Here is a 72,089-nt window from a genome sequence, read left to right on the forward strand (position 1 = left end):
GTTCTCCATAAACTATTGAATTTCGCGTCACAACAAAGTTTCCTCGATGGGATTCTCTTGCGTCGTGGGAAATTAGCGTGAAATGATCTTTTTGACGTGGAAAAACTCAATTTTGTTGCGGCGAATGTTAGTCATCGTCGCGACGGAAATCAGTTTAATCGTGGTGAAGCATACACAATGGTTCATGCATAATGACCTAGATTGCTCTGAATTTATTCTAACAAGCCAAATACCTCACTCAGAGAGGGAGACATTCCATACTTGATTTTTAAGTTTTCCATTTTTAGATTTTTGGACCAGTTCGGAAGAAGAAGAAGAAGAAGAATAAGATTCAAGAGATCAATCTTTCCACATCATTTCATAGTTTTCCTCTCTTCTTTTTCCTTTTTATTTTACTTTGTTGAACTTGTTCCTTATTTGAATTTCTTGAATCATCTTGTTTACACATCTTTTGAACTGTCATGGGGAATTATTTGATCTTTTTTCCTTTGATTATCGTGTAATGACTATTTGTATGAGCTAAACTTGATTTTGGGTCTACGATGTGGCTAAGGTTGAATTATGGCCGGTGGGTTTTAATTTAATCCATTGATATTTGTTATCTCTTGTTTGGTTGATTAGTTTAAGCTGTATTCAATGCCTTTTTTTGTTTGATAACCATTAGAATGATTTTGGATTGTTTTGAGATCGGAAAGTGATATAAAAAAAAATCGTGCTCTTGCTTGAGCCGACATGTATCAATCTAGAGTTAGGGATAACATTTTGTGTAGTCTTTTACACTCTTGTGTGCACTGCTTGTAGTTGTTCAAATAGGAACTGAGACCGAGAGAGATTAGCGACTGCAATTACATGAGTGTGACTAGTAAAGTTATAAGTAAACTTAGTGATTTGTGTTAGAAACCCCCAACCGTTAGTGTTTAATTATTAGAACAAAACCTATTTTATAAACTTACCTTTGTGTTTGTTTCTTGAATTAGCCAATTGTCTGTTGAAATAGTCATTTATTATACCACTCTCACAAACACTTTGGATTCAATTCAAAATTCTAGCTGAAGGAATTCGCTAGTAACCACCTAGTCCTCGTGAGTTCAACAACCTTGCTAAAAATCTATAAAACTCGAGCGACACATACGCTTGCATACAATAAGATCAGAGGGTGGACCACCTCGGGCTGGTAGAGTGGTCAGCAAATTATCGAACAAGTTAAGACTGGTGAAATATGATAGGTGCGTGTCGTGCGTAGAAAACTCCTATCATCCCAACTAATCCGAGCATGATCTTGAGTAGTTTTGAGGTTTTTCGTGTGTTTTGAAGGTTTTCAGCTCAAAAGTGGGATTTCTATGATACTCTGGGCAAATCTGTACCAATCGAGGCATTCGGGATAAAAAACGAGTAAAAAACGAATGAGTCAAGAAGACATCCAAACCTCGCGCCGCGACCCTCATAGTGCGCGCCGCGAGGTCTGGAAATCATCCCGGACAATCTCCAAGCAGTTTGCGCATTCCGAGAGGATATGGAAGTGCTGACCTCGCGCAGCGACCTCCAGACCGCGCACCGCGAAGTCGGAGAACTTTAGCGCCGGAAATCCCCGAGCGTCAAGCGCGGAACGCGACCTCCCGAGAAGATCTACCTCGCGCTGCGACCTAGCTACCGCGCACCGCGAGGTGCGCGAAACCAAAAGAGGAAACGCGTTTTTTGGGTCAATCTGAGCCGTCGGATCAAGTCTTATTACCTAGTCTACTCTGAAAATTAAAGGAAACACAAGAATTTTGACCTAAGCCTATTTACACTTCTCAACCTCTTGTTTAAGGATCTTAGCACTTTTTTTTTTATTGTTTTCACTTAGTGTTTGGGAGAGATAGAGAAAAAGAGCAGAGTCGTTCTTCATCAATTCACGCCAATTACAGTTTTATTCTTCTCTTTTACTCTTGAACTCCCGTATTTTAATTTACAATTGAGTATTTAATTATGGTTTCTTCTTCTTCCTATTCTTTTATTTTATTTTTGTTTTCTCGCTACGCAATGAACTAATTCCATTAAGGACTATGGCGTAGCGGGTTTAAGATTCGGTTATGGATAGATTTAATATATTGAAGTTCAATTTTCATTCTCTACTACTTTGCTTAATTCAAATCCATTTTTAATGCTTGATCGAGATTAGCTACCTTGTTCATGATTTTATACTTCAACTTGATGCTTGAGAAAGATTAGGTTGTTAGCGTTTTGGTTTGAATTACTATGATGCATGCCTAGGCTAGAGATAGTTAGGTTGCCATAGAATCGTGTGAATTCTCTTGATATGAATGCATGTTGTTGTTAGGGATTGAGATCGAGAGAAGATTTTCCTAATTTTGACATAGGTTGTTAGATGCTCGAGAGAGATTTAGCAATATTATTTCTGTGAATATGGTTAGCAAAGAGTAGTGAGTTGTTTATTGATTGTGCGTCAAATTCATGTATCCAAACCATTGAATAAACCCGTGAAGCCTTGGTCCTTAGCCTCTCTTTCTGCTTACAACTTTTATTTGAGTATTTTGTTAATTATTTGCGTTAGAACTTCTCAATAATTTGTGACATCTTTCCATCTCATCTTTAGTTCAATTCGTGCTAGTTGATTTGTTTGTTAATTAAGCTTGTTCCTCGTGGGATCGACACTCGTACTTAATTCACTATATTACTTGAGCGACACGTGCACTTGCGCGCATAAAAATCGCAACAAGTTTTTGGCGCCGTTGCTGGGGGAGCAAGTTTTTAATTGCAATTCAATTAACTAGATTTCAATTTGAACATTCTTTTATTCTTTGTGTCTCACCTGTTTTTGCATTGTCTTTCTCCTTTGAAGGTTGATGCGAAAAGACGGTGATTCAAGTCTCCTTCCGATAGATTCCGAAATCGAGAAAACATGCAAGAGAAATCGAAAGGAAAAGAAGAAAAACTTAGACGAGGAAGACATTGAAGAAGAAACCATGGCCAACGAAGAGAGACCACTCCTCGACTATGTGCTACCCACCACTCAAGGGTATCGACCGGCCATTGTCAATCCGACCATCGGAGTGAACCAAAGCTTCGAGATCAAGACGGGGACGATCAACATGATCCAGCAAAACCAATTCTCCGGAGCCCCAAATGAAGATCCGAACGAGCACATCTCCAACTTCAACGAGTTGTGCGGGACATTCCAGATCCACAACATCAACACGGACGCCATCCGACTCCGACTGTTCCCATTTTCCCTCTGTGACCGGGCAAAAGCATGGCTCAACTCGCTTCCCCCCGATTCCATCACCACATGGGAGGGGCTGTGCAATACCTTACTCGCCAAATTCTTCCCGTTCGAGAAGACGGCCCGCCTAAGAAACGCCATTCACAACTTCGCACAAATGGACGGCGAGTCCCTCAACGAAGCATGGGCACGCTTCAAGGAGATGCTCCAAAAATGTCCTAACCACGGGGTCACGTTCCCGTTCTGGTGTTAAGGGAGTCATTTCACCGACGATTTCCCGCACGCGAACGATGGCCATGCAGAAAATGCGAACTACGTGGGGAATTACAACCGGCCCACATTACAAAACTCCAACAACTACAACACCGGAGCAAGGAACAACCACCCCAACTTCGCATGGAGGGCGCAACAACAACAAGGCTTCCTACAAAGTCGACCACCGGGGGTGCCGCACCAACATCAACAACAGGTGGGAGGTCAGAATCGTCCACAACAAGTTCAGCCCGCACCAAAGTCAAACATAGAGGAGCTCTTGGCTTCCTTCATCACCGAGTCTCGAACGAGAATGACGAATCAAGAGGCACAAATCCGGAACCTCGAGACGACGGTGGGACAACTAGCATGAGACTTCTATGCACGACCTCAGGACGCTCTACCAAGCAACACCGGAGTCAACCCGAGAGATCAATGCAACTCCATCACGCTGAGAAGCGGGCTTGAACTCAAAAGCGCCGACAAGGGGAAATAGAAAGAAGAGGACAAGCCATCTTCCTCAACGGTCGTAACTCCAACGATCACGCCTCCCCCGCCCTCTGCCACAATCAAGACGGTGTCAGTGCCATTCCCGCAAAGATTGAAGAGTGTGAAGCTCGACAAGCAATATAGCAAGTTCATGGAGCTCTTCAAGCAACTTAACATCAACATCGCCTTCGCCGATGTCATTGAGCAGATGCCCGCCTACGCGAAATTCCTAAAGGACATCGTCACGCACAAGCACAAGATCGAAGATTGTAGCACCGTTACACTTTCGGAGGAGTGTAGTGCTATAATTCAACGAAAGCTCCCACAAGCTCAAATATCCGGGAAGCTTCACCGTTCCATGCGCAATTGGCGAGTTCTCCTTCGACAAGGCGCTCTGCGACTTGGGGGCAAGCATCAATCTCATGCCCTACTCCATTTTCCGACGGCTAGGAATCGGTGAAGTGAATCCCACGCTAGTGACACTTCAAATGGCGATCAAGCATCCCTGAGGCATCATCGAGGACATACTCGTGAAGGTAGACAAATTCATCTTCCTCGACGACTTCGTGGTTCTTGACATGGAGGAAGACCGCGACATTCCCATCATCCTAGGAAGACCGTTCCTAGCCACCGGAGGAGCCCCGATCAACATGCGAAAAGGCGAGCTGAAACTGAGGGTAAATGATGAAGAGGTCACTTTCAACGTTTTCAAAGCAATGAAGTACCCAAAAGCAAGCGACGACATATTCCGGGTAGACGTGTGCGAGGCAGCCGTCCACGACCACTCCTTTCGCTCGGAGGAGCCCCTCGAGGTATGCCTCTTAAATAACTCCGATTTCACTAATGCGTTTGTCACATGTGCAGCCCTAGAATATGCAAATCACATGAATGGCTTCGAGGCGAACACGAGAAGATATTTTGAGGAGCTAGGGGAAAGCAAAAGACGAGCCAAACCATCGATAGAGGAGCCACCGGAGATCGAACTCAAGGAATTGCCCGCCCATCTCCGCTACGCGTTCCTATGTGAAAAGAAGACACTGCTTGTCATCATCTCCGCACAACTCAACGCCGAGGAAGAAGAAAAGTTGTTGTGAGTGTTGCGAAGTCATATGCCCGCAATAGGATGGACTCTCTCCGACATCAAGGGAATAAATCCATCCTATTGCAAGCATCGCATCCTCATGGACAACTCTCGGCCGTCCGTGGAGCACCAAAGGCGACTGAATTCAGCCATGAAGGAGGTGGTGCGCAAAGAGATCTTGAAGTGGCTTGACGCGGGGGTGATCTACCCAATCTCCGATAGCGCATGGGTGAGCCCGGTTCAATGTGTCCCGAAGAAAGGAGGCATCACGGTGATCAAGAACGACAACAACGAGCTTATCTCAACGCGCACTGTCACAGGGTATCGGATTTGCATGGTACCGCAAGCTCAACAATGCGACCCAAAAGGATCATTTTCCCCTCTCATTCATCAACCAAATACTCGATCGGCTCGCCGACCACGAGTACTACTGCTTCCTTGACGGATACTCGAGGTATAACCAAATATCCATCGCCCCCAAAGACCAAGAGAAGACCACGTTTACGTGTCCGTACGGTACCTTCGCTTTCCGGCAAATGCCCTTCGGCTTGTTCAACGCCCCGGCCACTTTTCAACGATGCAAGATGGAAATCTTCTCCGACATGATCGAGAAAACCATTGAGGTATTTATGGATGACTTCTCTGTTTTTTGTTCCACTTACGATGTTTGTCTCGAGAATTTGTCTAAGGCTTTAGGGCGGTGCGTGGAGACGAATCTGGTGCTTAATTGGAAGAAGTGCCACTTCATGGTCAAAGAAGGGATCGTTCTGGGACATCGAGTGTCACCGCAAGGGCTGGAGGTGGGTCGGGCAAAGATAGCAACGATCGAGAAATTGCCACCCCCGGTCTCGGTCAAAAGCGTGAGAAGCTTTCTCGGCATGCAGACTTCTATCGGCGATTCATCAAGGATTTCTCGAAGATCACGAAGCCTCTCTGCGGCCTGCTCGAGAAGGACACAAAGTTCGTCTTCACCGACGAGTGCATGAAGGCGTTCAACATCCTCAAAGAAAAGCTAAGCACGGCTCCCGTAATCACCGCTCCCGATTGGACTCTACCATTCGAGATCATGACGGACGCGAGTGATTACGCCGTGGGTGCAGTCCTTGGACAACGACGAGACAAGTCATTCCACACGATATATTATGTGAGCCGCACTCTCAACGACGCCCAAGTCAACTACACCACCATCGAAAAAGAGCTCCTTGCCGTGGTTTTCGCCTTTGACAAATTCCGGCCCTATGTCATCAGCAACAAAACCATCGTCTACACCGACCACGCTGCAATCCGGTATTTGATGGACAAGAAGGACGCAAAACCTCGAATTATCCGTTGGTGCTTCTCCTCCAAGAGTTTCACGTGGAAATCAGAGACAAGAATGGATCTGAGAACCTCGTCGCCGACCATCTCTCGCGCCTAGAAGACCTCTCTCATGTCCCCGACCATCGCATGCTCATCAACGACGACTTCATGGACGAGAAAGTGCTAGCCTCGGAGGGAATCTTACCGCCATGGTACGCCGACTTTGTCAATTACTTGGTGTGCAACAAAACCCCTCCTGATTTCAATCATCAACGCCGAAAGAGGTTCCTCTCCGACGTGTGCCACTACTATTGGGAAGAGCCTATTTTGTACCGCCATTGTGCGGATTCGGTGATCCGTCGATGTGTGCCTGACAAAGAAATACTCTATGTGCTCTATCACTGCCACACTTTGGAGTGCGGAGGACATTACGGGCCCAATTGCACGGCAGCAAAGGTAATTCAATGTGGTTTCTTATGGCCTAATCTAATCCGCGATAGCCGAAAATTTATCGAATCATGCGATAGGTGCCAAAGAACGGGAAACATCACAAAGCGAGATGAGATGTCGTTGAAGAATGTCGTGGAGATAGAGCCTTTTGACGTATGGGGGATCGACTTCATGGGACCCTTTCCATCCTCGTACGGCAACAAATACATTCTTCTTGCGGTCGACTACGTGACATGGTGGGTCGAAGCAAAGTCATCTCCAACAAACGATAGCAAAGTGGTGCTCAACTTCCTCAAGCACAACATCTTCACGCGCCATGGCACTCCCCGAGCAATCATAAGTGACGGAGGCTCGCATTTCTGCAATCGCCAATTCACCGCGCTCCTCGCAAAGTATAGTGTCACGCACCGAAAAGCCCTCGCCTACCACCCTCAAGCCAATGGCCAAGCCGAGGTCTCAAACCGTGAAATCAATAAAATCCTGGAAAAGACGGTGGGAATCTCTCTCAAAGATTGGGCCCGAAAGCTCGACGATGCACTATGGGCGTACCGAACGGCTTTCAAATCACCACTTAGAATGTCTCCGTATCGGCTCGTCTACGGCAAAGCTTGTCCTCTCCCGGTGGAACTCGAGCACAAGGCACTATGGGCGATGAAGATTCTAAATTTTGACCACAAAGCCACGGAAAAGCAAAGGCTCTTTCAACTCAACGAGCTCGATGAACTCCGACGAGAAGCGTACGAGAATGCAATGATCTACAAAGAGAAGACAAAGGTGTAGCATGACAAGCACATCAAGCCCAAAGAGATCCAACCGGGACAACAAGTTTTACTATACAACTCCCGGTTGAGACTCTTCCCCGGAAAGCTCAAGTCGCGATGGTCCGGGTCATTTAAAGTCACGCAAGCCTTCCCGTCGGAAACGTTCGAAATTGAGAGTGCGAGCGGAGAAAAATTCAAGGTCAACAGGCAGCGAGTGAAACCATACTTCGGAGCGGTTTTCGAGAACGAGAAAGTGGTGGCCTATCTCGACCTCTCTAGAAATAAAAAGTGGTAACCCGTCAAACTATTGACGTTAACTAAAGCGTTTCACAGGAGGCAACCCGTGCTTTCTTTTGTTGCAATTTATTTATTTATTTATAACATAATTAGATAGAATTTTAACCAAACAAATTTCATATATATAGCGCACAAGTTGCGGAAAATAATAATAAAAAAAAATTTCACTCTGGAAAATTTATGCTACTTCAAACAAAACAAACATTTATGCAGAAGGTGACTTAAAGGGACCTCACAAAAAATAAGTTGTGTTATCTAAATTAGGCTCTTAGGAAGAAGAATTTGTTTCTATGAACACCATTCACACAATGAACCGTCTAGACTTATTTTGACTTAATACAGTAGTCAATCTTGTATATCGAAGATTATTTTCTTTCTAAAATACCTTTCTGAAAGAAAAATGATACTTGAAAAGGAAATTTTAACAAAACACAATCAGGGATCTTTTGTGTTAATAAATCCGGACGTTTGCAAAGAAATTTTTTACATACAATCAGTCAATCACTCCGCCAATTCATAAACATAACTTAATTTGTCATACAAATCTAACAAGCTTTAATTATCTTGACATGCACTACTGTCGATAATGAAGCACTACTATGTATTCAGAAAACACAGACACACATTGCAAAAAAAAAAGCCACGGAATTTGGATTCGTCATACCGGGATATTCTTGTCTGAATCCAAAAGGCGAGCGAGAGAGAGAATGGAACGAACGGGTGTGCGAGGTGGTGAAGTACCGGGGAGCAAGGCCGGAGCGGTGAGAGGGTGGGTCGGGCCTGGTCGCCGGAGGATGTTCGGGTGGGTCGGGCCTGGTCTGAGAGAGACAGAGTGAGATTGACGGAGAGAGGGTGAGACAGAGAGAGAGAGAGAGAGAGTGAGGCGTACCTGGAGGACGGTGAGATTCACGGTGGAGGGGACGCAAGTTGCCGGAGAAAGGCCGAGTGGAGGCTGGTCGGAGAGAGAGAGAGAGAGTGAGTGAGAGAGAGGGTTTGAAACTCGGGTAAGGAAGAAGGGGTCTCGGGTATTTATAATACCCTAAACCTATTGGGTGCGACGCTGTCGCACCTAATACCCATATTCGGTGCGACATGTCGCACCCCATGTCGCACCGGATATGAAATCCGAAACCCAAAAAAGTTAGGGGGAATATGGCTGACAACTTCGAATTTTAAAACTATTGGGTGCGACAACCGTCGCACCTATTAGTATTATGTCACGACCCGCGAGCGTCGTCACCTCGCCCGCAAGCCGCGACTCGGCGGAACCAACATCACGTAGCGGGAGCATAACATATATGAATAATATAATGTAAACAAAACATTTAAAGTAAATACATAATTTACAAAACATATAACATATGAAATACGATATTATTAAAAGTGCGGAAACGTTTACAACAAAAGTGGTTATCGGAAATCTCGGGAAATTTTTCGTTTTTCTTTAAAACTAGAAGTCGTATATCGACCCTTATACATACATACATATGTACATAAAAGCTCCCGACTTTACATATATACACGGGATATTATTTAAGGAAGAGTCGATATTATTCAAAACATTATACATATAGAGGTTTACTTCCCGAGCCAGAACCCATAGCCCGTAGGTCAAGAGATACGCGTTCCGTCTCAGTTTCCTTCTCGGTCGTCTACATTGCCGCCTTGCCCTTATCTACATTACCAAGGGACATAAAACTATGAGTCGAATGACTCAGCAAGCGGGAGTCTAGCCTATGGAAGAAAAGCAGCTAATGCAAAGCATATGACGTGCGAACAAGCAAACAAGAATGCAGGATGCAGCTATCACCTAAAAGTGACTAATGAGCGCGCATCCTAGAATACTAGCCGTCCCGCAAGGTTATACACTCCACACTGCTATAACCTCTGGTCCGACTAGAGACCAGTTCCCGACTTCGAGCAGCAGTCGTTAACCGATCTAAGTTTTACACATGTCTGGGATCCACTAGTGGTACTTCCTTCATCATGACGTCAGCGCCACTGGTCTCTGGCATAGTGAGCTCGCGAACCGCGACCATCACCCACTACGCCCCGGTGTGCTCAAGGCAGCTTCCGGTGAGTCTTCCAGCAAGCAATGAGCTCGCGATGCGCGACCTTCACCCATTGCTTCGAGTACTCGGCGCACGGACCGACATGGCCCGCCAAGCACAAGTCAGGGACTTGTGAGTACCACCGACACGAGTTTAAAGTTTGGGTACACTGCAGCTAGCAGCGTACACGTTAAACTTATATACGGAAGAGCGTGATGGGATAAACCCCGAAAGAAATTATTGTTTCCCTTTGAAGCTCGTTTAGTGTTTTAAGTTGAAAGCTCGAAATGTGACTTTCGAACTTTCTACTCTCGATTGAATTTGAGAGTCTATCGCTCTTCCGTCCTCTCGATTCTAACCTACTTCCTAGAGTTAGAAGAGAAGTCTAACCACACACAAAGCAAGCAAGGCTGGTTCAAGTTAGCGTTTGAACCTAACGGGCGAACCCGAGCTAAGTTTTCAAGCAAGAGTGGCCGAAGCCTTAACTTTCGAGTTTATTCATTTTTAGGCCTTTACCTACTCTTGTTTACTAGCAAGCATATGCACAAACAAGCAGGATTATACCCTTGGTAAGTAGTTGACTTATGTCTCCATACTTACCCGGAATTGTTCGATAGAACGCTTGACAAGTCCTGAAGACGTCTTGCTTCACACGTTCTTTGAGGCACCTGGCGCTTGTCGAAACGTCGGAGGAATTAGCATCCGGAGTTGAACATCCATTAGTTATTGGATTCGAGTTTACTTAAAGATAATAGGGTTCGTTGTCGGGATTAGAGTCGGTTCGGAATTCGAGAATTTAATTTATTATTCCCCGGTTTTTCGGAGGTTTATTCAAGACTCGCGTATCCCATATCGAGAGTGATACGAGATAACGTTCAACAAGTAATCACGAGTCTTAAATAAATCGAATAATCCGAAATTAAAAATAACCGAGAATTCCAAACGAATAATTAAATTAAATTCATAAACATTATTAAATAAATAATTCTAAATTATTTATTTAAATACTGAAAGTACATATATAAGAGTATTTAAACGCTGTAAGCGATTTAAAACTCACGAGTTAATCGAGCTTTATTTCGATAACTCTATCAACTTGAGATCTTCAGAGGCTAATCCCAACGCTCTCGACTCGTCTGGTTCCCGTCCGTCCGTCAACGTCTGTAAATCAAACCTGGAACCCAACGACGAGTTAACATCTTAAAACCAAATTCCGATATCACATAACTCAAAACCCGAACCCATAATCCAATCAAACGAACTCAACACAAATCCAATTAACCGGAACCGTCCTAACACAACAACGATCCCAACATATCAAACCGAGGCTCAGAGATATCATCCACAAAACAGACAAACCAAAATAGCCAAAACAAGCCACACGGCCAACTAGCACTCAAAGACAACATCATCACAACCACAACAAGCTTTCAAACCAACTAATCACACGGCCAAACAACATACTCAACCAAACAATTCAACATCTCAATATCATCATCATCACAGCCTCAAACACAGGTATAATCAAGCTCAGACAACATAACAAACCGAGCAATTGCACCGAAATCGAACCCGAAATCAAAAACCCCCAATTCAAACCCTAGTTCATCATTTTCGGATAAATTAGGAAAAATCCGAATCAAAACTTCAAATTCAGGTTACAAACAACATCAATCGAGTTCAATGAACGATAAAAACCAATCAATTTCACTGAATTCAATCCGGATCCAAAATCCCCAATTTTGAATCTAAGAACCCTAGCTCATGAGATTTTCATTCAAGGAAACGAAATTCTCACCTTAACCCGTGAGATTAGCTTCCTCGGAGGGTTCTCGCGTCCTTCCCGGTGTTTTTCCCTTGCTCCGGCGTCACGGCGGTCCTCGGCGGCGTCGTTCTTCTTCGACCCGGAGCGCGCGCGATGACTCAGCGATCGGTGACGCGCGAAGGAGAGGAAGAGAGAGGAAGGCGAGTGAGAGGTGGCGGTGGCGACGTCGGGGCTCGGCGGTGCTGTGCTTCCTCGGACCGGAGCGCGCGGTGGAGCTCGGTGCTGGGTGGTGGCGCGCGAAGGAGAGGAAGAAGAAGAGAAGAAGAAGAACGAGGGTGATGGCGGTGATGATGGTTGTCGGCGATGAGCAGAGGAGCGACCGAAAGTTTTTCCTTTTCTTCTTTTTTTTTCGCTTGTCCTGGTTTGCTCGTGTGTGGGTTTCGGCCGAGTGAAGCAAGGGAGAAGAAGAAGAAAATAGAGAAGAGAGAGAGAAGGGTGAGGTGGCAAGGATTTGAGGAGAAAGTGGCCATGTGGCACCCTCATTTATTGCCACGCGTGCATACGTGGACCAATCCCCTCCTGCCACAACTCTCTCAAATCAACCCCAGCTTCTCTTTTTCTTTCACTTTCGTCCTTCAAAATATTGCATATAAGTCCTTTCAAAATAAACTCTCACAATCCTGTCCTTAATTAATTAAAAATAATCTTGAAAAATAACCGAGAAAATTATTATTATTTCTCGTTATTTTGAATATATTTAAGGGATTTCGGAATTCATTCTTTACTCTTGAGATTTTTTTTAAATCTCCGAGTATGTTTCGAATAATAATATTGGATTACTCGAATATTCTCATTCCGAAATTTCATCGACCTTAAATATTATCATATTCCAAGATATTTAAAATTTAAGGACGTCTCATATGCAACAAGAATTTGAATTAAAACTCGTCCATTTTATTCAAATTCACAAGTCGAGCGGTTACAAAAGTTTATACATTACAATCCCTACCCCCTTAAAAGAGTTTCGTCCTCGAAACTTAGAACAAGGAAGGGTATTTCTTTTGCATTTCGCTCTCAAGCTCCCAAGTAGCTTCTTCTGTAGAGTGACTCTTCCAAAGTACTTTGACCAAAGGTATGGTCTTATTCCTTAAGACTTTCTCCTTGCGATCTAGGATTGCGACGGCTGATTCTTCATACCTGATGTCAGGAGAAACTTCAACCTCTTGATCTTGCAGTACATGTGAAGGATCAGACATGTATTTCCGTAGCATCGATACGTGAAATACATCATGGAGGTTGGACATCGACGGTGGTAGAGCTAGGCGATACGCTGCCTTGCCCACTCGCTCCAGAATCTCGAAAGGTCCAACATACCTCGGGCTGAGCTTCCCTTTCTTCCCGAATCTCATGACACCACGCATCGGGGAAACCTTTAAAAAGACTTTCTCTCCTGCTTCGAATTCTAACGGTCTTCTCCGCTTGTCTGCATAGCTCTTTTGGCGACTCTGAGATGTTTTCATTCGGGCTCGAATCGTCTTGATTGCCTCTGTAGTCTGCTCTACCAATTCAGGTCCAAACAGCTTGCTCTCGCCAGCTTCATCCCAATGAATTGGAGAGCGACACTTTCGTCCATAGAGGGCTTCATAGGGCGCCATTCCGATTGTCGCTTGGTAGCTGTTGTTGTAGGAGAATTCGACCAAAGGGAGATAACGACTCCACGAGCCTGGGAAGTCTAAGACACACGCCCGAAGCATATCCTCCAACACTTGTATCGTGCGTTCACTCTGACCATCTGTTTGGGGATGAAAAGCAGTACTGAACTTCAATCGTGTTCCCAAATTCTCCTGTAGACTCTTCCAGAATTTGGAAGTGAACCGAGTATCTCGGTCGGATACGATTGAATTAGGGATTCCATGGAGACGTACAATCTCCTTGATATACAATTCAGCAAGCTTATCCACCGTGTGAGTGGTTTTGATAGGTAGAAAGTGAGCTGATTTGGTTAATCTATCAACAATAACCCAGACAGAGTCATGACCAGCAGTGGTTTTTGGCAAACCTGACACGAAATCCATCGTTATCTGCTCCCATTTCCTTTGCGGAACCTCTAGGGGTTGAAGCATTCCTGCTGGTTTCTGATGTTCTGCCTTGATTTGTTGACAAGTTAAGCACCTTTGAACAAATGCAGCTACATCTTTCTTCATTCCTGGCCACCAATAGACCTTTTTCAGGTCCTGGTACATCTTAGTCACACCAGGATGCACGGAATACGGCGTTCCGTGAGCCTCCTCCATCAATTGTCTCTTGATTCCTTCGTCGGACGGTACACAGACTCTCCCGTTACACCTTAGAACATCTTTCTCGTCCAGTGTAAACTTACCTTCTGCGTCATTCTGAGCATCAAACATCTTGCTGAGAAGATACTCATCTGCGTACTGACCGTCTTTAATCTGTTCCAGCAACATTGGTCGCACACTGAGCGCAGCTATCCTTCCCGTGATTAGCTGAAGCTCCAGCTGCTGAACATCCTTCTTCAGCTTGAGGGACGTCTCAACTAGACTTGCTAGTGAAACTACCGACTTACGACTGAGCGCATCTGCGACCTTATTAGCTTTACCAGGGTGATAATGTAGCTCGAAGTCGTAGTCATTCAGAAGTTCCAACCAGCGTCCTTGTCGCATGTTCAGCTCTTTCTGGGTGAAGAGATACTTCAGCGTCTTATGGTCCGTATAAATGTCGCAATGAACCCCATACAAGTAGTGTCGCCATATTTTAAGCGCAAAAACAACTGCTGCGAGTTCCAGATCATGCGTAGGGTACCGGGTTTCATAATCCTTCAGCTGTCGGGAGGCATAAGCAATAACCTTACCATGCTGCATTAGAACCGCGCCTAATCCTTGCTTAGAGGCATCACAGTAGATCGCGAATCCGTCGGCTCCCTGAGGAATAGTGAGCACTGGAGCCGTGGTCAGACGATTCTTCAGCTCCTGGAAGCTTTCTTCACACTTCTCAGACCAGACAAACTTCTGTCCTTTACGGGTCAGTTGGGTTAACGGCATGGCTAATTTAGAAAATCCTTCTACGAACTTCCTGTAGTAGCCTGCAAGACCCAAGAAGCTTCTTATCTCGGTTACCGTTTTCGGCTGATTCCACTGCTTCACTGCTTCCACTTTGGTCGGATCTACCATGATTCCTGTGCTACTGATTACGTGACCAAGGAAAACAACATGCTCCAGCCAAAATTCACACTTTGAGAACTTGGCGTACAGTTGTTTTTCTCGTAGTCTTGTCAGAGCCATCTCTAGATGTTGCGCGTGTTCTTCCTTGGTTTTCGAGTAAATCAGGATGTCATCAATAAACACGATGATGAACTTGTCCAAGAAATCCTCAAACACTCGATTCATCAAGTTCATAAACGCTGCAGGTGCATTGGTTAGTCCAAAAGACATAACTAGGAACTCGTAATGACCATAACGAGTTCTAAAAGCCGTCTTTGGAATGTCCTCGTCCCGAACCTTCAGCTGATGGTACCCTGATCGCAGATCAATCTTCGAAAACACAGTTGCTCCAGCAAGTTGGTCGAACAGATCATCAATGCGCGGCAACGGATACTTGTTTTTTATTGTCACCTGATTCAGGCCACGGTAATCGATACATAACCGTAACGAACCATCTGCCTTCTTGACGAACAAGACTGGCGCTCCCCATGGCGAATGGCTCGGTCTGATAAATCCCTTATCCAATAACTCTTGGAGTTGCGTCTTAAGTTCCTTCAGTTCCGCCGGAGCCATCCGATACGGGGTCTTCGATATCGGTGCTGTTCCTGGAAGGAGTTCTACATTAAACTCGACTTCACGGTCAGGAGGTAGACCTGGAAGATCTTCTGGGAAAACATCCAGAAAGTTCCTCGCAACAGGAATATCTTGCGGTTGTGGCTTGGTCGCCTTCGCAGTATCCACAACGCTCGCGAGATATCCGGCACATCCCTGCTGCATCATCTTCAACGCTTTAAGTGCCGATATCACGGGAAATTCCAACTTCCGAGAGGAACCTTGGAACTGGAATGGTTCAAGCCCCGGTTCTTGAAACAAAACCGACTTCTTTCTACAATCAATGACTGCATAATGCTTACTTAACCAATCCATTCCAAGTATTACATCATAGTCAACCATTTCTAGTTCAATCAGGTCCGCTTCAAGGACCCGATCCTGAACTTGAATAGGCACATCTTTATACCAGTATAGCGACTGATATCTCTCTCCCGAGGGTGTAACCGTAACAAACGGATACGAGAAGGTCTCTTTGTTTCTACTAAACTGATCAGATCTTCTAGATGCAATGAAAGAATTCGTGGCTCCTGAATCTATCAATGCATATGCGGAGAAAGAGGCTACAGAAATCTGACCTGTAACGGCAGTAGAGGACCCTGCACGAACCTCATCCTCGTAGATAGAGTAGACTCGAGCATTAGCCTTTGGTTGTTCCTTTGGTGCAGGAGCCTTTCTTTCTGAACTCTGGCAGACTTTCGACAAATGACCTACTTTTCCACATCGGAAACATGTCAACGTGCGAGCAAAGCAGTCGCCATCATGCACTTCGCCACATCTCCAGCACTGGGACGACGGCTGGTTCCCGAAGTTTCTGGGCTTCTTGTTGGACGGCCCTGGGCGTCTATTGTCTGCCTTATTCTTCTTCTGGTTCACGGACTGCGAGCGATTGTTAGAACTCGCCTGAGATCGGTTATTCGATCCTTGCTGAAACCTATTACCAGACCTCTGCTGCTGCCGATTCTCCCATCGCGAAAGAGATCGGGTTCTTCCTTGTGAATTACCTTGCCCCGTTTTAGCAGGTTCAGAAGACGGTGCTGCAACCGGCTTTGACTCAGGAATTCGCTCACTTTCACGCCAACCAGCAATGCGTAACGCTCTCTGCACAGCGTTGGCATAAGTACGGGGTCCGGTGTCGCCACTATCCACTTGGCTCACAATTTCCACGTTCAGACCGTGCATGTATTTCATCTTGCGAGCTTGATCAGTGGGAACCAAGGAAGGAGCAAACCTGGCCAACGTATCGAACTTCGCCGTATATTCGGAAACAGACAGGGTGCCCTGTCGCAAGTTCATAAACTCGCGTACCTTGTTCGATAGGTTCGCCTCGCTTAGATACTTTCCGTGAAACAAGTTGAGGAAGTGAATCCACGTCATCGTGTGGATGTCCTCATATGACGCTACGACCTCCCACCAACCTCTCGCCTCGTCTTCCAGCTGGTGCACGGCACACGCTACCCTCTCCTGATCTGACAGCTGCATATAGTTGCAAATCTGCTGAATCCTCTTGATCCAGTTCTCGGCTGTCGCAGGGTCAACGTTACCGCCAAACTGCGGAGGCTTCTGCTTCCGAAATCTTTCATACACCGGTTCGCCTACCGGGGGAACGACATCAGGGATCCGGAAGTTCAGCTCTTCCAGGGGATCCACGCGTGCTGGCGGTGGATGTTCACGTCGTTCATCTTGAGCAGGAGGCTCCGGGTTTGGTGGAGGTGGCGCATTTAATCTCGTCAAAAGTTCAGTGATCGTGCGATTCTGAGCTTCAAGTTGCTGTGCAACTATCTGATCTCGTTGTGCTGCGCTAGCAGCCTGTCTCTCCAAGGCGTGTCGCATTTCTGCGAGGTCTGCCGCCGTAGCATTTCCGGTAGGAGACGGGTCTTGTCCGGACATATTTCCTCAGTTCTACACATGAGAACAAACAAGGTTACTCATATATCCATACCGGAATGCGAGAGACATACAAACAACACATGATCAACTGAAACTAAAGCGCGATTTTATATATACAACCATATCTACATCCATACATACATGTCAAAAGATACAACCAGCTTTTCAACATCAAGTTCGCACGTACACATGCTAAACAAAAGAACTACAGGTAGACTAGCTCTCACAAGGCTTAGTCTACTAGATCAAAAAAAACATGTACAACAACTATCAACCTCTCGAAACCAACCTCTCAAAAAACTAACCACCACTATCTACAACAAGCCTAAACACACCCTCACATAAGAGGATAATCCTCAACGGGATCCTCATCCTCATCGTCATCCACCTCGCTCTCCTCGTCGTCAGAGATCACAATAACAAGAGGAGCTGCAGGCGGCTGTGCGGGTGGTGGCGGTGGCGGTGGCGCGTGCGGCGGCGATGCTGGTGGTGCCGGCGCCTGAGGTGGCTGGGCTGGTGGTACTGGCGCATAAGCTGGGTGCGGGGCAGGCTCGTAACCTGGAGGAATCCAACATCCTACCTGGGACTGAATCATAAACGCCAAACGCGCTCGGAGAACTCCCATAGACGGGCAGCAACACAACAGCATCGGATACCTGTACTCGGGTCGTAACCCCTGGTGAAAGATAAACTGCTGTCGGCGGTCCTCCAAAGCAAAGGGGCAAGATGTCACGATCTCCTCCTCAAATCGATCCTCGTACTGAGCGATCGACTCGAAGTCGAGCTGAAAGAAACCATGAGCGAACTCGTTCCACTCATCCGTGCGCCCCTGGGCTGAAAAAGTGGCCCCCATAATGGCCTGGAACATGTCCCATGATCGATACAGACTACCCAGCGCTACATGCCGGGTCCAGCGAGTCCAGGCTGGTCCCTGCAAGAGCGTCGTGGCAATACTAGTACGGAACATCTCAGGGATAGCAAGGGCGTCCATCCACTCGATGGTAGTACCAATCCATCGCACCCACGTAAGTGTACCCCTCACCCCGCTGAAAGTCGGAGCGGTAGGAGGAACAGATGCGAGAGCCTCCGGGTAGGATAGTATCGTCACTTGAGCCATTCCACCTGCCAAAACGACAGGCCAACGGTCAGCACAAGTTCCAACACTTTCCCATAACCAGAACATGTATCTCAGGTCTACAGAAACGGCTAAACCTGGGCTCTGATACCACAAAATCTGTCACGACCCGCGAGCGTCGTCACCTCGCCCGCAAGCCGCGACTCGGCGGAACCAACATCACGTAGCGGGAGCATAACATATATGAATAATATAATGTAAACAAAACATTTAAAGTAAATACATAATTTACAAAACATATAACATATGAAATACGATATTATTAAAAGTGCGGAAACGTTTACAACAAAAGTGGTTATCGGAAATCTCGGGAAATTTTTCGTTTTTCTTTAAAACTAGAAGTCGTATATCGACCCTTATACATACATACATATGTACATAAAAGCTCCCGACTTTACATATATACACGGGATATTATTTAAGGAAGAGTCGATATTATTCAAAACATTATACATATAGAGGTTTACTTCCCGAGCCAGAACCCATAGCCCGTAGGTCAAGAGATACGCGTTCCGTCTCAGTTTCCTTCTCGGTCGTCTACATTGCCGCCTTGCCCTTATCTACATTACCAAGGGACATAAAACTATGAGTCGAATGACTCAGCAAGCGGGAGTCTAGCCTATGGAAGAAAAGCAGCTAATGCAAAGCATATGACGTGCGAACAAGCAAACAAGAATGCAGGATGCAGCTATCACCTAAAAGTGACTAATGAGCGCGCATCCTAGAATACTAGCCGTCCCGCAAGGTTATACACTCCACACTGCTATAACCTCTGGTCCGACTAGAGACCAGTTCCCGACTTCGAGCAGCAGTCGTTAACCGATCTAAGTTTTACACATGTCTGGGATCCACTAGTGGTACTTCCTTCATCATGACGTCAGCGCCACTGGTCTCTGGCATAGTGAGCTCGCGAACCGCGACCATCACCCACTACGCCCCGGTGTGCTCAAGGCAGCTTCCGGTGAGTCTTCCAGCAAGCAATGAGCTCGCGATGCGCGACCTTCACCCATTGCTTCGAGTACTCGGCGCACGGACCGACATGGCCCGCCAAGCACAAGTCAGGGACTTGTGAGTACCACCGACACGAGTTTAAAGTTTGGGTACACTGCAGCTAGCAGCGTACACGTTAAACTTATATACGGAAGAGCGTGATGGGATAAACCCCGAAAGAAATTATTGTTTCCCTTTGAAGCTCGTTTAGTGTTTTAAGTTGAAAGCTCGAAATGTGACTTTCGAACTTTCTACTCTCGATTGAATTTGAGAGTCTATCGCTCTTCCGTCCTCTCGATTCTAACCTACTTCCTAGAGTTAGAAGAGAAGTCTAACCACACACAAAGCAAGCAAGGCTGGTTCAAGTTAGCGTTTGAACCTAACGGGCGAACCCGAGCTAAGTTTTCAAGCAAGAGTGGCCGAAGCCTTAACTTTCGAGTTTATTCATTTTTAGGCCTTTACCTACTCTTGTTTACTAGCAAGCATATGCACAAACAAGCAGGATTATACCCTTGGTAAGTAGTTGACTTATGTCTCCATACTTACCCGGAATTGTTCGATAGAACGCTTGACAAGTCCTGAAGACGTCTTGCTTCACACGTTCTTTGAGGCACCTGGCGCTTGTCGAAACGTCGGAGGAACTAGCATCCGGAGTTGAACATCCATTAGTTATTGGATTCGAGTTTACTTAAAGATAATAGGGTTCGTTGTCGGGATTAGAGTCGGTTCGGAATTCGAGAATTTAATTTATTATTCCCCGGTTTTTCGGAGGTTTATTCAAGACTCGCGTATCCCATATCGAGAGTGATACGAGATAACGTTCAACAAGTAATCACGAGTCTTAAATAAATCGAATAATCCGAAATTAAAAATAACCGAGAATTCCAAACGAATAATTAAATTAAATTCATAAACATTATTAAATAAATAATTCTAAATTATTTATTTAAATACTGAAAGTACATATATAAGAGTATTTAAACGCTGTAAGCGATTTAAAACTCACGAGTTAATCGAGCTTTATTTCGATAACTCTATCAACTTGAGATCTTCAGAGGCTAATCCCAACGCTCTCGACTCGTCTGGTTCCCGTCCGTCCGTCAACGTCTGTAAATCAAACCTGGAACCCAACGACGAGTTAACATCTTAAAACCAAATTCCGATATCACATAACTCAAAACCCGAACCCATAATCCAATCAAACGAACTCAACACAAATCCAATTAACCGGAACCGTCCTAACACAACAACGATCCCAACATATCAAACCGAGGCTCAGAGATATCATCCACAAAACAGACAAACCAAAATAGCCAAAACAAGCCACACGGCCAACTAGCACTCAAAGACAACATCATCACAACCACAACAAGCTTTCAAACCAACTAATCACACGGCCAAACAACATACTCAACCAAACAATTCAACATCTCAATATCATCATCATCACAGCCTCAAACACAGGTATAATCAAGCTCAGACAACATAACAAACCGAGCAATTGCACCGAAATCGAACCCGAAATCAAAAACCCCCAATTCAAACCCTAGTTCATCATTTTCGGATAAATTAGGAAAAATCCGAATCAAAACTTCAAATTCAGGTTACAAACAACATCAATCGAGTTCATTGAACGATAAAAACCAATCAATTTCACTGAATTCAATCCGGATCCAAAATCCCCAATTTTGAATCTAAGAACCCTAGCTCATGAGATTTTCATTCAAGGAAACGAAATTCTCACCTTAACCCGTGAGATTAGCTTCCTCGGAGGGTTCTCGCGTCCTTCCCGGTGTTTTTCCCTTGCTCCGGCGTCACGGCGGTCCTCGGCGGCGTCTTTCTTCTTCGACCCGGAGCGCGCGCGATGACTCAGCGATCGGTGACGCGCGAAGGAGAGGAAGAGAGAGGAAGGCGAGTGAGAGGTGGCGGTGGCGACATCGGGGCTCGGCGGTGCTGTGCTTCCTCGGACCGGAGCGCGCGGTGGAGCTCGGTGCTGGGTGGTGGCGCGCGAAGGAGAGGAAGAAGAAGAGAAGAAGAAGAACGAGGGTGATGGCGGTGATGATGGTTGTCGGCGATGAGCAGAGGAGCGGCCGAAAGTTTTTCCTTTTCTTCTTTTTTTTTCGCTTGTCCTGGTTTGCTCGTGTGTGGGTTTCGGCCGAGTGAAGCAAGGGAGAAGAAGAAGAAAATAGAGAAGAGAGAGAGAAGGGTGAGGTGGCAAGGATTTGAGGAGAAAGTGGCCATGTGGCACCCTCATTTATTGCCACGCGTGCATACGTGGACCAATCCCCTCCTGCCACAACTCTCTCAAATCAACCCCAGCTTCTCTTTTTCTTTCACTTTCGTCCTTCAAAATATTGCATATAAGTCCTTTCAAAATAAACTCTCACAATCCTGTCCTTAATTAATTAAAAATAATCTTGAAAAATAACCGAGAAAATTATTATTATTTCTCGTTATTTTGAATATATTTAAGGGATTTCGGAATTCATTCTTTACTCTTGAGATTTTTTTTAAATCTCCGAGTATGTTTCGAATAATAATATTGGATTACTCGAATATTCTCATTCCGAAATTTCATCGACCTTAAATATTATCATATTCCAAGATATTTAAAATTTAAGGACGTCTCATATGCAACAAGAATTTGAATTAAAACTCGTCCATTTTATTCAAATTCACAAGTCGAGCGGTTACAAAAGTTTATACATTACATATTAGGTGCGACATTGTCGCACCTAATGGTAGTAGGTGCGACAAAAACATATCCGGTGCGACAGTGTTGCACTGGATACCACTTAAAATTAGCGAAATTTTTTATCATCTGGTAGAGTATCCGGTGCGACAAGTCGCACCTAATATTAGCTTAGGTGCGACATGTCGCACCTAATGCCCTTCCGCACCCAATATGTTAATTTGTAGTAGTGTCTTTGTCTTATCCTTTACGTTGTTTTTAAATTTTTTTTTTTTTAAAAACGCTACTGCGCGCCGTGAGGTACACAGTGCGCGGCCCGCGGTAGCGAAGATTTGAAAATTTCATCTCCGAGCAACATGCGCGGAACGCGTGGTGTTCGGATCTGCTGACCTCGCGCCGCGACCCATGGACCGCGCAGCGCGAGGTCCCGAAAATTTCAAATTTAAAAAGCTGATTCACGCGCATTTTCACAAACCAAACCATTTTTCTCAACTCTTCTCCGGTTTTCTCAAGAAAAAAATTCTCTTTAAACGATTTTTTTTTCTTTTTTGCACAACAACACTTAAATTCACACGTTCATCACATTGATCATCACTTTGCTTGAAAGTTCTCATCCATTTTCGTGCTTACCTTTGTGTGTTCTTCAATACCTCTTCAAGAAAACAAGGTAAAATTCTTCAAACTCGTTTTTGTTGATGAATTGGTGTTAGATTCGTGTTTAACCAATGAGTTAGAGTGTTTTGGTGCTTTGGGTCGAGCCAATTTGTGGCCACTTGTTCAATTACTTGGTTAGTTTGGCTCGCCCACCATGTGTTCGATGAAATGTTTAAACGAAATTATGCTTGAAATTTTGATCACTCGAGGCTTGAATTCATGCATAATAATGAGAAAAAAAAAGGGTTAAGGCTCAAGTTTGGGGGAACGGGTCATTACAAACATACTCCATGATCGAATGTTGGTTGAATAATTTTGGGTATATATATTTGTCTTGTAGATGCATCGAGCCGCCTCATCGTCGTGACCCAAGCGTGCCCGACGCTCGCTCCCGACATTGCCACGCCCTCCCACGCTCATCGACCACGCCGGTGTTTATTTATATTGTTATGTGCAAAAAAAAATCTGAAAAAAAAGGAAAAAAACAAAGAAAAAAAATGTTTATATATGTCATATTATTTTGGCGTGGTGTTCTATGTTTTTGTTTTAAGAGACTTGTCGCTTGTTGTTGTTGAGTTGAAGTTTGGGGGAAAACACGGGAAATGTGTTTGAGGAAAACGTTCATGTTAGGCGAAAGTGATGCCAAGAACGTGGGGACGAGTGAATGAGCTTTGTATGAGGGTTGTGAGATTGTGAGAGATTTGAGTCGCTAAGGTCGATGTTTGAGCCACTAAAAATTCCATTCCATACCTTTGACCCTAGCCTAAACATTACAAGCCTTTAAGACCTATTGACGAGCTAGGAATGACATGTACGCATTAGTGGAGATCAATGGTGAAGAGAAGGCTTATGGTGTGTCGAATCGAATAAACTATCATTCCAAGAATCGATTCTTGTGATCGCATATTAGGATTGGGAAAGACTACGAGACTTAGGAATCGAAAGCCAATCGAGACAAAAAGACATTGCAAACGGCTTGAGCTAACACGAACTTGTATGAATTCTTTTACATTGGGTAGTTGACTTAGAGTTTAAAACCATGGATTTCCGTGTCGATGTAAGTTTAGAGGTTTGAAATTGAGGCAAATAGGAGTCAGTTATTTCACGTAAAACATTGAGATTTACCAGTTTAGTGTAGGTAACTTCTTCTTTTTTGTTTTTGTTTTGTGTCTATTGTTTTGTCACTTGAGGACAAGCAACGGCTTAAGTTTGGGGGTATTTAATAGGTGCGTGTCGTGCGTAGAAAACTCCTATCATCGCAACTAATCCGAGCATGTTCTTGAGTAGTTTTGAGGTTTTCGTGTGTTTTGAAGGTTTTCAGGTCAAAAGTGGGATTTCTATGATACTCTGGGCAAATATGTACAAATCGAGGCATTCGGGATAAAAAACGAGTCAAAAACGAAGAATGAGTCAAGAAGACATCCAAACCTCGCGCCGCGACCCCATAGCGCGCGCCGCGAGGTCTGGAAATCATCTCGGACAATCTCCGAGCAGTTTGCGCGTTCCGCGAGGGTATGGAAGTCTTGACCTCGCGCCGCGACCCCCAGACTGCGCGCGCGAAGTCGAAGAACTTTAGCGCCGAAAATCTCCGAGCGTCAAGCGCGCAACGCGACCTCCCAAGAAGATCTACCTCGCGCCGCGACCTAGCTACCGCGCACCGCGAGGTGCGCGAAACCAAAAGAGGAAACGCGTTTTCTGGGTCAATCTGAGCCGTCGGATCAAGTCTTATTACCCAGTCTACTCCGAAAATTAGAGGAAACACAAGAATTTCGACCTAAGCCTATAAATACACTTCTCAACCTCTTGTTTAAGGATCTTAGCACTTTTTTATTGTTTTCACTTAGTGTTTGGGAGAGATAGAGAAAAAGAGCAGAGCCGTTCTTCATCAATTCACGCCAATTACAGTTTTATTCTTCTCCTTTACTCTTGAACTCCCGTATTTTAATTTACAATTGAGTATTTAATTATTGGTTTCTTCTTCTTCCTATTCTTTTATTTTATTTTTGTTTTCTTGCTACGCAATGAACTAATTCCATTAAGGACTATGGCGTAGCGGGTTTAGGATTCGGTTATGGATATGATTTAATATATTGAAGTTCAATTTTCATTCTCTACTACTTTGCTTAATTCAAATCCGTTTTTAATGCTTGATCGAGATTAGCTACCTTGTTCATGATTTTATACTTCAACTTGATGCTTGAGAAAGATTAGGTTGTTAGCGTTTTGGTTTGAATTACTATGATGCATGCCTAGGCTAGAGATAGTTAGGTTGCCATAGAATCGTGTGAATGCTCTTGATGTGAATGCATGTTGTTGTTAGGGATTGAGATCGAGAGAAGATTTTCCTAATTTTGACATAGGTTGAGATCGATGTGAATGCTCTTGATGTGAATGCATGTTGTTGTTAGGGATTGAGATCGAGAGAAGATTTTCCTAATTTTGACATAGGTTGTTAGATGCTCGAGAGAGATTTAGCAATATTATTTCTGTGAATATGGTTAGCAAAGAGTAGTGAGTTGTTTATTGATTGTGCGTCAAATTCGTGTATCCAAACCGTTGAATAAACCCGTGAAGCCTTGGTCCTTAACCTCTCTTTCTGCTTACAACTTTTATTTGAGTATTTTGTTAATTATTTGCGTTCGAACTTGTCAATAATTTGTGACATCTTTTCATCTCATCTTTAGTTCAATTCGTGCTAGTTGATTTGTTTGTTAATTAAGCTTGTTCCTCGTGGGATCGACACTCGTACTTAATTCACTATATTAGTTGAGCGACACGTGCACGTGCGCGCGTAAAAATCGCAACAAAATAATAATTGCAACTCAAACAGCTTCGTCATTGATACCACACATTCAAAGATCGTTGCGAAAGCTTTACGTATCTGCTTTCTCAACAAAATGAACTCCAACCAAAGATGATCATCTTCGTTCCAAGAAAATTATATGTAAATTAGAAAATCCGGTTCATCGATTGAGTAGAAACTATTACCAATCCACAGTAAAATCTTAGTATGTCTTTAAATATTGAAACCTTCACCCTGGCCAGAGACAGGTTAGGGGTTTCCCGTTTTTGCAAGTTGCGACACAGTCCAAAACGATCTCTCTCAATTGCTTCTCAAGATCTTCCACGGATTGGAGGGCGTTTATTATCTGCAATAACAAGTATTCATTAACGAAAACCAACCAAGAAAAAAAAAAAATTGGCAGACAATAAACTTGGAGTCTTTCTTGCAAAAAAGTCTCCACTTTGTTAGTAGCTATAAACAACAATCTATCAAGGACACTGAAGAAATGAAAATTTGTTCGTGGTTGTCTTCTTTATCAAATTAAAAAAATATATATATGTGGCATTAATTAAACGCTAGAAAGGACAGAAAATAGACTCACTACTCTTCCAGTACACATCCACGTTAAATGTTGGGCGTGTAAGTAAAAAGGGTACAAAGTGTAAAGTTGCTACGTATCTAATATCATAAGCAGGAATCAGAGCTATACAAAAATTAATAAAAATAATAATAATGAGGCCTATAATATGGCATGTCAGAATGTGATAAGAATTACCTTCCAAGAAGAACCATGGAGAGCCTGGTATGTTTGTCTAACTTTCTTCTGAAACTCAAGCTGCTCATATCGCTCTCCTCCATAACCCCCTCTTTCAGCAGCTTTCTGGCAAGTGATAAAATAATATATCGATTCAGAAGAAAATCAGAAAATGATTTGATCTCAACTGGAAAACACAATGAAAATGAAATTGCAAATAAAATGATGTTATACGAGGCCTGCGCGTATTAGTTCACTACATATTACACGCATTACATCAAAGCTCATCGGTATATATCGGAATTTTAATTCTTTATGTAACTACCCTTTAATCTTTGAAGGGTTTGGGAGTTCGAGCATGATTTTATCTCATATGCAAAACAAGCAAGCAAACAGTGAAGTTCTCTGGCTTCTAAGCCTAAAACAAAGATGCTTGAAACATATAAATTGAACCTATGGCTATGAAAAATTGCAAAACTACCCTAACATCAACGAAAACAATTTCCAAAAATAATTCAACGGCTAGGTCTCTTAGAGAAGAAATACCTCGGGTGGTATATCAAGATAAAGTACAAGATCCGGAGCCAATAAACCAATTTCTGGAGCCTGCAGATGATCATGCTTGTTAATTTAAGGCCGCGGATAATATAAAAATAAATAGAGTACATCACCACCTTGCACCAATCGATATCTAGTCCTTTGGCAGAAGAGAAAGCTACTCCTGAATAAGAGTAACGGTCAACAATTATTGTAGTTCCAGCTTTGAGCTTACTTTCCATCAGTGATCTGCAAACAGAAACTACATTATATATTCAGTACCCAATGGTTCATTGAAAGCAAATAGAAGAAGCAAAACCTCTTTTCCCAACGGTTGGCGCTGAAGAGAAGATGGACGGTTCGATCGTCAAGTTGCGATTCGTTTGAGAGATAGGAAGATATCATTTGCCCAACACTTGTAGTCCGGTCGGGGAATCTCCATAACTCAGCCGAATGACCCGATCCTTCCAAGTGTTTGTGTATTCTACTCGACTGTGTAGTCTTTCCACAACGATCCAAGCCTTCCAAAACAACCAATGCACCTCTCGACTCGCTGCTTGCTTTACTCGCCATTTTGGTAAAGCTTTTACAGGAATAATTTAACTGGAGATGTGAATATCTTAGAGCTGCAATCGTCCTGAAATTCCCGGGAAAAAAAAATAATTAATCGTTCACTGGTACAATCTGTAGTTGAGTAAGAAATTATCAGTAGCTTGAGAAGAATTAAATAAATTAAAAAAAACTCAAAGTTATACACCTATTCAGCTTGATAAGTCTAAATTATTTATAGAATTTAATTCGGTGAATAAGTTGTCACACATCGCTACTTGCAACAACAGTTTTAGAATAGAGCTATAAAGGAAAATCAGTAAATAGTATACATGAAGCGCCAAGCAAGAAAACTTACAAAGGCTTAAACACAGTGAGATGAGAGGCATAGACCATTTATCTTCAGAACCTACAAATTTTTATAAAAATAAAAAATCAATTAACTGATTCAACTTGAAACATAATATAGTTTTTCCAAAAGAATTAAAGGAGCACCCATAAATCAGTCTTTTGTAAGCACAATGATTAAAAATAAAAATAAAAATAAAATTACTAGTTTTTTTTCATCTTTTTGCACATCAACTGTTCGTTATAAAATCGATGAGAAAAAAACATAACCAAATATACAGTCTTTGATTTCAAGATTCAACCCAAACAAACAATGATAAAAAATAAAAAATAAAAAAACTCGCGTCGAATTCCTCGGTTGCAATGCGTACTCCGATTCATATGACTATAGCAAATTGCATATTGAAACGTGTAGAACGGCGAATAGATTGGACACTAAAATGCCTGAAGAAAACATAAGACACCGACTCGAGAATAGTAACTCAGAAATGAGATCATATAATCAGAACTGATAAACTATAAATTCAAAACCGAAGCTTTAAAATTACCGATCCCGATTTCCAGTAACGAGGGGAAAGTGCAAAACCGTGGGAAACTCTGGCGCGCAGGGCTTAGTAAACAAAGTATTAGCAAATACTACTTCGGGCCGAGCTAGGCCCAAAGATATCTCATTTCAAGTGGGTTAACAGCCTTGTTTTAGAATTGATATTTTTTTAATGGGATTATTCCTATTCTATGACTTGTATTAAGATTTTGGACCAAAATCTACAAAACCCAAATAAATCCTAAACTATGACTACCTATTTTCACTAAATACAAAAATATCCTTATTTTTTATAACATTTGATTTTCTTTCTTATTTAATTATTTGACTTTCTTTTCGTTTTGGGTTCAGCTCTCTTCCACTCTCTCTCTTTTCGCTTTTCAGTTCGTCTTTTCAGTTTAGGGTTAGAGATTTTCATGAAAAAAATTGATCTTATTCAAAGTGTTTAAGTCGTTGAATTTCTGTGGTTTTTGAAGTTAAAAAACAAAGAAAAAACGATTCTCGGGATTCTGGAAAATTTTGAAAAGTTTCTGAAAATTTTTGTAATGATGTCAATAAATAAATCTTCAACGATTCTGGAAAATTCCTTTGAAGATTTATTGACATTGATGTCAATAAATATGCATTTTTATTGACATCAATGTCAATAAATCTTCAACGAAAACTCAGAAATTTTCAGAAACTTTTCAAAATTATCCAGAATCCCGAGATTCTACGCGGAATCCATGGCGGGCTGTTCCGGCGGACACTTCGAGGTCGCCGCCGCCGGGATGGCCATGGGCTGCTCTCCGGCAGCCATGACCGTCGTTCCAAGGAGCTTCAGCGTCGGAGATTCCCAAGGCTGATCTCCAGGTTTTTGTAATGATGTTTGTTTTCATAATATAAACTAAATAATTGTTTTTGTTTTATTAATTAACTAATAAAAATAAACTAAATATGAAGGATAAATATGTAATTACTCATTTCATTAAGTCATAATTTAAGATTTATTTGGGTTTAGTAGATTTTGGTCCAAAATCATGGTATAAGTCATAGAATAGGAATAATCCTTTTTTTAATTTCTTTTATACGAAAATCAACTTTATATTTATAATTAAAAACCTCTAACTAAAGGTTTTGTACAACTTTATTTATAATTATTTTATAGTACAATAAGATACCTTTTAAATTGAACAAAATTTTAGAATTTCTATAGGTAATATAGCGAAAATTAATATTATAAACCTTATAACTTAGATGCAGTGACTAAAAATCAAGTTGTAGGGACAAATTTGAAAGATAAAAAAAAATTAGCGTTGAAAAACTAGAAAAAACCATATAAATTTGGGACAAAATATAAAAAATGCTAAAATTTATAGAGCAAAAATTGTAACTTCTAAACATTCAAGGCATTTGCCTCACCCGGGCTCAAGGTGGCTCCGTCGTTGCTTAGACGACGATGTGCGCGTGTGTGTGATTGTGAAGATAGACTTGTGTGCATCATAGTCCCTCTACAAAGATCAGTCACGCCTTGGAGTCCAAATATTTATCCAAAATTTTCTTATATAACCACTGCATAGTTTACATATATCTTACACGTGTGACTTTTGTAAGTGCACTACAATCCACAATACATTTAATTTCTTTTACATTGTTTTATATGTTTTTAACACTTTAAGCATCAATTTCGTTCAAGTGGTACCTAGGATAGCCTAGTGGTAATTCCACACCATCTCCTGTGTGGAGGTCGTGGATTCAATCCCCACTGCAGCAAAACTGCCTTAAAAAAAAGCATCAATTTCGTTCAACTTAACTTCGATTTAGTGAATCAATAATCGATCGTATACTTTCGCTATGAGAATTCAGAATCTGCTCTAAGATATCATATTCGATGAGTAGACCCCACTCAATTATTTGTCACAAGTGAAACTATCAATACAAATAAAAGTACTTTATTTTTTTTAGCACCTTTGATAAGTATCTACGAACTCAAGGATCCAAGGCAAACTTTTGAGGCGTAGGTATTCATGAGAAAGCATAGGAAAAAGAAGGGACATAAATTAGGTTAGTAATGTGCACGGTGACTTCCTTGTCTATCTACAATCCTTAAATCTCAATTCGGCAAACACATGTGAATTAAAAAAAAAATGTTTGGTGTAAGTATCTTAGGTAGCAAAATCACATTCCTCATTCAGTTTGTTACAATCTTATCTCAATGTAGAGCTTTGACATGAATTATTAGACCCTGCATTTCCCTTCCCCCTTGTGTATATTATTACATAAACTATTATCAACAGAAAATAATTTAATTGACCATTGTAAAAAAAAATTAATAATAATTTGCCCAACCCTTTTAAACTCAAAAAGTAAAGCACAAAAATACACTGATTTATCGGAAAAAATCTGCAGCCTAAAGAATAGAATAACGTGCACTATGCGGACGGGACAAATGTACCGACGTAACCAACACCTGCAATGAAAAAGGCGAATGATTGGAGGAATAGGAAGATAAAGTAGCCATTCTTCCCGAATGAAAGATCGTAGCATCCGCAGAAGAAGAGGTAGGCTCCAACGGCGAGCTCGAGCAAATGGAGTCTGTTGAAACAAATCAAATTTACTGTCCAAGTGAATAAATATAAATCTGATTTCCCAAAAAGGCGTATTTTTGTTTTCTTTGTACCTTTCTCCGAGCCTAAACCGGGGTTTCTTGAAAGTCTTTTCTTTGGCCTTGAGAGCGTCTCCCAATTTGTCAGTGACGATCCATTCGTTCACCCTTCCTACCTCTAAAAGGCCTATGAGAGTCGCCTTTGTCCGATGCAATGACATCACATTCTCAAATAGGATCCAAAATATCAATAGATGGGCTGATCTGCGATGAGCGAAAAAAAAAACATGTCAAGAGCTACAATAAAATTTAAATTTCTTTTCGACTATTTAGGACTTGAGACTTTATAAATAAATAAATAAATTCGAAAGAGGTTTGATAGACCTTGGAGTTCCAACCGCATTGAGGAGAGTAATGATTGAAGGAATGTACACCGATCCCCACCTTGGGATCACGACCTCAGGAGTCAGAACCGTGGCTGGCATTATGATGCAATAGAACACAAATGTCACGATGTGTGCCACGATTTTTCGGACGAAGAAGAAGCTGTATAGCACGTGAAACTTCTTCAACGGCGCAACTTTCTGCGGCGCGCACATTTTGCGGGAAAATCGATTAGCGCGAAGGCAAAAGTAGTACGATAGAGACCGGAAAAAAAAAAATCTACGACATAGGCAACAAGCGAACCTTGTTTGTTAAGATCTCCATGGCCATCTTTCGGAAAAGATTAGCCGGGCCACACGACCACCTGTGCTGCTGATAACGGTACGCTTTGAATGTGCTTGGAAGTTCATTTTTAACCTAAAAAATAGCACAACATTATGATTGTGACAACTTATTAGGTATGTTAGTGCTTAACTGATTAGTACCTTAAGGTCGGAAAGATAGACAAACTTCCAGCCTTTGAGACTCGCGCGGACGGCCAAATCCATGTCTTCTACCGTCGTGCGGTCCTTCCACCCTCCCGCCTCATTTAGCGCAGCAAGTCTCCAAACCCCCGCCGTGCCTAAATTAAACATTTTAGTACTATGGCCCCTAAACTTTTTAGAGTATATTGAGTCTTAAGTTTATTTTATCCTTATTTTCTACGGAATATTTTTATGAGTCTTTTAGCTAGAAAGCCATTTGACTTATAGCGTTTTATATAATAACGGAGAAATGGTGGCAAAAATAGTCAATGTTTAGACAAAAATACTACTCATATACTCATTCTTTTTTTTTTTCTTGTTTGTACGAGAGGCACCAATCGATTTGAATGACGAAGTGAGATAATGACGTATCGAACGCAGTGGTTTTGGCAAAAATACTCAAAATTTCAAATTTAGTTACACGTCAATACTTTGCCGTTAAAATTTCTGTTTGAACTTAACGGTCCGAGTAGTAATGGACTCACTACAACGTAACAAGTGGTATTTTTGCCAAAGAAAAAAACTTTTATTAATAACGTAACATGTGGTATTTTTGTCAAATAAAAAAAACTTTTATTATATAAGTAATATTTTGACCAAACATTGAGTATTATTACCACTATTTCCCCTATAATAACCAACATTTTGTAAATTTTCTGTAAATAACCACCTCAACTTGTTTATGGTACTCAAAAAGACAAAAAAAAAAACCTAAAATATGAGGGAATGTTTTTGGGTAGTTTTGTTTTTTTGAGTGCCGTAAATAAATTGAGGTGACTATTTACAAAATATTAATTATCTAGCAAATCTTAGATTTTTGGTGGGTTATTTGACTAATTTTTTATATTTTTATTATATTGAGAAGGCATGAGGGATTCAGACGCGGTTGCCCCATTTTTTATCGGTAAACTTCTATGCATGTTTTTTCCCTTCAAATTAATGTTCTTTTCTAGTGTTATACTATGTGTGCAATGTATGTACATATAATATAATAAAGACATAAAAGTTTATCATTCTAAAAATAGGGATAATTAATGTCATTTTTCTATAAAATAAAAAATAAAATAAAATAAAAAAAAAAAAATCTAAGCATGTGCACAACCCCAAAAATATTGACCAAGTTCTTGGAGCTAATTTTTAGTCGCTTATAATTTGTTTGAGAATTTTAGGTTGTTACCGTTGAAGCCAAAGAAGGCGTAAGCCATGGAGCCCACTTCTTGCTCCACCGTGAAATGGTAATCCAGCGACATCTCTTGCATCCTCGTCATCAAGCACTCATCGGAATTTACTGCATTCATTTAATTTAATCTAGTTAAAAACATATATTATTGTATATTCAAATGAAAATATCATGTAGTTTTTCAATAGTAATGTCACGATAGAAAGTTAGTTGTCGTGGGTTTTAAGTCTCACTCATGTTTCAACTACTTATTAACCTCATTTTTTCCAACACAAGAAAGCCAAATATCACTTCCAACAAGTACTAATTTTTTTTTTCTTTTTTTCATTTTGGTTATTATTTTCTTGTTAGTTAGATTACAATGTTATATGAAATAAGCTTTTTCAAAGTACCATGAGAAGGAAAGAAGAACAGGCACTAGTTTATTATTAATAAACTAACAATTACGGAAAGCAAATGAACGCCATATCTAAGAATAGGATGTTAGTTCTTCACCTAATAATTAAGAATGTTGACTGTTACATATATATTGTTCATGTCTTTTTCACCGGCGTGGCCAAGTGATTATTTGAAATTGATGGTGTAACATATTTTGCATATGTCTTACTACCATGATTGGGACCAATAATAATAATATTAAATAAAATGAAGTTCAATTGAAGCTACCGACACTCTGGACCCATATGGGACCAACCAAGACAAGAGTTACAAACTTCGATCATACATTTTTCTATATTTCTAAATAACCTAAATAATTTAATATATTTACATATTTTTATTTATTTCTAAATATCAAGCTGTTTAAATAACCAGCGCTTTTATATTAAATTTATTAACGAAATAATAAATATAAAAATAAAAGCGCATCTAGTAAATACGCATTTATCATTACAATTTTTTTACGAAATGAAAATATTATATAACGGAAAACAAATATTCGAGCAGCTTTGGTAAATCTACAACAATTAAAAAAAAAGAGGTTATTATTTTTTAAGTTTAATTTTTTAAAATAATTGTTATTTACCTGAAAATCTCTTACAATATTAACAGCCCAAGTAAAAATTATATTTAAGATGTCATTTGGATTTTTTTTAAATTATAAATACGTGGAAATTTTATTGTCATAATTATAATAAATTCACGTCGCGTAAAAAATTACCGAATTTCCAGCGAGCTTGGACGAGGGCGATCTCGGGGTTATGGAGTAAGAAAGGGACGGTGCGCCAGAGAAATTCGGGCTCGGGTTGAAAATCGGCATCGAAAATAGCAACATAGTCACATAATTTGACATAGCTATGTTTCATTCCTTCTTTGAGAGCCCCTGCTTTGTACCCGTTTCTGTTGTTCCTTATTTCGTACTTTATGTTTATTCCTTTGCTTGCCCATCTTTGGCATTCCATCTCCACCAAACTCTGTATGTATAGTATTTTCAATTATTTCATACGCATTAACACGTGCCTTGATTAAATATTAATTTAAATAAATAAATAAAAATTTATCAAAATAAAAAAATTACGTTAATGAAGAGTAACAAAACCAGTTTGCATGGTCAAATCCAATGTACTAATTCTGATTTATTTTTATTCATGAATATGGTAAGATTATGGTTCATATCATATCTATGTTTCCAAAAAAAAAAAATGACATGTAACACGCATATCATGTGGACACAATACAAATTAAGAAATAGTTTATTTGGGTTGACAACTGGAGTGAGAGGGGATTTTTTATTTAAAGCAATTTAAATTGGTAAGTGGTGCGGGAAATAAATTCCTTTTGTCTAAATGCGTAGAAAAAAGTATTAGACAACTAGTAACCTCGTTTTCTTTGCTTGTTATTATTCAATGAAATACACATATTAGTACCCATGTTTTTATTTTCTTATATATTTTGGGTGTAGAGATTGACCAACCTTGATTGCTGGGTCAGTCGAATCGTCTAGAACTTGAATTATGATTCTATCGGATGGCCATGATAGCCCACATGCTGCTCCGATCGAAAGTTGATAAACCTGTATAATTTGTATTGAAATCACGGTTCAATTTGTATTGAAATTAAAATATTTGAAGAAAAAAAATCAAGAGAAACATGACGATATGTTAATAATTTGTTTTTCTCTAACAAAAATTATTTTATTTTTAATCCTATTGAATTTAATAATAATAAAAATGAAATTTAATTTAGTGTATCATTGGCTTGTCATTTTAGGGGCTACATAAACGTGCAGTAAATTATAGTTCAAATAGTGTTAATATCAATTAAGACCCTATTTCTCAAATAAGATTAACAATTTTATCAAATAAAAAAGTACAGAGCGCCAATTTTAATTTTTATTACACTTCTAAGAAATAAACAAAGGATTATGCAAATTAAAATTAAACGCAAAATATCATAGAATGCCTATTTTATAAACTCGGGGCCTTGACCAAAAAAAGGCCGATATCATAAGCTCAAAGTTTTCCCTCGCCAATAGCCGGAACAAAAATTCTATTTTAAAAAATCCGAAAAATTAAGAGAGAAAAAATAATTATCGTTAATAAGTCTCACTTTTTTTTATAGAAGATTGTTCCAAGTTAACATCATGTTAAAAGTATCTCGAAACCAAATAAACATTGTTTAGCGTTTTCATCATTTGTGTTCGGTCATTTTGAGTCAACTCATTATTTTAAAATATCACGTCTCAAAATCAATCATAATTATAAGATGAGTAACTCATGACCTTCCTTAGCCCATAGAACACTAGAATTATGCGAGCGAACTCAATTAAAAATAATAATAATGTGATAGTTAAAGAAGAGAAAAACAGACCTCTCTTTCATTGTACATGGGGATTTGGACCAAGACGAGAGGGTAAGCGGAGTTGCCAAGCTCGACGTCGTCTTTCAAAGCCTCCCATTTGTACTTGTTCTCGGGCTTCCTTCTAAACACCTTCACCAAGCTTATGACCACTCCCATATAAACCTTCTCCACAAAAAGCATCACCGACATCACTAAACAAACCGCCACCAAAATCCTCAGCGCCGGAACTATCAACGGAGCTCTTGCCTCTTCCCAAACCATTCCCATCGCAGTTCCGTCCATTATTTTCACAGTGTGTGTGTGTGTGTTGTGAGTTAAGGTGTGTTCTGTGACAAGGGTTTTTATTGCACTCTTTGCTTGCGTGTCACGTTATGTTGGGAGAGAGTGAGTTATGTCTGAGATCTTGATGAGAGGCTGTGTTTGGTGTAATGAATGAGAGGTTTTACAGACCCACTTAATGGGCTTTTTTATGATGAAAAGAGATTGAAAGACAGAGGAAAAGCAGGAAAGAAAGGACTGTGGTGGAGAGTTTAGACTTGTACTCCAAGAAGATAAAATAAAAATAAAAATAAAAAACAAACTAAAATCAAAGGAATGCCATAAATCTCTCTTCTTCTCCTCTCTCTTTTTTCACTTTCTCTGGTGAAGCTTGGTGGTGAATATTCCTAATTGGCTTCTAGTACTGTGTCTTTTTGGTTTCAAGGACTGTTACACAAAGCCTCTCTCTCTCTCTCTCTCTCTCTCTCTCTCTCTCTCTCTCTCTCTCTCTCTCTCTATATATATATATATATATCTCAAGATCTCTATTGTGTTCAGAGCAGAGAAATTCTGTGTGATAGTGTGAGAAAAATAAGGTTCTTGAGTGTGTATTTATATATATGAAGTATTGAAGTTATGAACACGGGGACATATTAAACACGTAAACTGAAAATATTATTATGAGAGAAAAAAAAAAGTTGGTCAAATCTGAACACAGACAGTTGACCAAATACAATGAGCGCTTAAGTCACACATTCGTCAAGAAAACCACATCGACACAGGTTTGTTCTCAATTTTTCTGCTGCTGAATTCCTCTTTAATTTTTATGATTAAACAAAGTATTTGGTAGCTTTATTTATACTGCTTTACTTATAATATTGATTCAAAGTTTGTGAAACCTGTTTCAGATTGTTTGGCTATCGTTGTCTGAGAAGGTGCATGCTGCGCAATTGGCAAAATCTTTCAATTAACTAATAATCATATTTAAAGTTTTCTTTCTTTCTTTTTACATTTTTTTTTTTGCTCAGAATTAAAGTTTTCTTTCGAAGGGCAACCCCAACCCAATTTCTATATTTGGTGTTAATTCAACACAACTTTTGTGTTGATTTAGCACCAAATTTTTTTCCAACTCCAACCACAACACCAAATTTCACACTAAAAATACTATTCACCATTATTATATTATTAAAACAAAACAATCTCTTTATTAATAAATATTTCAATAAATAATTATAATGGTGATATTTTTTAATTAAGTGATTAAAATAATTTAGTACTTACCAATAATTTTCCCGGTTATCAAATTGTGTTTTAAGTATTTATTATGTCTTTTAAAATTATGTTATTGTTTTTAGTTTTTATTTTATTTTGTGTGTTTAATTTAAATTTTGTAATCTATGTTTAAATTTTTATGTATTGTTATTTTGTTTTAATGTATTTTTGTAGTCAATTTATGAATTTTGGTGTTTTAAAAATATTTGTAAGGTTATGTATATATATATATAAAAAATAAAAAAAATAAAAAAAAAATTTGCCGTGTGAACAGTGCCACGCCAAATTTGGCGCGGCACTGTACACCACTGCAAATTTGGTGTTGGTTTTGCAGTGTGGTTGGAGGAAAAAAAACGGCATATTTGATGTTATAGTGTGTGGGTTGGAGATGGCCTAAGTAGCTCACTATACTTTGTTTACTATATGTAAAGAAACTAAAAGAAAAATTGTACAAAATAATCATTTGAAACTTATTGATTAGCAAAATAATCAAAGTTTCAACTTTTCTGCAAAGTAATCAAATTTACGTTTCAAGATTAAATTTTTTGACGATTATTATAAGCAATTTATTACATTTAAAAAAAATTAATCTTGAGATAAAAAAAAATTGAAATAAAATTATTGCACATTTTAACTATTTTACTAAACTAAGACAAACATTAATTATCTTGCAAATTCATAACTTTAAATTTAAATTAGCTATTTAGCTACACCTCAGAAAATAAATAAATTTCAGAACACATGTATTAAGAGTGAATGAAGAATACTGAAGTTTGTTGGGAGTCATATCGACCCGTATCATTCATTTGAAAACGTGTCATATTTTTCTTAACGACAAAATGACACAGAAAATAGAATTCTACATATAAGAGTATAAATAATAATACAGTAGATAAATTGTGGGGCATTATATATATATATATATATATATATATATATATATATATATATATATATTTGAAACGTTGTAAATTTTATTTTAGGTAATCTTTGATTAATAACGGAAAATTAGCCAGTCAAATCATTATTAGCAGAACAAACAAGACAAGATGTCCTTTGACTAATTTTGATTTATCATATAAATAAAAAATTAAAATATTTAAAACAATTTATTAACAAATATGTTTGATTCTTAACTATACCCACTTTAAAAAAAGTCTTAAAGATTATGAGGAAACCCAAAACTCCATAAACGAATAAATTTATTAACAATTATTATCAATTATTAACTATACCACTTTTTTTAAAACCAAAACCCAATTGTTACCGCAAAAACTCAGAAATCCAAAAATTAATAAATTTGTTAACAAGTACTACCGGATATCTCCTATTGAAAATGGTCTTTTATAGAGTTTAGGTAGAAAAAATAGAAAGAAAAAAATTAAGAAAATACATTTCATTCAGTCTCATATATAATACTTGTGAACATAAATGCTGTAATATGGTGTTGGAACGTTACATTTTTTTTTTTTTTTTTGCAATACGTCAAAAGAGTCATTTGGTGAAGATGTAGACACCCTAAATTTATGAAAATAAATGTTTGAAATGTTTTCTGAACATTTAAAAAAGAAATCACCTTCTTTGGGAGAACATGCATGAACAATTTGGTTACCTTGTTAGTTGCGTACGGTTCAATACAAGTTTGTGACTAAAAATGGTGGGAACCTAATCACTGTCATTTAAAAACTTTATTACCTAAGTAGCCATGCTTGAAACATTGACTTATAAATAGTAAATTTAATTAAATAAAATTCACAGACATTATCAAGAAAGGCTTTTAATGCTCTTGTCATTGATTGATCAAATATTTTCAATTATTATTTACAAAATAGGTAGGGAAAGAATTGTTAGAATTTGTTGGATAGTTTCTCTCAGTGATATATTACATGTCCAACAATGTACATGTTAGTAATTTCGGATTGGACTACTTATGTTACTTCCCACTGAGACTTATACATGAACTCATGATGAATTAAGGCATTTTTTCTTATCATCAAATGCAATATAATAAACCTTTTTCAGGTATAATGGAGGCCTCACCTTCTAATACTTTTCTAACCTGTCCTTGTTGGCTAAAACCTTGTTGTTGTTGTTGTTTTTTTTTTTACCAATACTGTGATAGTCACTACACTGAGCCGAACGTAGTTTTTAATAATAATAATAATAATGATTAATAAATAAATAAAAATGGGATAACATGAAGTATATTGCTATTGTTAATAGTAATAAATAGCATGCCATGAAGTCGATGAATGATTATTTAGCATCAATTAAACCACTTTTCAACGTGAGAATTTTAATCAAGCCAAAAATTAAAAATATTAAACAAATAATTAACAAGTTGATGTGGCAATTGAGGTCATCTATTTGTATCCTGTTATATTCTTATTAATTATTTAATTAGATTTATTTTTTAAATAGGAAAAACCCAATTTAATTTCAAAACCCCTAATTTTACTCTCTCTCTCTCTCTCTCATGGAGTACATGAACACGACGTCAGAAGTTTGCATATCCAGTGATGTTTGAGTTGAAACGGGCCAACAAAAACAATCTCGTGTGTCTCTTATGTTCAATGATTTTAATCAAATTCTGTCATTTCGGGCTCAAAAACGGTGTTTTCCATTTTTTATATGATATTTTAAATTTCGGGAATTTTGTTATTTTCTTTTATTTCCGAATTTTTGTTTAAAAAATTAGAGAATTCATTTTGTCTTGCGGTGGTTGTGCATCGTTCATCATATCATGACAATCGCGTAGCAACGCCTCGTTGGCATCAGCTACTACGGCTACGGCGGCGATCGAAGATTATGAGAAGATTTTGTTGTTGTGGATTATAGGCTTGCAGTCGTGGATAAACGAAGATCATCTCATGAGTTTTAGATTCATTAGTTAACGTTAATTAACGTCAGTAAGCACTAATTTTGTATGGTTTTCAGATTTTATACATCTAAATCGTTATTAATTTTTTGTCTATAGGTGCTGGTTTTGTATGGTTTCAAATTTTTTACTTCTAAGTCGTAAATAAATTTTTGTTAGTTATCGTTAACTAATCTATGCGTTTCTATAATTTGGTGCAGTAATATTTTCTAATTTTTCTAGTGTAAAAAAATATGTCAATGTGGGGCATTACTATAACAAAAACATGAATGGGACATACAAGCCTATCATTCCAAAATATGGGCAATTAATGTCATGTATGCTTTAAATAACCCTGCTTCTTCTCTTGAGAATAACTTCTATTAGCAATTTCATAAATAATATTGTGCGGTAATATAAGGACAATTGACGGGAAAATCATGTAAATAATCAAATTCATAAAACTAATAAAATATATACACAATGATATTATGGAAGAACAACACAAGAAAGAACAATAAAAAAAAATCTGATAAATCTTAACCAGTAAAGAAAAATAGAAAGAGAGGAAGCGTCGAAGCCCGTTTGACGATTCTCTTGAAATTTTTTATCGCCCTCCACATGTGTTAGAATAAATGGGCGAAAGCCTCCCAAGATACAACGAAAACTAGACGAGCTTAGCACCACTCGCCTCGACTACAACGAATTAGAACCATGCTGTCAGGAAAAAAAAAAAAAAAAAAAAAAAACAAACAAACAAACAAACCACCGAACTACAAAAGAAATAAACTTCGGAGACGAGAAGAGTAACGCTTAGAAAGGCATGCTTTGAGTGTCTCATAATGATAGCTGAAGGCTTGTTTATATAGGCTAAGCAACCCACGGTTACACCCAATTCCATAAATATTCAATTACAAAACGTCCCCATAAGTGCATGATTAATGCACTGTTATTGTTGTCAGTCGTTCCAAAAAAAAAACTCGAAAACATTATATTCAACGTGACTTGCATCGGATTCCGAATCCAAAAGCCCAACGGGCCGGGTCATTAAAAAGTCTGTCAAAGTTCGAAAGGAGCAAAAAGCCCATACAAAACGGGTCCAAGCCGAGTCTATGCTCGCGCACATCACGGTGCTACACGCAACACGCAGGGCTCAGAACGCGACGTGCGAAGCGCATGGCGTGTCGTGCCCCCGCGAAGAGCTTTGACTCCCGCACGCACCTCAAAAAAACCTGCACGCGCGACGCGCCTCACGCGCCAAGGCTTGCCGCGCATGCCTGTCCATGCGCCCAAGGGCTCCTCCACAGCTTCTTAAGCACTATAATTACCCTTCTTCACTCCTCAGAGGGACCAAGGTACACAATCTCATTCTCTCAATATTACTTAATTTTAGTTAAAAAATACTGACGAGGACCCTCCGCACTGTTGAGCCTCTAATCTTCCTAATTATTAAGTAACGAATATTGGCCTCCCACCTCACATAACAATCAGACTAATGTTGAGATTCGAAGCGTGCGTCAGAGGCACTGCCTCTACGCCTCTCTAAGCTTAATTTCTCTTTTTCTTACTCTCGGATCTCCGCGACGAACGAATAATGCCTTTGAGCTAGAGGATAACTAGTGACTGTCTAGTTTTCCCCAGTTGGTTCGGATGAGACCACTTGGTCCGGCCTTGGGTCGAACCGCCCGAAGCTTTAAATAGATGTTCACTTCGTAGCGACAAAATTTTGGCACTAGAAGAAGAGGACTTCTCGGCTTAAACAGCCCAAAATCTCTTCCAATCATCTTCTGTTTTTTTTTTTACCTTCTAAAAAACTTGATTTTCTCATACTTGAGAAAAGATGAGTAATCAATAACCCGTACGTTCTGATGGAGTTCGAATCCCCGAGAACGCCGCTTGAGGTTCAAAATATTTCTTCCAAGCGCATGGCGATGATCAGTCTCTCCCCAAAGAGAGCACGACTCATTCGCCATCTCCATTTTCAAATAACCGGGATGCCTGTATCAAGGAGATGGAAGATGATATTCTCCGACTAAAGACAACAAACGCTAGGTTTCGTAGTCGACTAGCTGCGAAAAACCTATGCTCAATACAGGAATCTCCAACGGGGAACCCACAGAACTCAATAAGAAAGGTCGTGACAACGATCCCGACTACAAAGGCAACCAAGACAAGTTTTTGTTGTTTATCAATGCTTCAAGTTGATATATTTAGACAGACCTATTTCGAGTATTCAAATACTACCGTCGCTTTGTGATTGGTGAATTATGTCCCATATTTTTTTTATGTAACTATAACTTAGATGTTTTCAAAAATCAAATACACCTTGATGTATAATCTTCAAAAACTAACATCTTCTTGATCTATGATATAACAGATTGATTGCAACTCCGACATAAAGATAAATAGCTTACATGAATCTCGCTCAGTTTCACTCAATCATGTAATTAACAAACCACGTGATTGTTTTGAGACTTGTTAGGAAGTTCAAATTATATCGAGGAATATCTTCAAATCTCTAGTCTTATGGAAATAATTTTCTAAATCCGTATACATGAAAATCTAGCTCTGTTTGGTTGGACAAAAAGTTGAGAGTTAGACAGTCCACGCACTTACCAAAGCGTCCATGCAAATCGACTCTTTTGGATATTTCAATTAGTCCAGATAAGAGATTGCGATCAAATATCGTCATGAATCCATTCTGAAGCATTTGTGAGCCAAGGAACACATTTACGCATAAGTGGTTGATAATGGGATTGATTTGTGTTTTATGTCCAATTTTGTGTAATTTCATTTCGAAGTGATTAATGAGCTTTTAAATAGCTGGTGATCTCTAGCACTCGTAATTTTTCTTTATTGGATTTTGGCCACGTTAAATAACTATATATTGTGATGCATTTATGCTCAAATAATCTGTGCGGCTATTTCATATTTCATATATTCCCACCAACGTGTTTAAAGTGTTCAAAAAGAATTATAGAAACGGGTCATTTGTTTACTTTAAACAGGCTAGTCACATGCGAGCTGAGTTTTCACAACTTTTTTTAAGTGTTTTAAGTTTCACTACCCGTTATTGCAAACTCAGATACTACACTATAATGATGTTCCACTATAATCATTGGAGTGAAAGCAATAAATAACTGACAATGGTCATCGTAAGAATTCCAAAGAATGCTTTTATTCGTAAATGTTCAAGAATATGCACTTAAGCAAATAAATTGCGACCATTATCATATTTAACATCATCGTCTAGTTATTTAAATATTAAAAATATAAGAAAATTCGTGTTTAGCACTCTCATAATATGTCGAATACGTATTTTCTTAGTTTGATGAACTATGCACTTAACTATTATATAATTAGACTAAAAAATTTCACATGAAAATGACTTATATACAGCCCTAAAAAAATGCACCTAAAAGAAAGGGTGTCTTTGTTTACCTTTTTTCCCATAGCAAACAGTTAGAAGTTTTCTCATAGGAATCCAAGTGTGAACTTCAAATATTAGTACTTCGAAATGATCATTACATTATATATTCATCTTGTTTCCCTCACCCACGAAATCATAAACTGGAGATAAAAATATATCATCTCCAATGTAGTATATAGTATCTCCAATGTAGTATTTAGTATAGTCTAATTAGTAATTTCACAACACTTTTAAAGTGGAAGTCGTGGGTTCAACTCTCACCAGTTGCAAAATTACTCTTTAATATATATATATATATATATATATATATATATATATATATATATATATATATATCAACTCCGATTTTTATGTTCCATGTCGTTAGAAAAAACATAAAGAGAAGGAAATATTGTGAAAATGAAAAACTATTTTCTACAACAAATCGACACGCATATAAAAAAATACCAATGGGAAAACACTTGCATAATACAATTTTTAAAACAACTCTTTTTTATATATGTACTAAAACTTAGATTCGAAGTAGAATAACTAAAAACTACATATAATAAACCCAAATAGAGTTGAAAATCATATATGTATATTGTATGAAAATCATATATGTATATTATATCTAATGCGTTATGTCAGATAAAATCAAAATTTTACTTATCTTTAGAAAGTTTACATATTAAAATAAAAATTACGTATATTTTTAATTATCAAATCTTCATCTATTCGTAAATAATAAACTATAATACTGAGTATTTTTTATTTAATTATAATATGATTAAAAATAATATTTTTTAACAATAGTACATATAAAATATTTGCAATCTTAACAAAAATTAAAAGATTAACACTATCGGGTTGGTTTGGTTCAACCCAATCTAACGACTATAAAAAAACCAAACCAACCCGAAATAATTGCGGTTTGATGAGTTGGTTACAACCCAAACTTCATCGGATTTTAATGGGACGGTTTAAAAAAGAGTGCGATTTGATTTGAATGATCGGGTTGTTCGGTTTGGCGGTTTTCATGAACACCCCTAGTTTTAGACAATTTATATATATATATATATATATATATATATATATATATATATTTATATATATATTACGTTATGATCATTATTATAAATTTATTAGTGTCTACACTTATCCATATTGAGAGAAACTAGGGGATTAAGCTCCTTTCAATATTTGCAGATACGACGGCCATAGGTTTTATAACAAATCATTATGAACTTTGTTTGTAAAAAATTCTGGTTGAAAAGTTATCTTCCATATTATGCCGCCAATAAATTTACTTCTATCTGTTATATTTTAGAAACACTTTATCCACAATGAGGTAGGTTTTAATTTATTAAAAAAATAAACAGCAATAACACATCGGTAAAGTGATATAAATCTACCTTAAGGAAAATAAAAAGTGTTGGTATCTACAACCAGGGACGGAGCGACGCAGAAGGAGCTTAAGCCCCCCCTTAATATAATCAAACGTGTGGTCAATGTAAAAGGTACAAAAAAATTATTTATTTACGGGTTAATGATTATTAGATGCTTACTTTATGTGTACGAATATTTTCTTGCTGACTCGTTCTGAATGCTTAGATTATAATCATAGTTGCAGGTATTCGTTTCGCTTTAGAAATCAATGATTAATTAATAATATTTATTGGTTAGCTAATTAAAGTTGTTGAGTAAGCCCTTCCGTGAAGATCATGTAACATGTCAAACTTTTGTCCGGTTGTTTCCCACTGTAAGTTTGTAACTGCTAGAACGTTATGACATTATGTTTGGGTTGGAAAATGCATTTTATTCATTATAATTTATATTAAAAAAAAAAATTCAACGAGATGCTCAGCACAATGCTATCTCGTCGACATTTTGAAATTTCAAGATTTTAAATCGGAAAATTGCGATTTTATCCCAAAAACGAGTTTAAAAAACTTCGACCATATATACACTTAAGTAGCATTTTAATATTAATTGATTCATAAAATTTTCAAAATTTTAATATTTTAACAAAATAATCAAAATTACATTGTTAAAAAAAGAGTTGACATTGTGATCCAATTTTTTTGAAGATTTATATAAGCAGTCTATTCCTTTTAAGTACTTTAATCACATTATTATAAAATTTATAAAAAATCTGATACTTTTATATTTCAGATATTTCATAAATATTGATTAAATTTATTAATATATATATATATATATATATATATATCCATTTAAATAAATGAATATATATATATATATATATATATGTGTCACACACAGGTTATGAAATATTGTTGTGTGAGTTGTGGTGTGGTTAGATTTTGGACACCTCAAAGCTGCACAAAAAGAAGTGCATATATAACATCATACTTATTAGGGCGGGCTAAACAGTTAGCGCAAACAGCCAATTTTTTTAAAAAATAATAGCTCAATTATTAGTTTATTTAGGTAAATAGCTCAAATCCAAATCTAACATTAGAATATTTCAATTTTACCCTTCCTAACTCATGCCACTATTCGAGATCAACGTGGAAAGAATGATCAACCTCGATTCTACACTCTCATCGTTGTCAAAAAGGAAGACGAATTCGAGGATGACGAAGAAGCTAAAAAATGCTCGAGATTCTCCGTCGGCTCGTCGAAGCCATAGCCAAAGCTCAAATGGAAGACCTATGATGGTCTCTTCCATATCAATCCCGAAGACATAGTGGTATATTGATTTTAGATTGGCGATCATCTCGTTCCGACCAAGAGGCCTTTGATTCGGACGCCGTAGCATCTGATCTGCGCTTGGCATACTGGTTGAGATTGTTTCCGAATGAGGACCGTCACAGTTAATCAGATTAACTTTCACAATTAATTAGATTAACTTTCACATTTAATCGGATTAACTATCATAGTTAATACGCGAAGACCTCGCATCAAGGTTCAAGCGACCTGATCGACGCAACCATAGAAACTTTTCGTTGTTTGATATCTTTTCCGAGGGATCGTCACAGTTAATCAAATTAACTTTTATAGTTAATCGGATTAACTATCAACATTAATATGCAGAACTGAACTTACAGAAGCAAGCGAGTCAGGAAAGTCAACTATGATAGACTCCTTGGCGGGGCAGATCGAGCGACGGATTAACCGTGACAGTTAATTTGATTAACTATGACAGCTAATCGCATTTACTGTTTCTCGTCGGAGAAAAAGAAATATGGTGACGAAATCGCTTCGTTTTTCAGGCTACTTCGATGCTGCCACGGCAATCATCTTTTCATGTACTTGTGTGTCGCTTCACGAAGAAACACGATTTTGACCGAAGGACCGGTTCTTGTTTGCGACGAAGATTTTCTCTGTTCCTGATTCTTTCTCAGACCTTTCATCGAAGACAGACTTCAATTCTTATTTTTGGCCTTGTCCATTTCGGTCTGCCCCGATCTACAATCCTTACTACAAATGATAAGATCGAATGACGACAGCGAGTACGTCGGCGACGGCGAGCCGAATGACGGTGTTTGGAAATTTCTAAGGTTGTTCCTCCGAGGCCGAGAGCAAACGACGCTGTGGCCATGGCCGCCGGAGAATCCGGCTTCCATGTCGGCGGTGGAAGCGAGACCGTCGTCTTCCTCCGCGAAGCAGGACTTTCTTGTCGATGTTTCCATGGTTGAGGTGGTTTTTCTTGAGGTTATTCTAGAGAGAGAGAGAGAGAGAGAGAGAGAGAGAGAGAGAGAGAGAGAGAGAGAGAGAGAGTCGAAGAGAGAAGCGTTTGAATCTGAGTGAGAGAGATCGTCAACCAAATTTGGGGAAAATGGTATTTTAGGGGATCTGATTAATGTTGGCTATTTGCCTAAATAAATTCATAGTTTGACTAATATTTTGATCTCCCTCATTTAAAGAGGTTAGATACTAATAAATCTCTAATTATTATCATGATTTGATTTTGCGCCAATGCAAAAATTAGTACTCATATTTGTGATCCTGTGGGATTAATTTGGAAAGCATTCAAGGCCGATCTTCTTGTCAACTTTGAGTAGACTTCTTTGTCTTATTACTCGATTATATAAACAATAAGGGTCGTGCAAAAATGTTGGATAGATTTAATCATTTTAGAAAATAATCTTGGTTTTATATATCTTAGTAAAGACAAACATTTTAATGTAAAATTTGTTAATTCATTTCAGAACAATGAAATGAAACGTCAGCACCAATTTGGTTAGCAATTATAAAAGAATTTAAGAGATAAATTATGATACAAGAAAAAGAGAACCAGAAAGCAATGTTTAATTAGCATCAATTTAATTCACGAAACATGATTAGTGGGGAAAAAAGATTGATCAGCAGAGGAGAGACTTGCAATCTAATTAGCTGTAGATTAGACTAACAATGATGGTCATTTGTAAAGACTTCACTATTATCAGCCATAAAGGTACAACTTTACGATTGTAACTTTTATATTTTGGCGGGGGATTTTGGTCAATATTGTATTTTATATATAAAAAATTTGGGGACCTTGAGCCAAAACCAATATGGACTAACCTTTCGCCACTGGTGGAGGAATTATTTTAAATTATATAATGAAATCTTGTTAAAAAATCTTCTCGTTAATGGTTTATTAAAGTTTCTCTGGTTGATGGCACATCATTATAGGGTCATTAGTTGGAAGACTTGGCTGACATCAACGCGCAACAACTTAAGTGTATAAACCATCATAAAGAATATATATATATATATATATATATATATATATATATATATATATATATATATATATAAGACGAAACCAGGAATCTAGATTAGGGGAGCTAATTTACAACAAAAAATTCAGATGGGGCTGATTTGTAAATTTTGAGGGTAAGAAAATAATATTGCCAAAATCAACTTGGATACATCTTAAACGCACCCCTATGAAAGCAATACATTAATTTATAGGAAGTTCTAGTTAATTGGCCGAATCAAAATATTGGTTTAGCAATCCATATTTATAAATAGCTATGAATTTTAATAAACAAGCCTTAAATGACCAAAATGTTTCACTAATTAATCGTATTACGAATATAAGCCAATAAATAAGATAACTAAATAGAAAAAAAAAATAGAACAAAACTTAACCCTTCTTATTTTGATGTTCCAAAATCCTGAAAATTCAAAACATATCAACAAACATCATAATTACTCAATTTGAGAAATATAGGTACTTAACTCCTGAAATTATAACAACAAGATATGTTTGTAATAGTCAAAAGCTATTACTACAACAACTACTAGTTACAATCGCGGTCAATATAGCAGCTGATGTCCGAAATGTCGCGACTAACCCCTAAAATATTAATTGTCACGACTAAAATTGTTGTGACTATTGATCCAGTTCGTTATAGTGTACAAGATATATAGAAACTTGTTTATATATAGTTTTATATACTAATTAATAACATACTACTAAACTTTGATCTATGTCGGCTCTCATGAAGTTCGTTCTGGAGTGCATATGAGTGTGAGTATCTCTCATGCTCACATCACCTTGGACATTAGAGGCGTCAGTAGGCGGAAGATGATCAGAATGGTGGGAGGAGAGAGAATCAGTAGAAAAACATAAATGCGAGGAGGGAGAGAGAGAGAGAGAGAGAGAGAGAGAGTTGGTGGTGTAAAGACAAAACATGCATATGTAAAGTTAATTAAGGCTATTTAACCAAAAGTGTAGAACCGTATGTATTGTTGTTACGTTGATTGGTTTTTTATTTTTTTAGTTTGGAAAAACTGTGTCCAAGATGTCCTTCGTCATTCCTAATATCTTGGTACAACATGCGTTGTTTGGCAATATTGCAACAGATCCGATTATTTTTCTATAATGCACTAATTGATACGCTACCAGATTTTATACATCGGATCGGATCAAGGCAATCGATATGGAAAGCCTAGCAATGCGGAAATTGTAAGGTTTTGACTCCTATAAAAGAGATACTTTTCCCTTAAGAGTCTGGTTAGACACTTAGAGTTTTTATGACAGTCTTTGAGCAAAAACATTGTTATTCTTTGTGTTGTTTAATTATTTCTTGTTCTTTATTGTCGTTGTTCATGCAATTGACCGAGTTGGGTTTTTATTCGTAGTATAGTACATCACGTATAATTATAACCATTGATCAACTACTTGGTGTGTAGGTTGAGTGAAAATGATGGGATTCAGATTCTGGGGGAGCTTGAATCGGAATTCACTAGGGTAGTTTTGAAGTATAAGAGTATGTGAAAGGTGATCATTTAGATTGGAACACATTGTACTTATTCTACCAGTTGATAGTGAAATTTATTTCCACTGTGAGTATCATCTCTCCAGACGTAGGCACGATTTGCCAAACTGGGTTACCTTTCCATTGTCTCATAATTTGCATTTTTAATTCTCGCATTAATCTGGTAAATTGATATTGTCATTGAACTTGCTATAACATCTTAAGAGACACTACTTAAAGCAGTTGACACATTTTATCAATTGGTATCAGAGCGGCACCCAGCGTTTCTTGGGTGTGCTCCTTGGTTACTAACTGTTTTTGCGAAGATGGATGTGTTTAGGGGAAAGAGGTTCTGTCACTCGTGCTTCTCTGCTCGATGGCTTTAATTATGCTTATTAGAAAGTCAGAATGTGTGTTTTTATCAAGTACATCGACCATAAAATTTAGAGAGCGGTTGTTTATGGTTGGAGCCATCTAACGATGATGTTTGAAGATAAATTCACTGTTGTGAACATGCCTGACAAGAATGTATTCAAGCTGATCAACCCACAGTGCTAATGATAAGGTGTTCGTGCCTTTGTTGCTAGATTTAAGTTTGTAAATAAGACGGGCTTAATTATTTCACTTAAAACTATAACGTGCAGATCGATGTGATTAATATTTTTTTTTGTAATTTATAAAGAATAAAATCGTGTTTTAAATGATCGTTTGTACACCGACACAATGCAAATGGTTGTCATACTCTTTGTTATAGGGTTTGAATACAGACTAATTATAAAGCAATACATATGTGGAACGTGAACGTAGCTAAATGTAATATAAAGTTAAAAGCCAATGGATATCATACATGAATAGAATAAATTAAAAACAAATAACAAAAAAAAAGGAACAAATTGAACATGCCCGCGGAACAAAAATATTTAAGTCGCCTAAACTAGTTAGAGATGTCTTTTCGTTAGCAAAATGCGCATGGATTATTTATTTAAAGCGTGAAAGTTGACGAATACATATTATTAATACAATGATATTCAACATGATTCTGATTATTCGTATGAAAAGTCTTGCATTGCATGATTTCTTTTCATCATTAAGTAGAGGATTTCATTATTCTCCCGATTGTTCGCAAATATTGACAAATAATTTTGAACAAAGTATGCGAAAAGCTGCGGCCAACCATTTTTAAAAATTATAAGAAAACCAACAATATTTACAGGAATACAAATAAAATTTCTTTTCAGCAACCGTGATACAAAGATCATTTTAAAAAAATGTAAACCAGATCAAATACTTTTTACCTCATAGAACACTCACAAAAAACATCAGCTATTATGTTTAAATATGATCTCATATGTAAATTAAGCTTAAGAAAACTTCTTGTAAGCTTTGATGATGTATTTTGTGGGATAAAATGAATGTTTATTGAAAAAAAAAAAAAAAAAAAAAAAAGGTTGTATTTTTGTCTTAAAAAGTAAAGATACACGTTCTAATTTGCGGTGTGAAAAAAAATAAAATAAAAAATTCGCAATTTAATCTAGACTATCAATTTTTAAAATTGCAAATCTGCTTTAAAATGATTTTTTTTATCTTAACTGGCTCAGTCTAATTATTTAGACCACTCCATAGCGGTCCATAGCGGCCCGGTCCGATATCGAAATTTGAAACCGATTTAGACCGGACCAGACCGGTTTCTTTATTCATTATTTATAATTTTAAGATATAAAACTCTATTAATATGAGTTTACTATCTTAATTAATAGAATGTTTATATTTATGTTTTTTTAAAATAACTGTATATCTAATCTCTTATTAAATATGTAATAGAAGTTTTAAAAAAAAAAAAAAAAATTAAAACGGCTACCTGACGAAGCCAGTCTAAAATGGTTTAGTTCAGCTTGTTTTGTTTTCTTGAACGATCTGGTCCAGTCTAAATTTTTTTCAAATCTTTTAAAAGAGTGCGGTCTGATTTAGATTAGATTGGACTCGAGCCTACAATAAACTTGCAATAAGACTAAGAATAAAATAGATAACAAAAAAACATGAGTTTTTCAGTTGGAATAAGTCAAAAAAATTGCTTTCTAGCTAAATGGCTTACGAGTTTTGATTGTATCACCTTTTCTTTATTATCTTTTGTACTTTATTGCTACATGATTTTACCTTCCGATGGAACTAAATGTGGCTGGACCAGCATTGTTGATTAAGCAAAGAAAATTCAAAAATTAAAAGCTCAACACTCTAGTATGTCATGATAGGTGAGAAGTCCCCCAAAATATCACATTCAAAAGACTATTGAGGAACAATTTAGCCCACATAAGAAATTATAATTGTCTATTTTTATTTGAAATATATGTCGTAATAAAAAATGGCCCTTTCTTGTTCCTTATCTTATTTCTTGATAGGTTTAACTAAAAATCAATGGTATATAGACTCATAGGCTTAGCACTTGATTGTTCAACCTTTACACCAAAAGAGAGTGTTGATTTTGACAATACAAGCTACAAAAACTAGAATCAGTTTTGACCAGATTCATATTGAGCTTTCGAGAGGGAAAAAAAGATGAGTTTTGTAACTGATTAAGCCAATTCAAACTTAAGAATTTCATTCTGTCATACGTTTCAAATTTTTTTGATTTATAGCCATTTTGCTTATGTGGCATATTGTTTATACCATTTTTACCCTTATTAATTAGTTAATATAATTTATTTTCGAAATTAATAAAATTTAATTTATTATTCAAAATCCATAATTATTAGGATCTCAGTTATCTCTCTATCTCTCTCTCTCTCTCTCTATTTTTCATGTTCACACACTCTCTCTCTCTTTTCTCTCTCTCGTCACATCTCTCTCTCTCTCTCTCTCTCTCTCTCTCTCTCTCTCTCTCTCTCTCTCTCTCTCTCTCTCTCTCTCTTCACATTTTTTTAGTTATGAACAAATGTCAAAAACATAAAAACCGCAGTTAATAATCGTTAATAACTGTTAATAGGTTTCTGCTTTAACTAATAGTCGGTAATAACTGTTAATAAGTTTATGGTAGAAACCTATTAAGAATTATTACCGACTATTAACTGCGAGATGCTTTTTTTTAAACTCTGTTATGAATAAAAATGTAACAAAGAGAGGGAGAGAGAGAGAGAGAGAGAGAGAGAGAGAGAGAGAGAGATAGAGAGAGAGAGTATTTAGGTATAAATAAATTATTTTCATTTAATTTATTTTTTATAAATAATTAGAGGAAAAAATAAGGGTAATTATGTCTTATTGCATGAAAGATTGGCTAATTATCAAATATTACTAAAACGTTGGCTATTTCACAATTCTAAGCTTTAAAAAGGCTAATAAGCTAGAGCGCTCAAAAAAGATTCATAACGAGCTATCAGTTTTCTTGAGTTTTTTTTTTTTTTTTTGGTGTGGAAATTGTTTCGCTTTTTCAAAACTAATCACAAAGATAAGAATAAATATCTAAATTTTTATCACAAAAAGAGTATTTTTCAAGTTATAAGCCGTTATTTTTCTTGATATCTACAATTTGTTTTAATGATTTAATATTTTAGGCTTTATTTAATTTTACATTACGCTATTTAATTATCTACAATTTTACACTACGCTATTTAAAAACCCACTAATTTAAAATTATTTTTCATGTAATTTTCATATATTCTTATCCCAATTTATGAGAACCTTTTGTTACTACAAGACGATATATGCTTCTAAAATAAAGACGTATATACTATTATATTTCTACAAATAAACCCGTAATTCATACCGTTGAAGATTTCTTTTCGGACAGTGTAGTAAATTGGCCATTCTAAAACTTAGATTTGCAAAGTAACCATTTTTAAATAGTTTTTGCTAATTAGCCAACAACCATTATTACCAAGTGAAAAAAGACAAAATTACTCTTTAAACATTCACGTCCATTTACACAAAATTATTACTTGAAATAAGAAAATAAATAATAAAAATAAATGTTAATAATAACTATCCATCAAACAAGGTAATAAATCAGTCAAGTTATTATTTTCCATAAAAAAAAAAAAAAGAAAAAAAAAACAGAAAAAATATCATGAAAAAGATGAACCGGTCACGTAATACAATAATTTATGATAATTAACTGTGCATTAACCCAGAAAAATATACTGAAGAAGATGAATAACTGCGAATTAACTATAATTAACTAATATTAACTGCGCAAAAACATAACATCCTGAAAAACGAGTACATTATTTACAGTTATTATTAAAGATGGCCATATGGGATCCCGCGGGATCCCATTTCCCGTATTTTTGGTACCATATGGGAAGTGGGAAAAAACCATATTAGGAAATATGGTACCGGGACTTTTGTCTCAGAACCATCCGGGAAATGGGACGAAACCGGGATCCCCGTTTAGCACCATTTAGTACCATATTTTTTAAAATTGTATTTTTTAATTGAAAATATATGAATTTTTAAATGCATTCATGATTAAAATAAGATGAAAAAAATAAAAACGGGAAATATGGGAATCCCGGAACCGCGAAATATGGTACCGAGAATTCCCAGTACCGTGGATATCCCAGCCATAATGAATTACATTCCAAGCAACAGAAAGAACAGTGAACAAAACTGTGTGCACTAACTTTTTACCACACAAGGTTGAAATGTAGTGACGGCAATAGGAGAAAGAGAAAATGTAACGTTATGGGGAAAAAAAATGGACAAGCTTTTGAAAGACAATGGGTAGTGAACAAATACCATAGACCAATTCAAACCGTCAAGACCACTCTCGCCATATCATCTAAAATGAATTCGGAGAGACATAGCTTCTTCTAGATAGCAGGATCAGAACTGGACATGTGATGAATAAACGTTATTATGGGATCAAGAATTGCACGGACATCCACATTACAAGCATAAATAAATTCTTCACAACATTGAAGAGGCAAATTTTGTATCGCCAAGTATTATCCAAAATCAGTATTAACCAACAAAGGCTTAAATGGTTGGGTATTGAGTAAGCAAGTGGAATCTGTTTTCGTTTCTTAAATGCTATGGGATTGGCCAAGTCACAAATTAAACCCTGCATTAAAGTAAAACTCGCATCGTTATTTCTTTTCAAGAAAATCTCCAGTTTATTGTACTTTGTTGTAAAATGGTTGGTCATATAAATGAGTCATCATGGCGATCATTGACATTTCACTATGGCTGGCCATTATTATTCTAGCTTGAGTTTCAAAAATGGACATTTTCTTAGCAAGTCCAAAATATTAAAGCACTTGTAACAGACCCCAAGTGAGGTTTATCCATAGAGAATAGAGTTTTCACATACAAAGGCCTGAGGCAACTTTAAAGAACTAATTGATTAGTATCTTCCTACAAATGATTGTTGACAACATACCTTATCTATTTTTCTTCTGTAGTACACTTCTTGACAGGTAATAGAATCATTGTCATAATCTATGAACAGGTCCGGTCAGAAGGGATTGCAACAGAGAGTCAGAAGGACTAAGGCAACCATTGAAGACCAAGCGACGGGTGTTTTCAGATAGAGACTTCGTAATGGCTTTTACGCTAGCTATATAGTCCTTTTTATCACGAGCTTCCGCTCCATCAGCAACCTATTTTAGCAACAAGTTCATCAATCAGAAAGATATTTTAACATATGTCTACAGGGGTTAATATAAAACTATCTTCATGAGCTTCAGAGAGTAAACCTAGATTAGCGTGGAAAGTTGTGCTTTTAACTAACAGCAAACATTTTTTTGAAACTAACTAACAGCAAACATGAACATGTAATCAAATTGTCAAAACATTTTTAACATATCTTACTACATCCTGATCAAGATATGAAGTGGAAATTTTAAGAAACCTACATTTTACTGAAATGCTAAAAACATGATTATCATGATCTTAAGTTGAAAATATGTCTCAAATCATGGAATAATATATAAATATAATTCAAAACATGATTATCACAAAATTACTGTCACTTGTGCTGGCAATTTAACCCCCAAACGCATCCCAATATCATAGCTTAATTAAAGAAATGATTTGTTTTGTTTACCAGTAAAGATACTCCAGATATGTCAATGGCCTGTGAGGCAATCAGCTCCAAAAGTCTCCCAGGCGTTGAAATAAGAAACTCTGGTTCACAATTCTTCAGACTAACAAAGGAAAAAACTTATCTAAATTAGAAACAGAAAGCGTAGATAACTTCAGTCACAGAAATGAATTTCTAGCGACAATATATATTGTGCAGGAATGCAGAGGCAACAACCCTAAAAGTCTCTATACAATAAGTTGCAAAATGCACATTTCGAAGATTATCCAGAAAAAAATTGCTTGTAATGAAGTCTTGAATTCTGAAAGTTTTCCCACAATATTATTTACATACCCTTGAATCTGGTGATCTAAGGAAGCACCAGGATGTATACTCACTGTATGAACTCCATGAACTTTCAATGATTTGCACACTGTGCGGGCCTGAAAATTAATCAAAATTATAGAAAAATCAAATAAGATAACTATTTACGAAAACACCTTAACAGATAAACAAGAAACTACAGTTAGAATACCACCTATTCTTCCATGGAATAAAATTAAACTATGTAGCCTTTCATTCATTTTTCACGTCATAGAAACAACAAGAACATTAATCTTCTAAACTTAGCAAGTTTAACAAACGGCAATGTGTTCGAGAGAGTGCAAGGTAAGACCACGGGGCACAAACCTTCACGGCTTTTTCTTGAGAGGGCACGAGAAACAAGAGAAACGGGCTGGAACTCGACAACCCTTCTTCATCCTTCCTAGAAATGGCATCGGCGGCGGTGCTTACAATCCACGCGATTTTCTCTTCGTTAGAACACGTCCCACTTCCATCAAGCATGTCCTTTCCAGCCGAGTAACGTTTCCAAAACTCAATCCCCCAAGCACTGGCAAACCAAGGTTTGTCCTCCTCCGTGACGCATGTCCCGTCATTACGCAATGAACTCTCGATTTCGTGCAAGCACATGAGAAGATACTTTGATGGGCAATCGGAACGATCATCAACGCCTCCGCTCTTGTTTACTCGATTTCTAGAAGCCGCTTTTGCGTCAGAAACCTTTTTAAAAGCTTCCGGGTTCTTCTTACCATTCCTGTCATTGAACGGATCGTCAGGGCTCGGGAGGCTAAAACACATCCCCTGTAGTACCAAAACATAGAACGAGAAATGAAATACATTAGCAAAACTCCTGCTCTTATTCCAGAAAATCCCAAATAATATCATATCTGAAGAAAAAAAAATTGGTCTCCGACAAAAAAAAATCAAAGAAACCCTAGATATCAACATTTACAACAAAACTAAAGCATCAATCTAAAAACCGGGAATTCCAAGTAGTAGAGCACGTGACCTTGGAAAGAGCACATTCCACATTCACATTCGGAAATGAAGTTAAAACCGGTGGGTTTGAACAAAACCTAAAAATCGCAATCTTAAGTAGGGCATTAAACAATACACTTGACATTCACATTATTCCACATCCACACACACAGATAATCGAGTTTCTCGATTCTCAAAAATAGTTTCAGATAAAAACAAAAATTAAAACCAAAGTGGAACCAAAAAATACAAAGCTCTGCAGCGAAAGTACCTGGCATTTGCGGCGGACGCCAGACTTGCGGCGCTTTTTGGCGGCGATGAGGGCGGCGACGCGGGAAGAGACGGCGGAGGAAGAGGTATCGGGACGAGCGTTGATTTTCTTCCTCGCCGCTTTGTTCCTCTTCTTCCTCACTGCGTCATCTCCTTTGGCCATTGAGAGAGAGGTCGGCGAGGTTTTGTGTGTTTGGGGTTTAGGCTCTTCTTCAGTTGTTGGGAATGGAGGGTGGTTCTGTTATTTCTTTTTTCGCAAAGGGTTTTTCGGTCTTTTCGGACTTACTGAAAAGGCCGGAAAAGGCCCAAAACCAAGCTACATGTCCTTTCCCCCTCTTTCCTTTATTCTCAATTTAATTTTGAGAGTTGAACTCAAATATTAGTGAAACTGAAATTATTTCCGAAATCAACTAATCAAAAGAATATTTAAGATAAATGTTTTAGTGAGCCCCACAGAGGCACGTCAACAAATCCAGTATTTTTTTCTAGGTTTGTTGACATACAACTATGGGGCCACTAATACATTTGTCATAATTGTGGTTTTAGTTTATTTTGGGAAAAATCTTTAATTTTATAAATATTCAAGTCCAACTCCCTTTGATTTATTTGAAAACCCTTTTGGAGAGAGAGAGAGAGAGACCACAATTTGAAAACCTCCACTCAACCGCCGCCCAACCTTTGATCACAATTGAAAAATTATCTTCAAATGAAACCTGGTTTGGTTGATGATTTTTTGACATTATTTCTATTTTTTTTTTTTTTTTTTTTTGCAATTTTAGCAAACAAGTTAGCATTAAATGGTTTTTATGTTTTGGAACTTGGTTGAATTTGTGTATATTGTGTATAGGGTTGGAAAGGGTATTTATCTGAAGAATCCATCGGAGAACACCCCTTAATGGTCTACGGCGGACCAGGAAGCACATATAACTTGTCCACACAAGATTCGAATGAGAACTGAAGAATGCCCAGTTTCATCTCTTTTAAACCACGATACGATTTATTCTGAGCGACATGCTATTCAGCATTTTCCTATCAACGAGTTGGACTTTCTCTCGCTCTCCGCTGCAACACTACATTCTTCACTAGGAAGGACATAGCATGTAGGGTTGTACAAAACAGAACCGAAAATGGGATAAAACCGAACCGAAACCGAAATCTGGAGCCACGTCAGATAATCGAAATTCGGATTCGGATAACCGATCCGGTTTCAAAAATTGGACCGGATATCGGATTTGATTTTAAACAAATTTGGATATCGGTTATATAACCGAATTTTTTTATTTAAATAATTAAATAAAAATAATTAAACATAGGTCTTTCACAACCACCTAGACCATGATTTTGAAAAAAAAAACAAAACAAAACAAAAAAAAACAAAAACAAAAACAAAAAAAAAAACTCCACAACATTTTTTACCTAACTTTTATTTTTATTTTTAGACTATGAATTATTATTTTAGAGCTTTATATGACTCGTTTTGTACTCGTATTTAAATCATTGTAATAATTTTAGAACTAGATATGTATTTTAAAAAATGGATAGCCAGTTTGTTTAAACCGGATATAAAACTGGATCCGAAATTTAAAGAATCGGATAACCGAATTTTGAAAAACAGATATTGGACCGGATATTGGATATAAGAAATCGGATAACCGAATTTCGGTTTTAGACTAAACTGGACCGGATATTGGGCCGAATTTTTAAAAACCGAATATTTGGATTCGGATATAAAAAATGTAAGAAACCGAACCGAACCGATCCAGTTTCAGCCCTAATAGCATGTTTAGAGTCCTTCACAGTAAAATTCGAGTTTAACTATTGATTATTTAACATTACAGTTTATTATTTGTTTGGGATTCATCTATGATATTTTATTTGACTTATATACCATAATGCACATAATAGTGAGATATTATAGTAGTTGTCCAAATTGTATCACTTAATCACTTTCTTATTGATTTTTGCTTGTTAATCTTCTAAAATAGACACAACAAAAAAGTATATATATTGAATTAGCATAATCATTTTGGGTCTCTAATTCTAATATACAAACATCAAACAGCAACTCTTTTTAATATGTTCATTTTTGTAAATTAACACTTAAAAAAAGTCAACAAGCATGTGTATTATTTTACCAAAATGCAAGTAATGTTGTATGTTACTATGTTAGTAGTTGTTACAACTGTATCGATCTCATTTATTAATTTTTCTCGTCAAGTTACTAAAATATAAATAAAAGCATATTTTTCATATTAATTTAGCTTATTATTAATCATTATGGTCTCTAATCCTAATATATTTGTAATATAACACCTAATTTCATCATGTTCATTTTGTTAACACTTGAAAATTCGTGAGTTCAATCCCCACTAACAGCAAAGTTGTATTAAAAAAAAGTCAACAAAAATTTCCATGAATATATATATATATATATATATATAACAATTAAGAACATATCATTTTCATTTAACAATAAACATATAATTAAGGGGAAGATTACGATGGACTTTAAATGCATGATACATATATAGCATTTGAATAGAACTCTAAAGAAAGAGAGTCTAGATTAGAGTATATAATAACTTATGGTCTATTTACATGAATATTATATTTATGAATTATTTTTTAAATCAATTAGTTTAAAGTGTCCATTTTGTATTTGTTTTTTTAGTAAACTTGTTTTTTGAGTAAACAAGATTTCATTTTATTTTTCCTTCAGCAAGATGCAAGATTGCTGAACTTTGCCAATAAGTTGTTGACACTTTCAAAACTTATATTCTTATAAACATAATTGAGTGGTCAAGTCAACTCCATAATAAGGATGGAAAAAGAGAAGTCATGGAGTATGAATTGAGATGTTGTTTCCGCGTAAATATAATCCACATGTACTTACAGTTCATAAATGAAGTCTATTGTCCAACAAGCATCTAGAAATAAATTACAATCATTGTTCAAAGGTAATGAGATTTGAAGAGAAATATAAAATAACGATGTTGTAATTATTTCTAATATGAAAATCTTTGTTGGAGCAACACCACCATAAGCGCCAATATACAAGGAACGTTGTCTATTTTTCCAATAAATAGCATTTAAAAAAGTAGCATATCATTTATGTTTTTGTAAAATCAACTAAGTATCATTTTTCATTGTTTCATCATCACAACTTACAAGTATAACCTATTTGCAAACTAAAACTTATAATTGGCACGACTTTATTTGAAAAACATTAAGAAGCATATACACAATTTGTAAATGAAGAAACATGAACTAAGGTGTTGTTCTTCATAACCACTTACATGTGTTTTTGTTTAGCTCCTAAAATTGATACAAGCTTTATTGATTTAGCTTTTTACTCAACACTCGTATAGTTCCATACAACATAGAGTCGAATATTGTCTGATTTTCGATGAGCATCGAGCATGTGTTTATTCAAATGTGGCCTTAAGCCATCATCAAATGGAGGATAAAATACCGTTTGACGCATAGAGAAGCATCATTTATGAGGAAACTATTGCACTCAAATTTGTTACACATTAGAGATTCGGTAGTGTATGTCTGAGAGACTTAATTCTGCATGACCATTGCATTAGATAATGTCATTTTGAATATTAGAATGCATGGTTACTTTTTTAGCCAAAAAGATATGCCCCTATTACTAAAAACCTAATATTAGGGCGTGAGTTATAAAGTTCGCTCCCACTTAGAGGTTTATTAATTTGAAAATTCAGATATTAGAGTCAAAGAACTAAAAAAACTAATTACACAACCGACTCGACAAAATATTTTTTCAATTAGATTATAGATAATGATACTCGTTGGAGTTCAACTTTTTTATCGCTTACATATTTTTAGAGTAAACTATATGTTCATATTATTGTTTCTTAAATTACTAACTCAATACAAAGAGTATATGCTATATGTCGCAATGATATTATATTGACACAAATTTTGAGTACTTTTCTTATGAATGTTTTAAATCTATCACTACTACAAACTGTGAATTATACAACGGATTGTTTCTACCAAATTTTGGTGCATGAAGAGTTTAATATTTTTGTTTGAATTAGCATTGAAAAAAAGGTAGTTTGTTATGAAATTGAAATTGAACTATTTATGATTTTTGTTCGATTAGTTGAAAAATGGGTCGAAAAAAAACTCATTCAGGCGTCGCGACAGACACCTCGGCTCTTCCAGAGGTGCACCTACCAAAAGTCAATCCAAGTGGGCTCGTCAACCCGAACCCGAAGTGGATTATAATGATCAGATATTTACTACCAAGGCCGCTGAGGAACGCTACGACATTCTGTCGTTACGTAATCCGATCCTTGAGCAGAGATTGAAGGTGAGGAGAAACACTTAGATAGGAGGTCAAATCCACAACAATATTAAATGCCATTCTTGGACAAAGTTTTCTGCCACACACGAGTACAAAGTGAACGTCAACTTCATTTATGATTTCTAAGCAAACGTACCGATGTATGTAGTTCCTTTTCAGGTACTATGAATTGGGAAACTCAAAAAGCGAGGGTGTATTTTTTAAAAAATTAAATACCAGTTTCTACAATGCTTTCTGGTACTGTTATACAAGCTAAGACCTCGATGCAGCAAGAATTCTAGCTCGCCGCAGCAAAAAAAAATGCCAGTGCGGTGAGATTTTTAAAAACTCTATTTTTTACATTACACAATGGTATATCTCGCTGCAACGAGCATTGTATGTTGCTGCGGCGAGATCAGGCCATAGAGCTGTAAAGTGCACAATTTCAAAGTACCGTCTCACTAATGTTTATAGTTGATAAACGAGTTTTCCGTTAATTAAGCTTCAATTGTTGCAATAAATTCTGTTGAAAGAGCATGTAATGATTCAAGCTGAGAAAAAAATAATTATTTAAGGTCGTGTGAATATCTCGGAATGGGTTATAGAATTTTCGATCTCTGAAGGAAATTCCATATATTGTTTGAGTAAACAAATCCACAAGAGTAAGAATAAAATTCCGAGATGCCTTATATAATTTGAAATAATTAAATCGAATGAGAGAATTCTAGATTTAATTTCTAGAACTTATTTTCATTTAATTATGGAAGAAATAATTAATTTTGAAATAAGAAAGGCAAATTTGCAACAAAGAAAAGTTTGTTGTGCTGGAAAACAAGATATGAAAAGAATAAAAGGAGTGATTAAGTAGCAAAGTTTGAGAATAGCCTATCCTTACTGCCTCTCTTCTACAAGTAATAAGGACAAAGAAAAAATAGGAAACGACCAGAACCCAGGCGAACCAGAAGAAAAATCGACTAAGAGAGGAGAGAGAGAGAGAGAGAGAGAGAGAGCGAAATAGTAGAAGCATAGAGGAGAAGAACACAAGGTGGAGGAAGTCCACGACTGTTGCTCTGTCGTGATCGCGCACGCATTGACGGCGTAACTGAGTGAACGACGAGAAGAAGAAAGGGAAAAGAATCGTCGGGTTTATTTCAATCATCTCGAGGAAATGGAAACCTCGAATCCTTCTCTTTTGGGTTCAAATTTTTGGATTCCAATATTGGGGTTTGAAACTGATTTGGATTTGGGGATTTTCTTTGAGAAATTTCATTTTCTAGACCTAAAAGTTATGGAAATATCTCAATTAGACCCGTTAATTAAAAAATATCCAAAATTGGACTTTTGTACCAATTTTGGATAAAAATACCATCAATTCAAAATAAACCTCATCTTCATCTCTTTCATTCTCACTCTCTCACTTTCTTAATGGTTTTGTCATGGTTTGAATAGTGTAGGATTGATAGAATATAAGATTAGAGTGGTTTTTAGTTATTTAGTGTTGATTTGAATCATGGAAGATAGGTGAATTTTTTTTAATTTTTAAATCTGGGTATTTTGTGTCGGATCCCATCGGATTTCATCGGATTCGGTCGGATCCGACCGAATCCGATGGAATCCGACGGGATCCGACACAATCCGATGATCTTCAAAGAGAGGGGATTAATTTCTTTTTTTTAAATCTGGGTATTTTGTGTCGGATCCCGTCGGATTTCATCGGATTCGGTCGGATAAGGATAAGGATAGAATCCTCTCGGTGTTCATTTTCTAGACCCAAAAGTTATGGAAATATCTCAATTAGACCTGTTAGTTAAAAAATATCCAAAATTGGACTTTTGTGCCAATTTTGGACGAAAATACCCTTGAAATTCAAATAACTCATATTTTTCTCTCATTTTCAAATCATCTTCATCACAATTCTTGTCACCTTCGAATTGGTTGCGCTAGGATTATAACTTTCGGTGGTCGATTTTGAGGGTTTCGCATCGTTTTTGGAAAAAAATTCCATAGTGAGTTTTTTTCAAAAACTTGGAAAAATCCATGAATCTCATCGGATTGTATGTGGATTCTGTGTGGTTCAGAGAAGAGGATAGGATTTTAGCCTCGTCGCGGTGTTCATCGTTGTCTCGAGGAAAATATCGGTTTATCTTTGTCTAGTTCAGATTTCAAAAAGTAAAGTTAGGGCTTTAGAAGAGTAACTAAAAGCCCATGAATTTGAGAAACTAATCAAGATCAAGGCTTTGGCTAGTTTCTTTGAAAACGTAGCTTCGGATTCTGTCCGATATGTTCAAAAGTAACTTATAACAACCCGAACCTTTGCTTATGTGAGTAGTTAATCTTCCCTTTGTTAGGAATTCTTGTCCACGAGAAGATACTTTTGTAAATTCTCGCTGAAGTATTAATAAAATAAATTTTTTACATTTATAAGTTATTTGAATTGAAAGCGTTATTTCTTATATATTAAGATTTATCAAACATTCATTAACTCATAGTCTCCGTATCAAACTGAGTCACATGCACGGCATCTGAGCTCGGACGGTGAACTAAAACTGGTCGGTGATTGGTTCATGCCTGGGTAGCTGAATCTGAAATCATATATGTGGAACACAAGTGAAAGTTGATCACTTAATGAGAGCATTTTACACTTGTGGTAAGTGTACGACCCATACAGACCTTGCTTGTAGATGTGTCATTTAAGGAGCGTTACGACAGACTAACCGAGATCACAAATGATGGTCGCATTGAGACTTGATCTAAATCCTGAAGTGATCATGGACACTGGATTATGGTACCGCACTCTTTGACTCATTTGCTAAAATGTCACTATCATGCTAATCACAACTTATGTCTTGAGAGCATTGCGGAACATGGTTTGAGTGGGAAGTGATTTACAGATATGGAATCCAACCTTCCTGAAAAAAAGGTAAATGTTCTCTCACCTAATGGTTGATTCCAGAACCGATGGATTGCGCGCACTTCCGAAGTTTGTACGTTCGGAAGAATCTTTCGCTTGAGAAGCAACAATGCTTAGGGCTTATAGGTGTCAAGAAAAGTATAATGGAATCATTGAATTTTCCCGACACGAGTTGAACTTGGAGGATCTTGATCAAGAACTGACTATATCAGTGGACACTCGTCACGATGAGTAAAAATAATTTTAGTACCAAGGAGGATTCAGTCTTGGCTTGCAAGGTGGAGTCTGACCAAGATCATACAAATCGATGTAGAAAAGAGAAATGATTTTTTCTCTTTTCATCGGATTTGTTATGCTTCTAATACTAGGTCCATAGTCCCCAATTCGGCTCTGATAAAGGCGGATAAGAACTTTTGAATAATAATATTTTCATTATTATAATCTCACTAGCTGTAATTGTGATTGACAACATCAATTCTGAAATATGGGTATATGCAGAATTAAATAATTATTTAAGGTAGTATTAATTATTTATTGTTTGATCAAGTAAATAATTAATCAATTACTTATTTGTTTATTGTTGGACCAAATAAATAAATAATTAATTGGGTTTTAAGCAATTGGACCTTGCACAAAATGAGGTGCACAAATTTTAGGAGATTTTGGCACATGATTTGCGCAAATCCTCCTTGGCCGAGAGGTAAAAATTCGTCCATGCTATTATTGGTACTTACCAATATTTTCTCTTTAGTTGTAAATGAGAGAGAAAAATATTTAAAAAGAAATAAGATATTGTCCTTTATTCTCTCTCATGAATATTAGGAGAGAATAATATTAAAAAAAAATAAGATATTGTCTTTTATTCTCTCTCATGAGTGTTACGAGAGAATAAAATTTAAAAGGAAATAAGATATTGTCATTTATCATCTCTCATGAATATTATGAGAGAATAATATTTAAAAGAAAATAAGATATTTCCTTTTTTCTCTCATTAATAAATATTCTCTATTTAAACAAGAAATAAAATCTTATAGATATTGATCTGATGGCTAAGAGAGAAATTATTATTCATGAGATTAGATCCAATGGCTAAGAGAGAAATTATTATTAATGAGATTAGATCCAATGGTCAAGCTTAGATTCACTAGTGCGAACATAATAAAAGGAAATAATATATTTTGGAAACTACCAAGAATATATCATTTCCACTGCTATAAATAAGGGTTCATGAGAAGGCAACAAACACACTTCTGTGCTTTGGAAATTTCGACCAAGAGCTCTCCCTCTCTCTCTTGGCCGACGCCCCTCTCCCCCTCTTGGAACTCCATGATTCTAATCTCATAAACACGGTGTGATCTAAACACCTCGTTGTAGATCGTAGTGAGATAAAGATTGTGCCCACTCATCTTTCTTATTCGTCTAGGAGATTACGTTTCGGAAGATTACGGTGTCATCACTGACGAGTTTAGACCATCGAGGAGCTAAAGCTTGAAGAAGGAGCTAAAAGCTAGAAGATAGTCTTTTAAGACTGAAGACGGAGGAGTCAAAGCTTGAACATTCAGTAGCTGATCAAAAACATGTAAGTATTACTGAATCTCTGAACCTAGCTCTTATTGGTTGCTTGACATTGCTTTCATGAATAATTAATAAGTAAATCTAGATCTTGTTAGATAATCATATTATTAATTAGTTCTTGTTAGTGTAGTTAATATTTTCCGCACTTAATATGGTTATCAATGTGCAATAATCACCAACACCCTTAACTCGCTAACTTTAGATTTACCCGATAGACGAGTTTACGGAAAAAGCAAGGGCGGACTTAGCTCGGATTCCAGCTGAGATATCTGTCCTAAAGGTTGCAAGGGTCACACCTTGAATCCTCTATCTTGACGGGCATAATAAACTATATTCACTCGAGTTCTACTTGAGACGATGCTCTTCTCGTTGTAGTATAGGGTTGTACTCTGATTCCATCGAGTATTAAACATTAAAGAAAAACTGATGTCGATGGTATCAACAAGTCAGAAGACTTGCAGAGAGTTCCTGATATGCCCCTATATTTGGAGATGGTACCATTAAAGGATTCTAGATGAAGTTTAAATCTTGGAGTCACCCTCATGATTAATTGCTCGGGTCTGAGGGCTAGCCACTTGCCACTTTGAGGGTTGCTGCAGTGGATGTTGGACGACCTGAGGATTAGGGTGACAAGTTCATGTGTAGGAAGAACATATATGCTTGCATTTCATATGATGTAAATCATATGTCTTTCATTTATGTATTTATGTGTTATTTGCACGTCATATGGCATTAGAATTTTATATATGTGTCCCCACTTACCGAGTTTGTTGACTCATTAGATTATGATCCTTGGTAATGTAGATGAGTTGAAGACTGTCGCACGATATAGAAGGGTCAAGGAGTAGACCGGGCACGCGTCTCCTCGACCTATGGGCTAAGTTAAGGGTTTCATAAATCAAGAACTATTTTCACAACTCTTTGATTCATAAATTATATTTATACGTTTTCAGACGTTTCTAACTATATATAGAGTATGATCATACAAGTCGCTATAAGACTTGCTAGTTTGTATATTAAAACGAAAAATGTCACCGGATTTTCATGAACTCGTTTTGTAATCTAGTAGCTACTTTATCTAAATTAAAATATTTTTCTGCATATGAGAATGTTATATATTTGTAAAACTACTATGAGATGAGAGAAAATGAAGTGAGTCGTGGTTCGCGTGCGAGCTGCCGCTCGCGGGTCGTGACAAAAGCTCTGTCCGGCCGTGGCGACATAAATTCTCGCTGCGGCGAGATTTCAAACAAAAATCTCTGTAACTTTACACAACGGTATGAGTACCGTTGTAGAAGATCTTGTCGTGACGAGAATTGTACATCACCGTGGTGGGATATCACTTCCCCTTGGTCTGATCTCGCCGCAGTGACGTACAATTCATGCTGCGACGAGACTTTCTACAACGGTACACATAATTTTTGTAGAAAGTCTCGCCGCGACAAAAAAAAAATATACGTTGCTGCAGTAAAAAATTTCAGATTTTGTGTCATTTTTACAACGACACACAACACTACAGCACCTTTGTAGAAGAATTTTACAACGATTTTGCACCGTTGTAACATCCCTATTTTATAGTAGTGTATACTTGTTCTTTATCAGCAATTTATACATTCAATCGAATATAATTATTCATTCTATGTAAAATCGCTTCTCAACTTGACCATTATATTCAATATGAAATTGTTCTATTATGAAATAAATATTTATAGGGAAAATAACACATTTATACCCTATGTTTTAGTGAAATGTCGAGTTTAGCCCTCGGTTTTCAAAAATGTCAAGTTCATACCCTCTGTTTTACTAAAATAACGAAATTATACCTTCTATTTAACTAAAATGATGGAATTATACCCTGAAATAGACAACTGTGTCACGAATATTCTTTTTATTGACTTTTTATTGACGTTGACTATAATATTTATATATAAACACCAATTATCTTTAGTCATTCGCGCCAAATATGTAATTTATTTAAAAACTAAAAAAATAAACAACAGTCTCTTAATCGTGAAGAACACAGAAAGAGACAAATGGGTAAACATCGATAGTTGATAGTCATCAAAATCGCATATTCGAACAGAGAATCAAGGATTTAGAGTTACAATTCGAACACGGAATGAAGTATCTCTTAGAAGGTATGATTTTTATTATTTAATTTCAATTTAAGGCTATTTTTTTCAAAATTGAGAATTTGGAAGTTAGGGTACTGATTTAGATTTGATTCGGTTTTTCTTATATAAGAGTTAATATCAATGAAAGGGAGATTTGTGACGCTGTTATTCATTTCGGGGTATAATTTCGTCATTTTAGTTAAACAGATGGTATAATTTCGTCATTTTAGTTAAACAGGGGGTATGAACTCGACATTTTTGAAAACCGAAGGTTAAACTCGACATTTCACTAAAACACAGGGTATAAATGTGTTATTTTCTCTATTTTATATGTATTGGGATATTCTACATAAATTTATATGTCCAACGAATTTTGATCTACTCTTGCATACTAAATTTGAAGGGTTGTGATGAATTTTTGAAAGTTTACAGACATGTTTTTATGGAAAAATTACGTTTCACATTATTAGACCATAGTGGTCATTATGAACTTTTTAGTGTTTATGAAGTGAACTACGGCATCCCTATCAAGATCTCATCTTACCAGTTAACTACCTTTGCAATCATCTCAATGCAGGAAACTCGTTTGTTTTGATTGCCGAGATATTTTAGACTCCAAATGAAAATACAAGAAGAGTTTGAGAATCCCAAAATTATCGACATACTTTAGAATGTTAACGTCAATGGGAGTATTTAAATTTTTAGCACCGTATTTTTCATTATTTTCATTTCAAACTTTGTATTTTTTTCAATTCAAACTTTGTACTTGTCACCTTAAACTGTGTATTTGTCATTTGAAACTTGAAGCTTGTGTTTTCACATTTTCATTTAGTAAAAACTATGATGTTATTTATATTATTTGAAATAATTTAATCATACCTATTTATTTCTAACATTTTATTCATACTTACTTAATTTATCTATTTTATCAACTTTGGGGTATTGTGAAAGAGTTGCTTAGTTGCTCAAAGATAAGAGTGTTATATTATCTTTAGCTCGCCAGAAGCTTACACTTGTTGTGCTATAATTGTTTTTCTTTCTAGTTTTGAATTGTACACATCTTGAGGTCTTGTCATTCCTTGTTCAAAGATGTTTGATGTCTAGTACTTGGAGATGTTATACTCATTTTTTAATAGAAAGTCTTATCTAAAGAGCAATTTCATAAAGTGGACCTAATTATATACAAAATATCATTATTAGACCACGTTTTTTAAAAATATCTAAAACTAAACATTTGGTCCCAAAATGGACAAAAATACCCTTAAAACAATAAAAACACAAAAATCAGCAAAAAAAAAAAAAACAGTCGCTCACTCCTCACATTCTCTCCCTCTCTCAAACCCGATATTCCCTTCTCCACTATTCCGACCGATCGCGACGCCGTACGACCGGTTGCGACCAAGTACGACGTATTGCGTCCTCTTGCGATGGAAACCGGTGGACAATGCTTGAACTCCGGCGGTGGTGGTGGTCCAAGAGCTCGAGGGTCTCAATCCAAGAAAAAGATAAGTTTTTTCTTCGATTCTCTTGTTAAATATAGTATTTAATAGTTAGAAATGTGTTTAGGATAGATATATTAAAGATTTAGGGCCATTTGGATAGATTTGAATCGATTTTGAAAAGTTAGGGTTTTAAAATTTTCCCGGAATTTGCGATGAACTTCAAGCAATTGCGACCGGTTGTGACCAATTGCGACCGGTTGCGATGAAATGCATACCAAATTGCGACCGGTTGCGATGAAATGCATACCAAATTGCGTCCGGTTGCGACCAATTGCCACTGGTTGCGATATTTTTAATTTTTTTAAAAAAATTATATTTTGCGACCGATTGCGACGATTTGCGACCAATTGCGACAGTTTACGACCTAATACGATGCGTTGCGACCATTTGCGACTGAAAATGATTTTTTGACTAATTTTTTATGTTTTTTGTCTTTTGTAGGATCATTTGAGATACCTTTATGAAGTGGATTTCCCGGCTCGGGTCTCGTATCTTGGGTCCACATCATTGAAGAAAGTGTATGAGAGATTTTTCAAGTTGGAGATTTTGGATAGAGTTATCGGGACTCCATTTGAGCATTTTTTTACGAAGGATCAAGTCGAGTTACAATACTCGGGTGTGCTTATACATAATTTGCTTCAGAGGAGGATCGAGCCCACTGCACGGGGAGAGATACACTTCGGTATAGGTTCTCAAAGAGTGAGATTTGGACGCCTTGAATACGCTTTAGTAAGCGGTTTCACGTATGAAGATGGTCCGAGTTTGACAGAACAACAAGAGCGCAAGAGCGACAGATTGATCACAGAGTACCTAAACGGTAGAGACAATTTCAAGTTGAGTGCGTTAATAGACGCGTTCAATGCTTGTGCGAATGTGGACGATGCTTTTAAACTTGGCCTCTTAGTCTTCATCTACGGGTACTTGCTTGGGCAAGTGACCAACGTTGCAATCGATGAAAGATTTAGGAGGTTTTTGCGTATTATTGAAGACTTGCCGTTCTTCTACACAATAGTTAGATATTGCTAATTCTAATTTACCATATCTTATATTTTTTTACACGAAATCTACGTTACCTGTAGAAGATTGACTTCGGTTTTGAGTTGGAAAGTCATTCACTACATCCTCGCGTGTGAACTCGGGAGCTTTCCAGGTGGATGGACCACACTTCGTTGGTGGCACGACGCACTCCGAAGATAATCTTATGTTAGTAGGCTCGCATGGTTGACAATGGCTTGATGAGACTGTGAAATTATTTACAAACTCATCATATTCATCACGATTCACAAATTCTTCAAACTCTTCACCTCTCCCTCCTTCGTTGTTGTGTTCATCGACACCGTCATTGTCTTCTCCATGGAAACATTCTTCGCCATCTCTATCATCTCTATGGTAGTCATCATTGTGGTAATCATCTCTATCACGTCTATACACTTCGTCTTCAACTCGATCATACACCTCAATTGCAAGTGTAGTGTGTTCGTCATCGTTGTGGTTCCGTCTCTTTTTCGGTTCGTTTCGAGACAATTCTTCAACCATAATTTCTTTTCCTTTTCCTTTGTATACTTCTCGACATACACTTGTTGGCGCGATGACATTCGGTGGCTTGATGATATGTTTGGCTATCAAGCTTACACAAATCGGAAATCTCTTTCGGTGTTTATGCTTCAAGTAATACGAAACATTCGCATCGTTCGTCAAAACTTGCGGTGCTATTGAAAGTACACCCATTGTGTATGGGACTTCAAGTTTTAAGTCGTACGAGAATTTGTCCACGTTGATCATCTCGTACACTTTATCCATTAATTCCGTGTACGTCAGATCTTTCGAAACATCGAATGACTCAGTTCTAGCATCCTTGAACACCCATAAATGCGCATTTCTCTCCCAAGTGCCATTAATTTGGAGGAAAACTACAAAAACAGCATCAAAAAGTCAACAAAATCAGTTATACATAAAAAAAAGTCAACAAGATCGCAATTGGTCGCAACAGGTCACAAATGGTCGCAACAGGTCACAAATTATCGCATTTGGTCGCAAATGGTCACAACCGGTCGTATTTCGTCACATTTGGTAGCAAATGGTCGCAACAGGTCGCATTTGGTCGCAAATGGTCGCAAATGGTCGTAAATGGTATTTTTGTGTTTTTTTAATTTCATCGCAAAGTAAGTTGAATTTCATCGCAAATGGTCGCAAATTAACTTAATTTTCCAG

The 72,089-nt window shown here is 37.3% G+C and overlaps 3 protein-coding genes and 2 long non-coding RNA genes across 7 annotated transcripts; all 5 read right to left on the reverse strand.

Moving 5' to 3' along the window:
• Nucleotides 1–9,212: 9,212 nt before the first annotated feature.
• Nucleotides 9,213–10,588, reverse strand: LOC149378992 (uncharacterized). Its single transcript, XR_016294273.1, has 2 exons — nt 10,504–10,588; nt 9,213–9,527 (listed from the first exon to the last, which is right to left on the reverse strand). It is a non-coding gene; the product is annotated as an uncharacterized LOC149378992 (long non-coding RNA).
• An 8,177-nt stretch (nt 10,589–18,765) lies between these two features.
• On the reverse strand, nt 18,766–20,609 carry LOC149378993 (uncharacterized). Its single transcript, XR_016294279.1, has 3 exons — nt 20,517–20,609; nt 20,057–20,151; nt 18,766–19,080 (listed from the first exon to the last, which is right to left on the reverse strand). It is a non-coding gene; the product is annotated as an uncharacterized LOC149378993 (long non-coding RNA).
• A 5,045-nt stretch (nt 20,610–25,654) lies between these two features.
• LOC149378994 (thymidylate kinase-like) lies at nt 25,655–28,448 on the reverse strand. Of its 2 annotated transcripts, none has more exons than XM_089603246.1 (7): nt 28,378–28,448; nt 27,840–27,890; nt 27,252–27,569; nt 27,070–27,181; nt 26,942–27,001; nt 26,417–26,521; nt 25,655–26,005 (listed from the first exon to the last, which is right to left on the reverse strand). In XM_089603246.1, exons 2-7 carry the CDS (start codon nt 27,875–27,877, stop codon nt 25,889–25,891), a joined length of 750 nt encoding a protein of 249 aa, XP_089459372.1. In that variant the 5' UTR covers nt 27,878–27,890; nt 28,378–28,448; the 3' UTR covers nt 25,655–25,888. The 2 variants fall into 2 exon arrangements, with proteins under 2 accessions (XP_089459372.1, XP_089459373.1); XM_089603247.1 differs by lacking the exon at nt 28,378–28,448 and adding an exon at nt 28,201–28,232.
• A 2,074-nt stretch (nt 28,449–30,522) lies between these two features.
• On the reverse strand, nt 30,523–36,730 carry LOC149378995 (glucomannan 4-beta-mannosyltransferase 9-like). Its single transcript, XM_089602858.1, has 9 exons — nt 35,854–36,730; nt 34,958–35,056; nt 34,205–34,457; nt 33,043–33,153; nt 31,827–31,963; nt 31,645–31,758; nt 31,342–31,541; nt 31,033–31,221; nt 30,523–30,947 (listed from the first exon to the last, which is right to left on the reverse strand). Exons 1-9 carry the CDS (start codon nt 36,124–36,126, stop codon nt 30,785–30,787), a joined length of 1,539 nt encoding a protein of 512 aa, XP_089458984.1. The 5' UTR covers nt 36,127–36,730; the 3' UTR covers nt 30,523–30,784.
• Nucleotides 36,731–54,401: 17,671 nt separating this feature from the next.
• LOC149378996 (P-loop containing nucleoside triphosphate hydrolases superfamily protein) lies at nt 54,402–57,768 on the reverse strand. Of its 2 annotated transcripts, none has more exons than XM_089602204.1 (6): nt 57,463–57,766; nt 56,562–57,014; nt 56,226–56,314; nt 55,896–55,995; nt 55,230–55,449; nt 54,402–54,679 (listed from the first exon to the last, which is right to left on the reverse strand). In XM_089602204.1, the coding sequence occupies exons 1-5, from the start codon at nt 57,622–57,624 to the stop codon at nt 55,282–55,284; spliced, it is 972 nt and encodes a 323-aa protein (XP_089458330.1). In that variant the 5' UTR covers nt 57,625–57,766; the 3' UTR covers nt 54,402–54,679; nt 55,230–55,281. The 2 variants fall into 2 exon arrangements, with proteins under 2 accessions (XP_089458330.1, XP_089458331.1); XM_089602205.1 differs by lacking the exon at nt 54,402–54,679 and adding an exon at nt 54,687–54,911 and having other exon boundaries at nt 57,463–57,768.
• Nucleotides 57,769–72,089: the final 14,321 nt, after the last annotated feature.

Source organism: Urtica dioica, chromosome 12 (assembly GCF_054948205.1).
Source record: "Urtica dioica subsp. dioica isolate 48M chromosome 12, U.dioica_male_clone48M_v1_H2, whole genome shotgun sequence".
NCBI lineage: Eukaryota > Viridiplantae > Streptophyta > Magnoliopsida > Rosales > Urticaceae > Urtica > Urtica dioica.

Coding starts and splice junctions, on each gene's coding strand:
- LOC149378994 (XM_089603246.1), bottom strand. CDS start 27,877: ATGGTCTATGCCTCTCATCTCACTGTGTTTAAGCCTTT. Junction 27,570..27,839: donor CTCACTGTGTTTAAGCCTTT/GTAAGTTTTCTT, acceptor CGGGAATTTCAG/GACGATTGCAGCTCTAAGAT. Junction 27,002..27,069: donor TAGATATCGATTGGTGCAAG/GTGGTGATGTAC, acceptor GATCATCTGCAG/GCTCCAGAAATTGGTTTATT.
- LOC149378995 (XM_089602858.1), bottom strand. CDS start 36,126: ATGGACGGAACTGCGATGGGAATGGTTTGGGAAGAGGCAAGAGCTCCG. Junction 35,057..35,853: donor CCATGTACAATGAAAGAGAG/GTCTGTTTTTCT, acceptor CAAATTATACAG/GTTTATCAACTTTCGATCGG. Junction 31,222..31,341: donor AATGCGGTTGGAACTCCAAG/GTCTATCAAACC, acceptor CGCTCATCGCAG/ATCAGCCCATCTATTGATAT.
- LOC149378996 (XM_089602204.1), bottom strand. CDS start 57,624: ATGGCCAAAGGAGATGACGCAGTGAGGAAGAAGAGGAACAAAGCGGCG. Junction 56,315..56,561: donor CTCAAGAAAAAGCCGTGAAG/GTTTGTGCCCCG, acceptor ATTAATTTTCAG/GCCCGCACAGTGTGCAAATC. Junction 55,996..56,225: donor TTAGATCACCAGATTCAAGG/GTATGTAAATAA, acceptor TTCCTTTGTTAG/TCTGAAGAATTGTGAACCAG.